We start from the raw sequence: 69,896 nt of genomic DNA on the forward strand, positions 1-69,896 counted from the left end.
TGAAATTGGGCAGCCTAAAGTGAAGGGGCCGCCTGTATAATAGCCGCAGTTGTGGAAATTCGGAACGTACATAAAACAGTAAAAAGTATACGTGTACGACTAGCTGACACGTTATCTACAGTAGAGATAAAACACAATACGACGGCATCCCTTTTACATGAAGTAGCAAATTAACTTTGCAATTTCAGAATTACCATCTGATATGTGGCTTGCAAATGGATTGAAACTCCCACGAGGCAGCTTACAAAGCTCAACTTTGCTACACTATCACGGAAACTTGCAAAACTAAGGACTTGTTTGGCACAGCTCAACTTCACTAGTAAAGCTGTTTTTTAGAAAATAGCTTCATGAGTGACTTTCTAGATGAAGCTGAGCTGTTTTAGAGAAAGTGTTTGGCAAAATAGCTTCACCAACTACTCCATGCATAGTTGAGAGAGAGAAATGAGGGAGAAGCTGCAATAAGCTACTTTTTTCTAGCTTCATCTAACTTATGTCTTTGTGAGAGGAGGGGAAAAACAGCTTCACTCATGAAGCTGTTTTGGAAATAAGTGTTTGGCAAAAAAAAAAACAGCTCACAACAGCTCATGAAGCTGTTGTGAGCTGTACCAAACAGGCCCTAATACTGTAGTACTTTCGTTTGTATTTAACAATAGACTAACTTGGTTTAAAAAATTTGTCTCACAGATTACAGATAAACTATGCAATTAATTATTTATTTTATCTATATTTACTGCTTCATGCAAGAACTGCAAGATTCAATGTGAAAGGACCTTGATGTCGCCAAGGAGGCCTAGAGGGAGGGTGAATAGGCCTGCAAAAATTTAGCTCAAACTGAAATTAAAACTCAGGGCGGCACTGCCTCCCTTTGAGGGCGGCACCGCCTTCCAGCAACCGTGTGTCCAAATGAGCTCAAACTTGGTGAAGAAGTACTAGAGGTATCCAATGACATGCAAAGTTTCAACTCAAAACTCTATCAGATTAGAGGACGGCACTGTCGGCCTGCGTAGGAGGAACTTAGTACAATTCAAAATCCAACCAAGGAAATTTAGATGAGGTAAATTTCCCAGCTTCCTGCAAGTATGTTAGTCACTGAATAGTAGTTATACGCAGCAGAACAAGTACCACCAAGTAGATTGGCCACAAACCTTACAAGCCCCTCAACAACAATATGAACTTGAAAGAATGTAAAACAAGCACAATATGACACGGTGTTTATCCCGTGGTTCAGCTCGCCACCAAGGCTTGCCTAAGTCCACGTTGTTGAGGTATCCACAAAAGGATTGGCTCGCCACCAAGGCTTGCCTTGCCCTCGTTCTCAAATCAAGAGAATGAACTCTTGAGGTGAGGGGTGATTTCACTAGCTGCAAGAGAGTCTTACAAACTGTCCTGCTGCTCACCACAAGCACGGGAGCTCGCCGGGCGACGCCTAGCCGTCTAGGAGGCTTCACCTCCAAGAGTAACAAATGCACAACGAAGATCGACGAAGCCCAGCAAGTGCTCAAGGTTAGGATTGCTCTAATCTGCTCTCAAGCTCTTAGTCACACAGCCCCAACACTAAATTATGCACTAAGCACAATACTCTCACAAAGAGGGAGTTGGGGAGAGGCTTTGCAAAGATTGGGAAGGTCTGGAGCATCAGCAGCACGACCAGAAGCAGTGGGATGGGTATATATACTCATCCCACTTAAACTAGCCGTTAGGATTCGAAAACTAGCCGTTGTGACTGTACAATCATGGGCGGCAGTGCCGCCCTTGTAAAAACAGCACAGGTCACCTTACAGAAAAAACCATAACTTTTTACTCCGAACTCCGTTTGCAGTGATCTTGGACTTTTCGAAAAGCTTGTTTCAAGGGCTATCCAACCCTGCAGAGAACAAGCTCCAAGATCAACTTGTGCAGGTGCAGTGCTAAGTGTTTTCTCTCATGTAAGCACTTGGGTTCGATTAGTTTGAGCACTTGAGACTTGTCTATCATTCGTATTGCATCCCCCTTTATAGTACGGCATACCTATACTTAAGAACAAAAGAATATAACTAATTTGATCACTTGAGTCTTCAATGTCTTCATATGCCATTTCTTCTCAATATTACTCTATAAAGGGTTGCAATTAACTTTGTCTCCTTTTCTTGAGCAAAGACACCTTGAGCACGTGACTTGACCCATTTCAACACATATGAGTTCACCTCCATGGCTTCAAGTCACTTCTACTAAAGATTTGATCCTCAACACAATATGACTCCTCATAGCTTGATTAGTTCCTCGACTCAATGCAAGTACTCTCTTCTTCACCTTAGCCATGGTACCTCGGTCCTTAAGCCGTCACTTATCCCTTCACCTCCGCTTAGTCCCTCGAAGCCCTTTCCTTGCTATCTTCACCTTATCAAGCCATACTCAAGTCATATCACATTAAGTATCCATTGAATAATCATTTCTTCAATATTGTGATCCTTGCTTGAATATCTTCTAGATATAAATATTGAGATCAATCAAGCTTCAGTTTGACTCACATAGAGACATATATGGATCAGCATCAATATGGTCAAGCCAATTCACAGTTCCTTATATCCTCTCTATTTTGGCTTGACACTCAATACTCACTTCAATCTTGATCTTCATACTTCTAGCTTGATCAAACCTAGTTCACTATCAAGCTCTTCTTGTTCATGAAAAGCAAGTCATTGTAGAGACCAATCCAAGAACATCAACTCATGTCTCTTTTGCCATTTGTCAAATATGCTTGCTTTCTCATGATGTTATGATATCCCACAGCATATAACCCATTCCATAGATCTTATTTGCATTGTTGTCTTTTGCTTGACCTAGATTGTTTCCATAATCCTTTAATACAACAGTATACAATTTGGCCTTCATTTCAACACTATGTGGCATATCATCAAGTTTGCCTGCTTGTTGAGCCTTGAACATACTTGTTAATACACAATCCACAAGTATGTGCAATAGACTCAATATCCTGTTCAACACTTAGCAAACTTATTAGACCTTTAATCATGTTGTCATTCAATTCACCAAAACCCACAAAGGGCTAGATGCACTTTCACAATGTGACGGAAAATCTGAAAAAATTTGCAAAATATTTTGGAACTAAACAAGACCTCTGTAAATCATCACAATCAACACTGTAAACCGTATGGCAATGCCAAGCAGACGAAACTAGTTCACCCCTTGATGCCGCTGTCCTGTAAAATGTGTTTAGAGGATATCATTTTTTTTACATCCGTAGGCAACTTCTATAGTACAAATAGGACCCTGACAACACTTTCTATTTGCTTTGAAACATCTAAATAGTACTACGAAAAAAAGTTCTTTGGTACAAAGTGAACTTCTGGAACCGAAGTACTAAATGTATTAGCCTATTAGTGATTTTTTTGTGAAATAGTCACATGATTTAGCATTAAATAGATTATTTAGGGCATGAAAAGTCTAGAGAGAACAACTGTTATAAAGAACAGAACTACTCTCAAATTATAAGACGTTTGACTTTTTTGACTTCAAATTTGTCCACTTGTCTTATTCAAAAAAATTATGCAAACATAGTCAAATTTAAGTCATTCTCGAAGAACTTTTATTAATAAATCAAACCACGACAAAAGAAGTGATATTTTGCATAAATTTTTGAATAAAACGAGTGATCAAACTTAATGTCAAAAAGTCAAACGTCTAGTTTAGAATGTATTAAGTACATTGCACCATATATTATTGCCGATTTGTGAACTGTACAGTTGCGTGATTACCTTAAAAGGTAGAGTATGTTAACTTTACATATCTTAGGTAATAATAGCTTAACATTGACTACATTTCTATGGTCATCCGCAATGGTTATCAAATAGCTAGCTAGGAGGAATTTTATTGGCTCTCAATAGCACTTTACAAATAGCTAGCGAGATGATGTATAAAATTAATAAAAAAGTAGCACTCTCATTGGCTATCGATGAGAGAGATCAAATAGCTAGCGACTTCCTAATAGCTAGCGGCTCATAAATAGCTAATCTAGCACAATCTTCTAAAAATAACTCTCTCACAATACTCTCCACAATAGCTAGTGACTTTCTAATAGCTAGCGACTTCTTAAGCTAGCTATTTGCAAATTGCTATTGAGAGCCAATAACATTCTTCCTAGGATCAAATAGATAACGATTTAAACACCATTGCGGACGCCCTATATGAGGTCAGTCATGTATTCCCTTCATCCTAAAACAAAAGATATTTTTAGTTGATTAAACCCAGCGATTTTATAGAAAAGAACAATAATAATATTTATGTACACTATGAAATGAAGTTTATTAGATTCATTTTTTTAGATATATTACCAACTGTATTTTCATATAGTTTACGGGCCTTCAGCCTTTTCGACTGTTTGGGCTGCAGCTGTGCAGTCCAGCTGCTAAGGCTGCGGCCCAAGCATCCGAGCGCAGCCCATCGGCTGCAGCTCTTATCCGGTTGCATTGCAGAGCGCTCTGCATTGCATGCCGGCGATGCCGCGAGCGAGTCCAGTAGTCTAGGGTTTGGAGACGGCCGTCATCCCTCGCTTAGCGCCGCTATTCGTTCGACACGGAGGCGACTAGACGAGCACCGCCTGTAGCCGCAGCCGCAGGGCGGCGCTTCATATAGAATAGCTGGTCAGGCTGTATCTATCCCCACGGGAGCAATAGCAAGGTTGGCGAATCTGCGGGGCCCTCGCTTGCCGATTCGGCCGGGGACGCAAGAAACTCCGATGGTAACTGCCGTACTTGTATTCTAGGATTTTTTTCTCCCGATTTCCATGTGGTGGCACGCATTTTCTCGATGATTTTTAGGGCCTGGATATTGGATCTATGAGTTTTTAGTAGAAATGCGTAATCCCTTTAAATAGGTCGTGGTTTCTGTTTCATTCCGACTTGACGAGTTTATTGACTTATTTTTCATGGGGGCTATTGTAATCTGCCAGCCTGATGATTAGCATTGTTTGCACAAAGAACGGAGATCTTAATGCGTTTCCCGTCGAAGCCTGCTTGGCCGCCGTGGTGGATCATCGCCCTGTTCGCTTGAACTTATCTGCACTACTCCCTGTAGTTTTCTCTCTCAGAGGGAAACTACAACCACAGTATATATATATCCTCTGCTCTTCGTCCACCATTTAGCTGGCCGAGCAGGCTCCGGGAAATGCGTCTGTAGATGCAGAAGTTATGAAGGCTATCCCAGATTGGAAGAATGCCCCGCCTATATTCAATTTGACTTGTTTAATGAGTTCTTTGCTACTATCAGAAAAGCTGTTCCTGTTATAAAGTACTGCAATGCAGTTGGTCAGCATCATGTTAATTATTTCTCTTTAGCTTGTCTGATATTTGAGTTACAACCATGCAGATTTTTACCCTACAGGCAAAATTGGCAGATGATGAGAAGTAAAGACAATTGCATCTGATGTGCTCCTAGTTCATGGGGGCACAATGGCATGATGACTTTGTCTAGGGGAATCTCTGATGCTAATGTGAATTTTCTTATATACTCCGCCTGGTCCAAATTGTAAGATGTTTTGGCTTTTATAGATATATTTGAGAACATGCAGTGTTTTACCCTATGAGCAAAATTGGCAGATGATGAAAAGCAAAGACAATTGCATCTGCAGTGCTCCTGGTTCATGGAGGCACAATGGCATGATGACTATGTCTAGGGGAATCTCTGATGCTAACATGAATTTTCTTATATACTCCGTCCGCTCCAAACTGTAAGACACTTTGGATGTTTTAGATATATTACTTTTGCTATGTATCTAGACATTGTATATCTAAGTGCATAGCTAAAGCTATGTATCTAGAAAAGCCAAAACATCTTACAATTTGTAATGGAGGGAGTAACTTACAAGCTGGATAGGGTGATGTGTGTAGAACATGCTAGTGATAGGTATCTTTTGAATCAGAGTAATGCATTGCAAATTTTTTGGTCATAAAAGTTTCCTGGCATCTCATCTGTGACTGTGAGAGAAGCCATTTTATTTAAGTTTGTGTATTGCGGGGTTATCATGATCTGGCTGAGTTTTCTGGCATCTCATCTGTGACTGAGAGAAGCCATTTTGTTTAAGATTGTGTAATACGGGGTTATCATGATCTGGCTGCCTGCACTACAAGCTTTATCTAAATGCCATACATTGGAGCTTTCTTGTCTGCTGTGTTGGATTATATTTTATCTCTCAGTTCTCAAATGCTCCTGATTAACAAAGATACCATCTTGGATACTTTTTATGTATATGACCCTCAGATTTCTCTTTGAGGTGGATCTTATGCAGATATGATTTAGGGAGAGATGGAGTCTGCCAATGGGATCATACATTAGCTTGTGTGTCATTAAAGAGGGGAGCCCGCCTAACTACATAGACAGAAGTAGTAAGAACCATAAAAAAAAAGGCAAGTCACCAAGCCATATTGTATCAGCGATAATTTGTAAGGATTAAGATCATATTCTCATTCTGGATGTTGCCAGACCACATTTTTATTTTTATCTCTTTGTTAAATTTGAGACCAAAAGATGGTGTATGCGTTTAAGTTTGACTGTAGCCTATTCAGAGTTCCCTTCTCTATTGAAGAAATATGTTCCTTTTGCATGCCCTATCTTATATTAGCATGAAATCATTGGCCTACAAGGGACGCATGAAAAAGAAACTATTAAAAACAAGCACCGGAAAGCATAGACTGAGATGATAAGGCAATGCAAAAGTACAATTGATAAAATAATTCACTATATGAGCAATCGCGCCCTATTGCATTCCAAATTGAATTTTTAGTTCTAATTAAGCACCAGTGGAATTTGTACTTTGTAAATTAACTATACATAATGGTTGAAATTGATATGAGCCGTGCATAATTTTAGCATTCAATTTGCGTATCATATTAGAATTTCAGTACTAAATAGAAAGTGAAATACTACCTGTCATATTTTATCTGGCATATTAAGACTCAAACTTTAAAAACTTTGACTAATATAATTAGGCTAATAATTCTTAACTACTATAATACAAACTTTATATGACTAGATTTGTAAGGAATAATACTATCCAATGATTATAAAAACATAAATAATATAATACAAAGCAAATGAATTGTCAAAGTGTAATATAGGTGACCATGTCATTCTAACCTACGCCAGATAAAATGGAATGGAGAGAGTAAGTTTTAAATCAAAATGTCTATTTTTTTGTTTTATTTTGTTACTAAATTATAGTATGATAATGTGGTAAGTGTGATTTGCTTGAAGATATGGAGCTTATAAGTTGCATCTTACCTCATATTGGAAGATAGGCACCCATTAATTTTCACCAAATAGTTGACGATGGGTCATATGGATGTACACATTGGTCAAATAGCCACATCATTTTTATTACTGTAGCCAAGGCAATGATGTAAACGTTTGCAACATTCTGAGTGTGTAAATTGGCCATGGCTACATTAATGAGTGTTAAAAATGATCCTAAATATTGATGCCCTAGCAATGGCAACAAATTTCCGTTGTATGATCCTTGAGTTGAGCACTAAGACAGTAACCAGTTCAAGTAGTAGACCATTTTGGGTTATCGAGTGGAGCGTATTGATCATAAACATGTCTCTTCTTTACGCATATACAGAATATTCTGAGATGCTAGGATTATTTTTTAAGAAAGTGAAAATTGAGTCATTGTGCTGAAATGCTGAAAGGATACCATACCAGATAAAAAAGTACAGGGTTTCTACGTATTTTGCCGCTTTGGTTGACCTGTAGCAATAATTTAAAGTTACTGTTTTCATGAGGTGTATTGTATGGTAGGCTGGATGCAATACCAAAAAAAAAAAGTAACTGGAAAATAACTTATCCCAAAAAGATATGACAGAAATTTTCACTGATCGCCATGAAGGTCTTTCTCTCTTCTGCAATCAACTCATGTGGTGGAGGCTGATGTTAACGTAATGCAATATTTGAAGCATTTTCTAAGAGGAATTTCAACAAACAGTAGGAGGGTGAGTGTACTATGTTTGTAAAGAAGGCCAATGTATTTAAGACACATGGTTGATGCCTCTTTCTATTGATGCATTAGAGATTTGCATCCATCAGACCTCTACTTGTCGATCTGATTATTGCTAAAATTTTAAAGAAACAAAGCTAAAATGCACTCGCATCTTACTTGCAGTGGCTTGTAGCTTGTACTTCTACTAGTTTTTTTTTTGAGGAACTTATACTTCTACTAGGTAGTTTGCATAATTGCATATGATATGACGTTTAGATCGACCTTCAATGGCCAGGCCCATCAAGTGCGAAGGCCCAGGACTTGGAGCCAGCCCAAGTAGACAGGTTTTCCTCGGCTTCTCGCTGCCACGTGCCATGGGCCCACCGGCAAGTCCACTCCGCCGTCAGCCACCGGAAGAAAGCGCCCAACCGAGAGCACCAGGGAAAGGAGAGTGCGGCGGCCTAGGCATCGGCATGGAGGACGACTACGTCACGATCCCCTACGGCCTGCTGCTCCTAGCCGGTGGCGTCGCCGGCTACGTCAAGCGCGGCAGCGCCGCTTCTCTGGCTGCTGGGGGCGGATTCGGCGCCGCGCTCCTCCTCGCCGGCGCGCTCAGCGCCTGGGCCTTCGCGCGTGGCGCTGGTGGTGCTGCCGCCATCTTCGCCACCGTCCTCCAGATCGGTCCGTTGCCTACCGCCGCTCTTTTTCCTCACCCTCTCTCTTAGCTTGCTTGCCTTCTCTCAGTACCGCTCGACCGCTCCTGAATCGTAATTGTTTGGGTTGACCGATGCAGTCACTGCAACTGCAGTTGCGGGGATCCCATTCCTCATACTAGTACTGATTATTAGACCAAAAACCCTATTATTGAATTGGTTGACTACTCCAGTAACTTGGTATGCAGTATGCTCAGTTCCCAACTGTTGCTTCACTAGTGTATGCCAGCATTTAGAGGGAAATATGATTATATGTATATTTGTATGGTAAGTTCGATCCATTTCCATGATTTGGTCACTAACATTGATTGGAAGAACTGCTCATTTGTGATTTACTATTTAGTTCTATGATGTGTCGAAGCTCTAGGGTCTTAGGCTTGGTATTCATCAGTTAGTATATCTTCTAACCTTGTTTTTTTAACAGTTTGTGCTGTGCTATTGACTGTTGTCATGGGAATAAGATACGTCAAAACACGAAAGATAATGCCTGCTGGAATTATTGCTGCTATCAGGTTTGCTCAAACCTCCCTTCTTCATAAGGGCATGAGTTTGTTGTCCAAGTTATTGTATATATGTATTCAATCTCCTTATGGTACACAATTTGGTCCTACACGTTATGCCAGTAAGTTAATTTGGTTTGATTATGTGGTGCATTTTTTTTTGTTCTGTTGAAGCTAAACTTATGTGCCTCACTGCATAACAAGGCTAACCCTCAGTAGAGAGGGAGTTTCAACCTGGTGTTTGATATAGATATATGAAGATGCTAACTTGTTCGACAAGTTTCATTTCCATATTGAATTTTCATTGCAAACAGTTTATATTGTTCATACTAGGGTCCGAGTAAGATTTTCAGAGATATATAGTATGGAAATGGATCGGCCTGAACCTGGCCTTGGACCAGGCCCCGTGACCTCAATTCCAATTTGAAAGGCCACGGAGCGGCCCAGTTCAGCTAAAGGCTTTGGTCTCACTGCCCCAATGGGTATTATGGGTCGACCCAAGGCTACTATGTTGTTGGTTTACAGTATCTTTTGCAATAATATTTCGGACTACAAAACTCAGTGATGATTAATTGTTTGCTTCAATTTTTACTCCATGTTAAAAATGGTTAACATTAAGCAAGGAGATTGAACTATATAAGTATTCAACAATCCAAAGAATAAGATGTGCATTTCACTCCGATTTGCTTAAGTAAACCTGTACAAACAGATAATGGAGCAAGTGTTAATCATGATTCAGCAATAATAAACTGGAAATAGTCTCCACTGGAATCTAGGGATCATAACAAGTCAATGAAAAGATGGAACACAGGCACCAAGCACCAAAGTAATCAGCATATATCATAATCTGAGCATAAACAAATTGTGTATTGCAGCAAGTTATACTAGTTAGTTTCAGTTTTTATCTTGCATATCTTTTGAGGTCAGGCTATATACTGATTGTCTGAACCTACTGAAAAGCACTGACCATTTCTCAGTCTGTAGAAAATTCCAACTATTACTGCTTTGACAGCTACACTACCAATGGCATGGAAATTGCTACATCTATATAGTTGTCACAGCATGGGGATGAATATTGGTGTGGGTGTAGATTGTACATGTGTGGTGAGTAGCTGAGCGCTTGAACTTGGCAACTGTGTTTTAACTTCTTGGTTGCCTAACTCACAGGTTATCAAGCTGCATATATAGTCTTCCTCTCCTCTGTGTCAACTAAGTTATTACTCTCATAAACTAAGTTACTATGACTCCAACAAAGCCTAAACAAACTCTATCTTTAGCCACTTGAACTGGATGTGTATGCTGGCCTCCGGTCCTGATACGTTCTATGTCGACGTCTCTTGTGTGTCTGGTCAAGCATGACCATAGCTTTGCATTGTTATATCTCTATCTATGATTTGTGAGCTCCTTATTATTGTCTTTTTCAAGTACAATAGCATAGCTACAATCATGCAAAATACCCAAATGATCTGAACAAAATGAGTTATTTTGTTCCTGAACTTCAATTCTTGTCCACTGTGCATGGAGCACCGAACATGGCTCCAAAGTTTGGCTAAACATTCTACTTGCATTATGCCTTCACTCTTTAGTTATTGCAAATTAGCAATCCGGTAACCTTCACTATGTCACTCTTTAATCATACGCTTGTGTCTTGACAGCAGACCTCATTATGACATCATTTCCTTCTGTCATTTATTTGCAGTGCACTCGTATTGATATTTTACGTGTACAAGATATCTACTGGTGGCAACAAGGTTTATATCCCGGTGGCTGCCGAGTGAGGCTGGGTCGTGTGGTGAAATATGCTGTTTCTATGGCTGCTCATGGTGTTTGGTTCACTTCTCTGGTAACGCAGATAGTTTGGGAAATGGATCACGGAGGGACTGGCATCAGTGATCACGGAGGGACTTTGGTTGGGGCACGGTAATGTTATTGAGAACAAGTTCCCGTAGATGTGCTGCACCAGCGGCGTCCTGTAATAACGCTTTAACGCTCGGGAAGGGGTGGAATCAAGCGTGAGTAGTCCTGTATCAATTTAAGCGCTACCTGATAATGGTCTGACGTTAACCAAACATTAGTATCTCGTTTTCTATTCCCCGTTGCAATCAGATGTTACATTTTTGGGCAACCAAACACCATGTGTGAAGAGAACAAAATCATCTGTGTTATCAATTGTAATTTAGGCCTTATTTAATTCCTCCCTCAAAAGTTTACACTTTAGGGGGTGTTTGGTTAGAGTTGTTAAAGTTTAACGAGTATTGTAGCATTTTCGTTTTATTTAACAATTAGTGCCCATTCATAAACTAATTAGGCTTAAAAGATTCGTCTTGTAAATTACTTTCTAGCTATGTTTTTAGTTTCGTAAATAGTCTACATTTAGTACTACTTGCATGTGTCCAAATATCGTAACCAAATAGATCCTTATGCTGAATATTTAGACATATGCATGTGCATGAATAAATCATCTCAGCTGCCATGATGTGCCCGTCAATTATTGCAACATGGACTCCTGTGCTTTTGAAGCAGCTGCAGTGGTTGCTGCTGCTTATTTTCAGTAGATGTAGGGAGGCGCTACTGTTATGCTGATCTAGTGCGACCCTGGTCCCTGGGCAAATGATTTGCATTATCATATAGATTGCCTTTCTAGTGTAACACTGTTATGCGGGTCTGCTGCCTAAGTTGTCTTGCGAGAGTTACGATCACGGCGATCCCTTCTGCTCGAGCTCTATGGGCAGGCCGTGCAGCGGCGACGGCATGGGGTCCCTGGCAAAGGTGTCGTTCTTGCTGCAGAGCTTCCACCTAAATCCCCTGACGAGGTAATGCATCGTCACCAGCGTCTCGATCCTGGCGAACTCCATGCCGACGCAGATCCTCGGACCCCCGCCGAACGCGACGAACGAGCACGGTGGCGCCGACTGGTTCTCGAACCGAGACGGGTCGAACTTGGCCGGCTCGTGGAAGATGCCCGTGTCCATGTGCGTCACGCTCGCCGCCCAGAACACCTGCCATCCTTTTGGGATGAGGTAGCCGTCGAACTCGACGTCCTGTGTCGCTCGCCGGAAGTTGCCGAAGATGGGGGGCACCAGGCGAAGGGTCTCCAGCGCGACGCGCCACGTGTACTTCATCTTCGCCAGGTCCTCCCAGTCCAGGGCCTCGCCGTCGCCCTTGCTCTTTGCGATCTCCTCGTGCTCTGCGTCGCGAGCCATGGCGGCGGTCAGCAAATAACGAAGACGACGTCGGAACACGGTGCGTTCAAGTTGGGTAAGGTAATAATTCTCACCTTGGACCATGGCGGCGAGGGTGTCCGGGTCGTTGGCGAGGTGGCGGACCATGAAGGTCATGAGGATGGACGACGTGTCGTGGCCGGCGATGAGGGCCACCATGGAGTTGTCCACGATCTCCTTGTCGCTCAGCAGCGGCGCGCCGGTGTGGTCGGTCAGACTGAGCAGGCACGCGATGAGGTCGCTGCTCCGGGAGGCCTCGCCGCTGTGCAGCTTGGCCCTGGTCTCCCGCGCGATCCCGGCGATGAGCCGGCGAGCTCTGGCGCTGGCCCTGAGGCTCCGGCTGAACGCCGTGAACGGCAGGTTCACCGGGACGGCCCACATGCCATCCATGACGCCCGCGAAGTCGGCGGCGAGCGCGTCCTGGAGCGGGCTCCGCTCCAGGCCGAAGAGCAGCAGGGAGATGATGTCGAACGTGAGCCTCTTCATGAGCGGCATCACCGTGACGGCGCGCTGGCCGGCCCAGCGCTCGTCGAGGTGGCGCCGCACCTCGCCGTCGATCTTGCCCACGTACAGCCTCAGCATGTCCGGCTTGAGGAACTCGGCCAGCGCGCCGCGGACCCGCTTGTGGTCGGCGCCCATCAGGTCCAGGATGCTCTCGTCCCCGAGGATCCTCTGCACTGACCGGGGCTGCTGCAGCGCCAGGGCGCTGCTGAAGAAGATGAACTTGTTGGCGGCGGGCCCCGTGAGGAGCACCGTCGGCGCGCCGAACAGCGACAGCTTGGACACCGGGCCGTACCGGTGGATCCGGTCCTGGATCCACCGCTCGGCGGTGTTGGCGCGCATGGCGCGGAGAAGGCTCAGGCTCTGGCCGATCACCGGCAGGCCCAGCGAGCCCGGGGGTAGTAGCTTGGCCGCGGCCGGCCGCCGTGGCTTGTTTGGCCTCGTTAGGAGATGGAGGAGGACGGGCAAGGCGACGGCGATGAGCGCTAGGACAAGAGAGGAGGAATCCATTGGATAAGAAAGAGTTGGGGAGGATGGACGGTGCTCGTCCCAGGAGGTGATGTGATATACATAGGCGTCGCGTCGCATCACTCGAGTATGCAGTGCAGGACGAGCAGGCTGTGTTCTGTTTGTTTATGTTGTTTTATACGTCTGTATGTACATGTATGGGGTTTCTCTTCGAATTTTTGTGAAATGTTGTTCCCGGAGAGGATCGCATGCGCAGATGCCGCGGGGGCATAAAGACAAAATTATAAGATAATGCTAGGGTCACGATCAACTCATCTGTCTACTGCACGTTGAGCAGAACATTTCCCTACTCGACATACATAGACGGAGCGAGCTAGATGGACAGTGGTTCATGGACCACCTAAAAATTTAGATCAATGTTAAACTATAGTATATAAACTCTTCAAAATCATAAAAATTATATATAAATCACTCTATAATTTGGTTTTACATCTAAAATAGATCACCCCTTGCTCTAGATCCTAACTACGCCACTGCCACTCAGCCGACCGTTACTGCTGCCTCTACCATGCCGCCCACCGTGGCTGCAATGGGCCGTCCGCCCGCCCCAGTCTGCCTCGTTGCCGCGGAAATCCCCTGTCGCGTCCCTCGTCGCACCACAGTTAGCCTCGCTTTTTCGACGGTGGCGATCTCCATGCCACAATCACTCGGCGTCATCAGGAGAAGGTCTTATGTTTGGAAGTGTCTCAGTTGCTTCGGACATATGTTGCAAGTGTTTTATCTGAATGTTTGAAAGTTATGCGTGCACGAAACAGCATGGGGTCCACGTGGTAGGGTGCAAAAACAGGCGGTGTAGGCTCTTTGGGTGTGCGGCGCGGCCTCTCTCCTATTATCACAAGTCAGGTCCGGACGTGGAAGTCCATCCAAATGACCCGACACTAGTCTCCCCGCAAAATATATACAGGGTTTTTGGTTCATGGAATGAGGTAGATCAAATATTTCATATATTTTGATAGGTTCTTGGGATGATTTAATATGTATTCGCCTTGTGCCACGACTCAGAAATTATGATTTACACCAAATTAGAGGACTTTATAAGACTCCAAATTACTTGAACATGGTTACTATTTCGAAGGGATGTTTGATTAGCAAGGGCAATTTATTAGTCAATGCTAAGATTTAGCTCCAATTAGCCTCGCTAGTTTGTTAACAAATAGTTTGAGGTTTGGCTAATAATTAATCTACCTATTAGTCTCCTATTTGGATGGGTTAAGGCTAATTTTTAGTTGGCTAACGATTTGCCTTTAGTATCTGATCGAGAGTTTTCTTCTCCATCCCTATCCCATGTCGTTATTACATTGTTGATTCGGTATCCATTGAGGTCAATCTCTTTCACATTTTCATTCCATTTCAGCATTTCGTCAGTGTCGTATCGGGTGGAGGTAGGACCACGGGGGGCAGTGTGCAAGCGCTGGTGCTGGACTGCTGGGAAGCGGAGCACACATCACGCGCGCAAACGTTTGTCCAATTCGGGAGAGAATGTTCTGACTCAATGGGGAGACGTTTCAGTCGCATCACCTCGTTTGTGGCTTATTTTGGAACCTAGTTGTTACTGGAGGTGATGAATGATTAGTTTGGGTCATTGTCTTGTCTGATGCTAGTCAGAATTAGTTTGGCTTCAATGTATATGCACTTTTTCTGAAACCAGTCTGAAACTTGTGCTTTTGAGCTAGTATGCTTTGTATTTTGAATAGGCTCTGTCAATGGGTATTTCTGAGTTTAAGTATATTTCACATTTTGAACAAAATCATTGTATTAGTATCTCGTCGAGGGTTTGTATTTCAAGCAAGGTCCACAAAATTTTAGTGTTTGCTATGTGGTGATATTGCAGGGTTAAAGCTTCATGTTCTGGATATTGCAGGTGTGTTATTGTCTGACGAGTGTGTTTTCAATGTTGTACTGGGAAGGCAAGCTCATCATGTCTGCAGCATCAGATCCAAAATGAATGGACATGAAGACAACAATGGTAAAACCATATGTTTAGTAAATGAGTAATCGTTTCATGTAGCTAAACACTGAACATATAGTTTTGGGATCAATGTTGACTTGGACAGTTACGCTCTTTGTCATCCGGTATGTTCACATTGGTTGCCATTTTTATCTCCTTTGCAATAGTCTTGATTTGATAACTTTTTGAACTAGAAAAGGATGATTCAGTCCTTATGAAGGGGTGTGCGTTTCCTTTCGAAGTAATTTTGCACATCAATCATTTGTTATGCTAGTTATAGTAATAACATGTTACTAAATGTGACGAATATTCTTCATAGTTACCTGTAGAACACTAGTGATGAATTGTTTGTTTCTGACTTTGGATCCCTCAGCTACAAAGAATGGCTTCTATTACATGTGGCAAGTTCTTACGAGGCATTGTTAGTTGTCAGGTTTATCCATGGTTTGTGGAGTCAATTAACCCCAATAGTGTTTCTTCTGTCCCAAAGACTAGAGTTGCATAAAGCACTGAAACTTTTGAATCCCAAATATTATGTAAGATACTATCAAATTTCTTAGAAGGACTATAGAAAAAAATTGTCAAAAGTCAACATATGGCATAGCTTGCAAATAGCTTATCACTTACACATTGTTGATTTTTTCTAAGTGGGTCGAATAGCAGATACCAGTGGATGTCAAGAAGTTTATTGCAATATCTTCAACCAATATTTGTGAGACTAATTTTTTTGTTGTGGATATACAATAATTTTAAATAAGGCATTACCATATTTGACATTTTTTTCCTGTTGGCGCGTTATGTGATGGTATTGTGTGTATTAATATACGCGGCACAAAAGATTGTTCTCAATTATTGACTAGTGCATTATAGTAATGCTAAACCCTATTTATATTTTCTTAAATGTGATTGAGAAACTAAATGCATAATCTTGTGTGATATGGCTAGATATCATTTCATGCAAGCCGCACATAGTTTTTCTATTAATCAGGTTGTCCTATATAATCCCTTTAAGGCTTAACTCTCTTTGACTTAAAAAACCCTGAAAGCTTCCTCTCATTTACCAAGAGTGGGAAGATTAGATCCTTGCTCACGAAAGACCACTAGATGGTTGTGTTGTTGTGATTGTGATCCCGAATTATCTTTGAGGTCAAGCGACCAGAATCACAGGTAAGGGAAGTGACAGTTTTTTTGGTTTGCATGGCTTATTTCTTTCCCATGTAGATCTCAACTTTCAACTTCAGTTGGATTGGATATGCACTTATGTTATTAACTTTACAGTAGGGGACACAAATTCCTAGGATTTATGGATCTAAAGGCTATCCAAGAATGGACATCATGCGAAGTAGCAGAATTCAAGGCACTTTTTGCCGAGTTAAGGAATGAAAAATCATGTGACAGGATGGAAGTGCTTGAAAAGAGGTTCCCTACAAAGACTATTCACCAGTTGAGAGATAAATATGTTGAAGTCTTTGCAGATATGCTCTATGGTGAGATAGATGATGAATCGATCATAGATGACACAACTAGTGATTTGTGTGATTGGTACAAACTTTTAGAAGGAGACACCCATGACTCAGTTCTTGGACCATCAGTGGAAACATCTTTGTTCCAACCTTCCAAACAACTAGTACTGAAAGTAGCTGGAGATCAAGAGAAAATTCAGAAGCCACACTACAAATCATCACGGAAGGAGAGACAAACTTGGACTGCTGAGGAACACAGGTCATTTTAACACCCCCTCCTCTTCAATTTAGTCTTATTAACTTGTTCCTTTATATTTTACTTCATAGCAATACAATTATATGTGCCTTTGTTCATTGCACATTAAATGGATAAAAAGATGCATAGGTAAACAATTATTTTTGGGCAATCTGTAGATTTCGACTACATGTGCCATTGTTGTTCCAATAAAATGCACCATAGCGGGTTGAGTTTTATGGCAAACTGTTCATTGTGAAATTATGATACATATATAAGGCCATAAGGGTAACCAAAACTCTAATGCTCTTATCTTTAGGCACGTCACTAATATTCAAAACACTACTTATAACATAGTATCTTGAAACTTTGATTTCTGTATTTTTATTGAGAAGATATATCATAACTATGCTTCAATTATAGATTGAGCAATATTTAATGGTTTGTTGTATATAGTTATAGAAGTGATGCCACTGCCCCACAAATTTTTTTAGCCAAAAATTGTCATGCCAAAGTAAGTACTTTTGCTTACATTTCATTGACAAGCACCTATAAATGACCTGCTCTTTACTTTGGAAACTCGAATTGTTTGTCGATTAGTTTTAGCTGTCCTTAGTCAAACTTCTCTAGATTTGACATAGTTTATAGAAAAATGCACAAACATCCCACATCAGATTAGATACACCAAGAAGTATATTTTGATAGTGCATTCATTTGATATTGTACATGTTAGTATATTTTTCTATAAATTTGGTCAAAGTTAGATAAATTTGACATACAACAAAGCTAAAATGACTTATAATTTGAAACTGAGGGAGTAGGATGTTTACAGCTATCAATTCTCATACAAGGATGTTATATTAGGTCATTAAGACCAGGGGTATTTTAGGAAAAGACTAAAAACATCATCTATGCTGACATAAAATGCCTTGTTAAAGGCATACTTGCAAAATGACATGACACTTTTTCTTTCCTATTTTACCAAGCCTATTTTCACTTTCTTTTGCTAGAAATTTTGTTGTTTCATATCACGGTAGTCCTTTGTAGTGAAAATGCCCCTCTTTTCCTTTTATATGTTCACATATTATCAAATGTCAACTGAGCATCCACACCAGCATTTTCAAATAGAAATATATATGTGTTGTGGATATTGTAAATCGAATTCCATATGAGTCTCATATGGAATCACTTGTATTTATAGTCTATTGAACTATAATTTGTAGTAGCCACTTCCTGTTGTATCACTAAAAAAATGAGTTATCACTTAGTAGAATGCAGCTTATTGATCTACCTGCAAATGCAGGCAGTTTCTATATGGTGTACAACATTTTGGGCGAGGTGAATGGCAATCCATTTCCAAGTATTTTGTCCCATCTAGGACCCCAACTCAGTTGGCAAGCCATGCTCAGAAGCATTTTGACAGAATAAGGAACAATGAACTGGATGATAGGAGGCAGAGGCATACCATCAATGATGTCAGGCTTGTCAATCATGATATGAATAATACTTCCCACTCTCATACTGAACCAGAGAGAGAAAAACCAAACGCATCAAGCATCTCATTGCCAATCCTAACAGAGGACATGGATATTCTGCATGATTTGACTCAAGGAATGCCTAATTTTGGGCAAGCGAGTAATAGTCCAAGTAACTTAGCAGGACAGACAACACATTGCAATCATACAATCGAGAGCTTCTTCCAGTGGCAAGGCCAAGGCACCTCTTCACCAAGAAAGCAGTGGAGTGTCCTGCTTGCTCAAAGCAGGACAGAACATTGGACCTGGCCTCGACGCAAGAGACATCTTGGTGGTGCAACCACCAAACGTAGACGCAAGAATAACAGAAGAACACTCCCTCATGTCCTCACTGCCCAAACCCCACAAGAAGTTCTGCAATTTGCACAAGAAAGTGACAGTGGAGCCAAGTTATCATTTGAGATGGTGCCCATCAAAGGGCGTGATTTACACACAGTCATACCGCCATTCTGAAGTTCGATGGAACCCTGTTGCCTGGTAGAGGATGCTTTGAATATGCTCTTCCATGTGGGTTGGCTTAGCAATGTCAGGCTGAACTTTGATTGCCTGGCTTCATTAATAAGGAAGTCATTTGTGGCTTCATCAGAACCTGTGGCCCATGGTGTAATATATGGGAAACCAGCTAATGTTTGCTTTTATATGGTACAATTATGCTATAAATATCTACCCTTGCTTTGTTTGAGATGTTGAAATCTTCTGTTAACCGTTGGGCTGTTGATCCCTTTTTTTTTTGTGTTCTCGGGTGGTTCCGAACTTACGAAACTTGAAGGTCGCGGCCAAATGCATGCCTTCTGGATTACCAGTTCAAATCAAAACTGGCGCCACTCCACCACAGCAATTCAAAGGTTGACGCCAACTAACAGGCCCATTCAAATACACACCCCACAACAATTATCCACATTAACACATACCAGTTCTCCAGTTACTAACTAGAAATTCTCCGGTTCTCCAGTTACTAATCTAGACTCTAGAGGTATCCCGAGATAATCAGAGCCGTTTTCCATTACCAGATCAGTCAACTGCAACACATTGAGATATCTTTTGGTGAGATGTCTAGCTGAGAGTTAAGCTTAGTCGCCTTTTAAGCACCGGACATTTGGGATCAAGCCTAGTAAAGGCTTGTCGGGCCCAAGCTTACAGTATTTGCCATACATGTAAAAAGCTTGTTCCACGTAGTGACAACTCTAGTCTCTGTATGATAGCTTAAGGAAAAAACAAACGACAACAAAAGGTGGCCAATGCTGACAACCACATAGCTTCATGACAAGAGTTATAATTTAACCTGCATAGTTTAACCTACATAGCTTCATGACCGTACTTTGCAGAGTCTGCTGCATATTCTGGTAACTGATTGCTCCCACCTGAAAGGTGAGATATGAACAGATACTCAAATTATGAAGCCCAATAACCATGGTGATAGTTCACATAATATCATTGTAGAATGGCATAACCGCATCATGAGCACAACGAAACAATACTAGCATTGATGGAAATATTGTCATGATAAAACTCCATAATGATCCTGAATCATGACAAAACTACCCAAAAATCCTGTAGGTTTAGCACTTAAATCTTATATGAATATAACCAACAAAACTCAAAGAGGTGAGCTGGAACCTTAACCTTACACATGATCCATGTTATCGTAAAACAGATGAATTATGTAAAAGTAATAATAAAACAGAAGCCACAAGCATGCTACTCCCTCCGTCCACGAAAAAATCAATTTTTAGAGTTGTCATAAGTCAAAATTTTTAAACTTTGACCAAATTTTTAGAAACAAATACTAAGATTAATGATATCAAATTAGTATCATTAAATTCATCATAGGATATATTTTTATTGGATGTATATTTTATGTTATAGATGTTATTACTCTTTTCTATAAAGTTAATCAAATTTAAAAAAGTTCGACTGACAAGGATTCTAGAAATTAATTCTTTCGTGGACGGAGGAAGTACATGCTAATTGTAAATCAAAGTCTAAAAAAATTAGAAAATATCTGAAACACTCAAACACGCTCCAATACTGTAAATCAAAAGACTAATGCACGACCATCATCCAACATGGCTCACACGGAACAAGTAATAGGACAAAATGACTGTCTTCTGCCGTCTCAGATAATACATGAAATAATAAATCAGGGAAAATAATTTTAATTGAACTCTACGTCATATCTCTACGTAAGTACGTATCATAATCCATGGTGAAACTACAAAGAGAGGGAGAGATGTCATTACAAGGTCAATTAAGCTCCTATTTATGGACCTCACAAAATCACAGCAATATGATATTTTCACATTGTCCATCAAGTCAAACAGAATAAAGTAAACCCTTTGTTCTCCAGGAAGATATCAAGCGTTGAACTTCCACATTCACTCTATCAGGAGTACATTGTGATCACAGTGCTTATGCTTTAAAATTATCTTTCCATTTGCTATTCTCAGTAATGATTCACCAGCAGTTTGGAAACTTACTAGTGCCAACCCTACACTTTTGTGAGATACAGAAGCCACAGTACCACAAAGCAGTAGTGAACCCGCTGCCCGCTGGAAGCCCTAACCTGAGTAGTGGATAACATTCATAGCCCCATACTGCAAGTAACCTACCAAATAGCAAATTCTTGACCTGCTCCCTGAAGACCAAAACCTTACCTGTATTTTCCTTTTCCATACCTAATACCAAATAAAGTTATCAGGATGTGCAAAGGGGCCACAACCAAAACAATATTATGATTCAAACTAAGAACATGAGACTTCAAAATAACTCATGCTCCTAGTCTAGGATAAAATTCCTTCCTAGAATATGACATGACCAATAATTAGCAAGGCCTTGTAATAACTGGTATTCCTTGAGTAAAATCATGGAACAGAAGGCACGCACAACAAAATTTTGAAAGGGAGCACCCACCTGTGCCAAACTTCCCATTACACCGAGCAATACCGCCTTGGCTTGCACGCCCTGTCCACCGAGCAACTTGTAAATCCTAGGACCGAGCTTCCCAAACATCCGGATGGCACCAGGCTCAGGACCATCCATCACGACGATGGAACGGCTTGATGTGCCACCGTCACCGTTTCAACAGGTCTCAGCAGCGCACCGGCATGTCAGCCAATCACTCCAACAAAGAATGACAAACACAAGCATCACAATTCACAAGGGAACTGGACGATTAACGATGGCCAGCAGGAAATACCAGACAAAAATCAATCCAATCTAGTGGTGTCCAGTTCATGGATGCAACTGTAAATGCAAGGGGAAAAGAATGATGCGATCTCTGCCTAATGCCCTATTCACATTTCAAGGGACAACCGATGCACAAAAGTCCTAAAGGGATTATTACAAAATTTACTGTATTTAGGGCCTATCTATTGCCTGGCTGCTGCTGGCGGATTCCCCTTGTTAGCAGCACCATTCACAGCTGTGCTAGCCTGGTTGCTGGGTGGTGGATTAGCCACTCTGTTGGCACCGTCAATAGTCGGACTAGCCTGGCTGCTGGACAGTGGTATCGCAGCCCTGTTAGTGTTGTTCACCGCAGCGCTAGCTTGGTTGATGGACGGTGGATTCACCACCTTGTTAGCACCGTTCACCGCCACACCATTCGGCTTAGCCTGGCTGCTGCTGGATGGTGGATTTGCTTTGCTAGCACCTTCTGCAACCTTGCTAGTCTGGCTGCTGGCTGGTACTCCACAACTGAAAACCGTGGCATTGCTGGTTGTCATTTGGTTACCTTTTGTGTTCATGGCATGCTTCAGGGGTGACGCTTGGCAACAAGCAGGTACAGGGGTGGCTGCCCTCCTTACTAGTGTTTTATTTGGGGCATTGGCATTGACTGTGTCAACAATGCCACGTGGGGTTCCTGCTGCTGAATGTGAGACAGGAATTTTAGTCTTCTTCCCAGTTGCTGCCACTCCAGCAGTTACAGGCTTAACTTTCCCAACCACAGTTACAGGGTTCCCTTTCCCATCCGCAGGAATCAGATTCTGTGGCTTCTTCTGGCTGCCAACAAGACCTTGGGCTTGGGAAGCACTGTCGGTACACTTGCTTTTATTCAGCTCATCCGTGTTTAAGTGTCCTCCTTGAGAAGCAACATATTGATCAAATTCTAGCATGTCTTTATCTTTGGGATCTACTATCTCAACCTCTAATGTATCTGGCTGCTTTGATTTGGGGTCCATGGTTTCTTGTTGCATTGCCTTGGGATCTGTGTTTTCTGGCAGCTTTGCCTTGAGACCTGTGGTTTCTGGTTGCTTTGCCTTGGTATCCACAGTTTCCGGCTGCATTACATCGACAACTTCTGGCTCCTTTGCATCTTCAGGAAACAAGTCATCTATCGTAATCACACAAAATTCAGAGTCATCCTCCTCACATGGGACAGGTGCTAGTGTGGTACTCAATGCCTTCTTTGTTTCCAACGAACGTGCCCCAGCAGGTGGCCCTGATTGATTAACTACAGTAACTCCTGAAACACCATGAACTGCTCTAGGATTTAGAGGTTCTAGGTGCTGGGAGCCCCCAGGTTGTGTTCCATGCTCAACCACAATCGATGCCTTAGAGCTTGCAGAAGATTTCAAAGATGTTGCTCCTAGAGATTTTATGTGCACAACATTCTTAGATTGTGCGGCTTTTAAAAAACTTGCGGCAGTTGAGGCTGTGGCAAGTCGCCCACCAGCAGCAATTGCTGCTGCTTGTATTGAAGAAGGACCAATGGTGGGACTTGGCTGGGCTGCTTGCTTCTTCCGTGTCTTATTTGAAGCATTTGACAATTTTGGTGGCGCAGCTTGGACAGAAGCTTGTTGCCCTTGATGAAGCGGAGTCTGCACTTGAGCTGCCACACGCAGTGGCATTGCAACTGGGACTGGGACTGGCAGCGCCAGTGCCGGTGAAGGGGTTGCTGCAGATCTTACTTCTGGCATCTTAGGAGCAAACGCTGTAGACTTATGCTGAATGCTTTGTTGATAAGCTCCTGCATGCACAATTTACGTAAGAACCACAAAGACAGGACAGGGTTACAACAGCTGTGATGTGTAAACAAGGCCACAGAACAATGCTTGAGTTGCTGACAGCTCATCATAGAAACATTATGCTAAAATATCAGCTTTCATGGCGAAGCATCAAAACTCTATAAATACCTGTTCTACGCATAGGACCGACAGCCAATGAAAGTGCCTTGAGAGCTGCTGATCTTTCCTCTGAGCCAACAGAAGCATGTTTAGTGCTAGCAGGCTTGGTTGATCCTCCTGGACGCTTTAGTGCCCATCTCTGAAAGGAATGGTACATATTAACCTTTTTATATTATAAAATACTCTAATTTACGATATCTACATTAGGATAAGAGGAATTCTCAAGGCAACACCAAAATAGTAAATACTACCTCCATCCCTAAATAAATCAATTCCTAGACTTGTCTTAAGTCAAACTTTCCTATGCTTCACCGAATTTATAGAAAGAAGCACAATTAATTATGAAACCAAATGAGCACATTATGAAAATATATTGTGGTGTATCTAATCTAATAATACTAATCTGGTGTCATAAATCTTGGCACTCTTTTCTATAAATTCAGTCAAACTTAAAAAAGGTTGACTTAAGACAACTGGGATGGAGGGAGTAGTATTAAAAGCAATAAAAGGCATAAAATAAGCCAACCAATTGTACCTAGTAATAAGAACAAATAAACATTGAACTCCAGGATATAAAGGGACAGGGAAAGGTTTGATGGCAGATCTGGGAACCCAGGCGTAAGACATAATTATTCAGTAAAGCAACAGATGCATGCACATGGACACTCTGCATTTCTGCCATTTAAGTATATTCGAGAAGTATGCAACAATAGGTTAAGATGGATTCAGGATAATTCCCGACACATGTAAATAAGGATGTAATATGGCAGAATAGTGCATGCTATTACACAATTGACAAGGTGAACACAATATTACCTGAGATAACTGATCAGGCGTTCTTGTACTATCAAAGTTACATCTATGCAAAATATCCTCCCAATTTCCTTCACCATACTTCTGCACACCAGCTGCTAGGTCTGCATCCTCCTCTTTAGACCATGCTTTTGGCTTCTTTCTCTTTTTAGAAGCTCCATTTGGATCCAAATGGCTAGGAGAGGGTCCTATATGAGATAACTGTTTTGAATTGGCAACAGGACCTGTAACATTTGTTATACAATGACTCTGAGCAAGCTGTTTCTCAGATGGAACCCGTACTATCTTTTCATTTTGGGTGTTCAGCACAGGAGGATCCAAGTTAATGCGATGACCAGAGGCTTGCTCACGTGAAGATCCGGATATTAGTGCCTGCAAAATGTATTATACGTTAAGAGTATCTAAGGTAACAATAAATTAGGAATGCATATAACATAACAGAACAAGACATGATAGCAATAGCATAATAACACATTACGAAACCACACAGGACTACTAACGAGTATCGAACTTACATGATTCTTTCCAGTAAGTTGCCATACAAGGATAACATTTTATTTTCAATAAGCCAAATACAATGGACAATTGGACATTTCATGTCATTCTGCGTAGACACTCCCAGTTACAGAGTTGACATAAGCAAGCACTATCAGTCCCACACTAAAACCTTTCATTTCATCTCCATTTTAGTAGCTAAGTTTCTGCCAAGCCTGACACAACCCTCCTCCTTTATCAGGGCTTGGGACTTGCAAGTTGCAATGCTGAAACACCATAGGCACCCCAACATAGGCAGAGTTCCCTCACTAAAGCCCTCTTTGGATACAAAGTATTTTTTATGGAATTCTAGGAAGATACTATGGTTTTGCAAAATACATTGGTTTTCGGTTTTCGATAGGTAAAGGTGTTTGGATGAAATAGTACTGTAGTTTTTAGAAACATGCTTATTGCTAAAACTATAGTGTTTTTAGAGTTCTAGAACCTCCAGTCAGAACCCCCTTTTTTCTAAACCATGATTTTGTGCTACCAAAGTTCTTCAAAACAACCAAGTAATGAACATTGAGCTTTACAGAAAAACTTGCAAGTTTTCTTCTTATTTATAGAAAAAAATCAACTATATTTCATTGCCAACTGATATGTAGTGGCAAAGTGAACCTTTATCCACCAGTTGCTAATAAGGCATCAATCAAACTTTTGAAGAGTCAACATTGTGTATCACCCATAGTTCCGCTAGGCGCTCGCCTAGGCGCGATTCAGCGCGACTAGGCGGTAGTCGGAGGGTGCTCGCCTCGCCTATGGGGGTAGGCGGACCCCAAGGCGGCGGCAGCTCCGTGGCGGCGCCAGTGGAGGTGGCGCAGCGTCTGGCGGAGCGTGAGCTGGCATGCTGGTGGCGGACGGCGGCGAGCGCGGCTGGCGGCGGGCGCACAGAGGAGGGGGAGATGCCGGAGATAGAGAGGAACCGGCGGCGGGCGGCGGCTGATGCAGGCGGAGGCGCAGGGGTCGGGTGCGGCGCGTGAGGGAGCGCCGTGAGGGAGCAGGTGCGGCGCGTGAGGGTGAGGGGAATGGTGTTTAGGATTTGTAGTCTGTGGAAGATGGGCTGGGCCCTTGCCTGTTGGGCCTTTTTACCTATTTAGGCTAGCCTTTCTATCTATTTGGACTCACTATTCAGCTGTATATATATATATATATATATATATATATATATATATATATATAACGCCTAGGAGCGCCTAGGCGCGATTAATCCCGCCTAGGCGCTAGGCTAGGGGTCAGCGCCTAGAATCCGCCTACCACCTAGCAGAACCTTGGTATCACCATAATCTAGAACAGTCTCAGACTGAGAGCTAAAATACTAAATGCATATATGTTTGTGTACTATCTAAAATACTAAATGCATACCAGAATAACTATTGGCTTATCCAAATCAGGGACCAGGTCAACTGCTATACAGGCTGAAATGTCAGGCCAGACCATCTGGCCTGTAATAGCTTAATAATAGGTATATCTAATAGCACTATCCTCGCTAGCCCAATCAGCATCCCACCTAAGGCCTGATCACAGTCCTTTTCAGCCCATGACCATTGACAAGCACACACCCACATGTGTAGCAAGAATCATCATTCACACCAGCAATTCCCTCTGGCATCCGGCCCTGTTCCTCACCCAAATCCCAACATGGCAAGCTACCAGCCACCTAAACCTCTTGCCACCACCAATGAGCAGCCCCTCCAACACTACTGATGCTCCCACCACAGGTTGTCTCTCCAGTAGTCCAGTGTATGCCTACCTGAGCCTGAGGTGTGCCTCCGCTTGTTATTGTCTTTCATGGGCTATAAAACTACCATGACTCTTGCAGCCAGGCATCACAGCCACCTACTGGGCATCAGTGACCAGTGTATTCCACCCTTGCTCAACAGACTCCAGTTCTCTCCAACTACCACAGCTGCCTCTAGACTTGGAGGCATCACAGCCACCTACTGGGCGTCAGTTATCGGTGTATACCACCCTTGCTCAACAGACTCAAGTTCTCCCCAACTACCACAGCTGGCTCTAGACTTGGATTTGTTCTTAGGCCAGTCTCAGCGGGAATTTTCGTCAGACTTTCATTTGCATTTAATAAGCTGCCACATAGGTGTTTTTGATGATGTGGCAACGTTTTTAAGAAGAGAAGAATTGAGTTTCATGGGGATGAAACTCTCTTAGCACGATTACCAACTATATATGAGTCATAAAATTAAATGTCTATGAAACCATAGAATGAAATTTTCCATTGAGAATGGGTGTTTCACAAAGTTCAAGAAGGCGTCGACCCATAGCCTAGAGCCTAGGCGAGCCTAGGCATTTCAAGGCGTTCTATATCCATTCATATTTTACCTGGAAAAGTCTATAAGGAAAGAAAAAACAGGACACCTGTGGGCCAAGGGTTGTATAGAAAGACCCATAAAGCAGCCCAAGCCCATATCTGAGCAGCATCCCTTATCTCTAACCTCATCCCCCACCCTATCCCTTCGTACCCGTCCGTATCGTCCACCCCATCAGACCACGGTGCCTGCCGCCAACATCCCTGCCTCTCCCGTCCTCTCCGCTGCTTGCTGCCCCCGTCCCTGCCTCCTCTGCGCTGGTCGCTGCCCCCATCCCCGCCTCCTCTGCACCGCTCGCACCTGTCGCCGCCCCCATCCCTGCTTCTCGGCCTCCTTTGCCATGGCCGCCGCTGCCGCCGTGCAATGTCCCCAACTCCTCTGCCACAGTGCCACGGAATAAAGGCCCTGCCTCCCGGCCATACCCGCCGCTAGCCTCCTCCAAGGCGCGCTCGCCACCTCTGCCGCTCTGGATCTGCGGTCAGGCCGCCTTTCTTCCACCTACCCCCTTAGGCGAGGCAGGAACTCCTCGACTAGCGATTAGTCGCGCCTAGGCGGGGATGAGGCGTCGCCTTTTTGAACTTTGGTGTTTCATCATGTTTCATTTCATTCTATATGACATGGTAATCTTGGAAACAACACTGTGAAACTCTCCACTGAGACTGGCCTTATTAGTATTTGAATTTTAAAATATTGCATCAGTTTGATGGAATCAACTCAATTAAGTGGCGCTTCTATAATCATTCTGGATAAGATTGCAGTAAAAGATTTGTTGGAGCAAGCCAATGACAACAACGCAACACTTCTGAATACTTTACTTTTTTTGGATAAAGGAACAACGTTCCGACCTCTACACTTACGAATAAGTGTATGCAGCCAAAACACTTCTGGATACTTTGGTCATGGTAAAATAAGGTATTGAAACATGGCAGAGAAAATGCTACACAAACAGGTGCCTCTCACTCGCTCATCCTGGATATTTTAGAGCATCAAAATCAATTGAGAGAGAGAGAGAGAGAGAACTAAACAGGATTTGGCATCATGCATTCAAAAATCAAAATGACCATCCTACTGTATGCTTTCCAAACAAGAAGTGATACCTTAGCTAATGCAGAGGCCTCAGATAAAGCTTCCTTGGTCGGGATGGGATTGGGTTCAAGCTCCAATTCCAGGTCACTGTCATCGCCCTACCGTTGTCAAGAAGATTGAACATAAAAAATAGGTATAGCACCAATTACGGAAGGAGCAGCCAACACAAGAACAAACTGAATTCCTGTGCGTGCTACCTTAAGATCTAAACAACAACCACTACAGGAATCCCAGCTACTTGACGCCTTCCAAGCCAATCCAAAAGGGGGCAGAAAAATCTAGGCTTTGAGAAGTGGGTAGGATTACAAACCAGAGGCTGGTCGCCGGCGTCGACGCTATCCTCTAGGTCGTGGTGATAGGCGAAGTGGCGCCAGAGCATCTGGTACTCGCGGGCGGAGGTGATCCCCGTGGCCGACTTCCCAACCACCGCCTTCCAGTCGATGCGCCGGCCCTCCGCGTGCTGCGCCACCTCCTGCAGCGCCGTCAGGATCGTCCCCGGAGCGTACCTGCACAAGCGGCGCTGTGAAGTAAAACCCTAGGCGAAAGCGAGCCGCCCGGAGAGGTGGGACGGGCCGAGGACGAAGAGGGCGGAGGAAGGATGGACGGACCTGTGGAGGAGGAGGTAGACGTCGTCCTCAGAGAGTTGGCGCTTTCGCTTCCCCTTCCCCGCCGCCGGCGCCACAGCTGCCATCTCAGAAGTATAATTAGAGGTCACAATCACAGCGCCTCCACCTCCCGTACGGCGTCGCGCCGCCGCCGCTGGCCTGCCAGGTGCGCCGCGTTGCCGCCGGCTCCGAAAGATAGGGCTAGGGTTATGCCGTGAGGGGGGCTGATGAGGGCTGGCAGAGAGAGAATAACTGGTAGATCGTGTGTGACAAATCGACAGTAGTGACTAGTGGAGCCAGAGAGGGAAGGAGTCGAAGGAACCCGGGGACCGGGGCAATGAGACCGGAGTCGATGGCGATGGCGCCCTGTTCGGAGGAACAGACAGCCCTGTTAAACGTATACATAGAACATTAGATACAAATTAAAAATAACTAATTGTATAATTTATATGCTTTTTTTAATAATTTTTTAAATCTAATTAACCTATAATTAAATATTAATTGATATAATTATAAATATGCTACAGCAAAAAAAATCTAATGGTTGCGGTCTTCACATAGGTGGTGATCCCTTGACGAGACCGCTGTCGTGGGAGAGACAGCTGGCGACGGCTAAAAATGACAAATTACACATGTGCCCGCGGATAAAAACTTGGCAAGGTGAGGATATGAGTGCAACTTTGTGCCCGCAGGTGTGGGTGTGGGTTTGTCATTGAATTCAATGTATAAAAATTTGTGGGCATTGAAAACTTGTACACGTGCCCGCTTCACCCGTAAACCCACTCCAACCTCAGAATATGTAGGTCCTTTCGAACGAAGCAACATAGTTTTATGATTTTCTCTCTTGTATCTATTTATATACAAGAGAATCAATTTTTATATTGGTATAATGCTAAGTAGTTTTAATTCTCATATTTAAACTTCTTTCTATAATCTATACATGTATTATTAATTTATTATTATGTGGGTTCACGGGTACACCCGTGGGTATTTTGTGCTCGAGGATACGGGAGTGGGCAGTGTTGGCCCCGAGGGGGGGCGAACGGGGCGGCCGTTCCCATATACGAGTATGCTGTATTAGTATTAGGAGTACTAGTTTATAGTTAGCCCAAAATCTAAAGATCAAGAAGACAACAACAACAACACGTAAGTTGAAAATAAGGCTACTAGGCTTGGAGCCCAACCCAAGAGGCCTCTTATGATGCGCAGCAACAGTACTTCATAAGTGAACGCTTCGGCTTCAACAATCAACAAGCGGCTATTACGTGTGCGTATAGATTCTTTCTAATTCTGAATTTCGATGAACAGTCGACTGCGGACCGCCGCCAATTCCCATCGCCGACCGCCCGCTCGGCTCGCCGCACCCGGTGCTTTTGCCGCCTGCTGAATTAGTAGGTTCTCTTCGCTTCTTTTTTAGTCTGTCAATTGATACTCAAATTCATCCATCAACATACACTAATCATACATGAATAATTTTGTTTTTAATAGATCATATTATTTTATATGTGCTACTTTTTCAGTTTTACTGACTAATTATTTTCTTTCTAGATTCAGCAGTATGAAAGTATGCTTCTAGAAGTGACTAAAGGAAAAAAAGAGAAAATGAGTAGATGAGTTGATAGAATCACAAAGAGGGAATATGGATAAATTTTTAAGGTAAATTTAATTTGTAAAATTATTTCGTATGAATTTTGCTTTGATACATGTTGAGTGTCAAAAAATATATATGTACATATTGATATTTTTTATAATGTTTCTAGAGGGCTCTAAGTTTTGGTTGGGCTCCAGGTTCAGAATTTCTCAGAATCAGCCTTGGGAGTGGGTTTCCCGTTGCCATCCATCTCCCACCCCACATGGCCACATGTCTTCCTGCCCTCGTCGTTGCCTTCGCCTCCGCCTTTGTCGAGGGCTACGTCCGTTGCTCGCCTCGTGTCCCATGGGTGGGCGCGGCCAGTGGATGGCCGTGCTTTGCACACCGCAGCGCAGCACCATTGAAGTGCTCGACGGCAGGCTACCCACCATGTTGACTGCATTGCCCTCGCCGATGAGGTTTTGGTTGCTGCACTTTCCGTCTCTTTCCTTCCCCCCTTTATACAGGACCGTGCTCCCAACGCTCTAGGCTCTAGCTAGCGCACAACCAGCAACGGCGTCCTCGGTGGGCGTTGCGCTCCTGGTTGCCTTCCTCACGCCGGTCGTCATTTACTTGCTCACAAGGCGGCCCAACAAGAAGCCGTTGCCGAGCACAACCTGTCCCCGGGCGCACTCGGCCTGCCATTGATCGGGCAGAGCCTGGGCCTGCTGCGCGCGCGCATTGCGGAGCAACTCCGGCGAGCGGTGGCTGCGGGACCGCGTCGACCGGTACGGCCCCGTGTTGAAGCTGTCGCTGTTCGGCGCCCCGACAGTGTTCGTGACGGGCCCCGCCGCGAACAAGCTGGCCTGGTGTTCGCGAGCGACGCGCTGGCGCCGAAGCAGCCCCCGGCGGTGCCTGCCGCTCATCCTGGGCCGCCGCAACACCCTCGAGTTCGATGGCTACTGCTGCAGGTGTTTTGGGCGTCCAGCGTGACCCCAGCATCTTCCCGGACCCGGACTAGTTCCAGCCGTCGCGATTCGAGAGCCAGGCACCGCCCTACACGTTCGTGGCGTTCGGCGGCGGCCAGAGGCTGTGCGCCGGGATCGAGTTCGCCAGAGTGGAGACGCTGGTGACCATGCACCACCTGGCACCTGCTGAGGCGCTTCAGGTGGAGGCTCTGCTGTGAGGACAAGGACAACACGTTCGTCAGGGACCCCATGCCGTTGCCGCTGAACGGGCTGGCCCATCGAGCTCGATAGCAGAGACAGTCCCCAAGTATCTTAGAATGTCGGGACGGTTTTTGCAAAAATATTTTTTTTTAAAAAAAAACTATTTAATTTTTCTTTCTGGGAGCAAGCTTTTCTTTAGTTTTGCATCCAAAAAAAGGTTTTGATGAAACATCAAACATGTATCGGTGGATCTGGTTTTGACAGAAAACTGCTGACGCTTCTCGATCTCTTGTTCAGAATCAAATTCACCTGCCTCAAACTTCACAACTGGCTGCATGCATACTTCTGCAGAAAGAGTTGATGCTCTACTGATCTCAAAATCAGTTCAGTGTTAAGGCCTTCATCATATGGGCAATACATCCAAATGCGTAGCATCTGCCTTCTGCATACAAGTGTTGCTGGAGACAATTATATTTTAGCCAATATAAACGATATATTGCTACTCCTTTTAAATTCTATGTAATATAACTTATGCACCATAATCAAACCACAGAACACCATGAGGTGGGTGGTGGAAAGGTTTTACAATATAACTGGAGATTCAAACTATGAATTATGAAAGACTTTCAATGAAGGTGAGACAATATCAACATCATATTTCCAATACAACCAATCCATTTCAACACAGTGCCACTTCCACTCCACCCAATATAATATTCCTAACACTAATAGAAACAGGCCAGACAAGAACAAGAGGTAATGAACAAATGAAATTAACCCATATGTCGACAATCAATGTAACCCTAATTGATAAGTTGCTGCAGGTCGATGCGCCAGGACGAAGCTAGCTGCTTCATTATCTGCATGGGTGTCGCTCCCTCCCAGTCATCAGGCAGCTCAATCGCTGTAGCCTCATGAAGTCCAAGTAAGAGGTCCTGCTTTGCATCTAGAGGTATTCCGAGATAATCAGAGCCGTTTTCCATTACCAGATCAGTCAACTGCAACAAATTGAGATATCTTTTGGTGAGATTTCTAGCTCAGAAATGAAAACCAGACAATGCCAGATATTTGAGTACAAAAAGGGAAAATAGTATGTGCCAAGGCTTATCTTTGCAAACTGTTATTTGTCTAACATACTCTAATGTTTCATGTTTATAGATTAGATACAACCATCTATGCAGCATAATCAACCAATGTCAGGGCATACTTTAGATTATAGTAAATATTAATGCATTGGTTTCACCTGTCAATTGAAACAGCTGAATTAGTTCAACCTATACAAGCATGCAAGCGCATACCTGTTGTCCAGGTGGAAACATTAATTATCATTGGGCAAACAAAGGAGAACATAAAAACAAGTTTCACCAAATAAGAACCCATCTGTTCAGTAAAGAAAGCATGAAAATATCCATCACATACTTCACTACAGTTTCCCCTTCAACCTTGAGCAATCCAATAAAACTGATGGGCCTTCATTCTAGACCAAATGAAAAACCAGGATTCTGTTTGAGGGCAGAAGGACCAAAAGTCAATCAATAACAGTTCAATGCTCTATCCAAATGAATTTTTACCAAGATATGCTTCGAATGCTTCAGTACTTCAATTCGCTAGCTAACATCGACAAATTAATTCAATCTATCTGGCATTGCTTGGCTCTCTCATTCTCTTGAAAAAGGAGCCATTATTTCAAAACATAACTGTTCAAAGTGATTTATCGTCATAGCTTGTTTAGTCAGCCATGTCGTTCAACTTCTACTACTTGGGGTGTTTCTGCATTTACCGCAACAATAATGTTGTGCAGCTGTTTCTGCTTTCTCATGTGTGAACTAATGTAATGTGCACAGCCAGGTTTGGCTGAAGGATGCTGAACATTTTATCCTAACAGCAATGAATGGACTGGGATTAGTCACTGGAGTTCTAAAAATTATTTTGTTAGACATGCCACTATCCTATTACCAAATGGAATTGACTATCGAAGTGTCAGTGATAAAAGGTATTTAAGTAAATGCACACTAAAATGCATCTTAGAATGCTGCATAGTCTTACGATGAAAGTGAATCATTTATTAATTCAGCCCAGTTCTGAGGAAAAATCTCATCAATGACAACATCAATATATTCCTGCAAAGGGATATAGTAGATTACCTGCTGAAGCCAGTTCAAAGCTACGTCATAGAAGCTTTCTTCCACGAGAAACTGTCCCACGGCATGTAGGACTTCATTTGCAACCTCATTTGAAAGTTGATCAACAACTGGTCCAGTTTGCTCCATCAACTTTACAAGTAATTCAGCATCACCAGTTGAAAGAACCTCAGCATAAGCAGAGTCCATATCATCAACATGAACAGCATCCATTGCGCGAGTCCAGGCCTCCCAAAGTGGGCCTCTTTCATCCCCTTGGTTGTCATCATTCAAAGCTTCTCCGTCCAGTTCAGGAATAGCAACTCTTGCAGTAGCCCTTATATTTCCATTATCTTCACCAGCCACTCTAATAGCTTCCAGTGTTGCTTCATCTTTTGAGGCCCGCCATGCACTTCGGGCAGAAGGACCCTCACCAAACCTGAAGGGTCCCTGCCCTTTGTCCCAACCTCTACGGGGACCCGCTTGATCATTACTCCGTTCATTTCTTGGCATCCTATTGTCAGATGAAACAGGATCTAATCCTCTCCGTGCATTCATACCGCTTCTTGAACCAGAATAAGCATATGAGTCCCATGGTTCAGAATCTGGTCTCCAAGATGGGTTTTTCGTGCCAGAAGCCATACCATCTGCAGAGAAATACCTTTCTGCAAATCCCATCCGTCCATCACCACCCCTTCCAAATTTCGAATTAGAATATTCATGAAAGCCATTGTATTTAGATGATCTTCCAGGAGACGAATCAAAGCCCAGCGCTGGACCACCACCTCTCCTGCCTGACGAGAGTGATATTTCCCTAGCCATTTCCTCAACAACTCTCTCAAGACCGCGTACTCTGTTCTCTAAAGTAACCATACTGTCATGAGATCCTCCCATGAAATCCTGAAAGTTGAAAACAAGTGATGTTCTATAGTTAGCCCAAAAAATGTCTAGTAAGTTTAAATTACACCTATCAGCTCCTTTAGTCTCATTTGCAATCTAGATAAAAAAATTTGAGTATACCTAAAGGGAGCAGGAAGGTACAACACGTATCTGAATTATGCAACAAAGTAGTCAAGTGAAGTGTCATATCAGGTAGGCACAAAGCAGTTAATTTTCTTTCCAAAAATGTACTAGAAAGTTATTTTAAAATAACAAATAAACAGGTACCAGAGCTCAACGAGCTGAGCATGAGTAAGCTTAAGGCTTGGGCAACCTCAAGTTCAAGTTTGAACCTCAGTCTGAGCCTAGTTCAGCTAGGCGGCGAGTAGGCGGCGACTAGTCGCGACTAGGCGCTGGGCGAAGCCCGTCGCCTCGACTAGGTGGGTAGTCGCCCATCTCGGCGATAGGCGGAACTGAGGGGCGCGAAAGCGGCGCGAGGCGGGCACAGAAGCGGTACGGAGGCGCGCGAGATGGGCGTGGAAGCGGCGCGGAAGCGGATGCGGACGCGCGAGCCTGCGGAAATTTGCCGCAGCGGGCCAGGGCGCGAAGGTTTCCGCGCGGAGGCAGACGCCGCGGGCACGCGCGCGCAGATGGAATCAGGCGCAAGGTCTTCCCCGCTGGCGCACCCCTCCCCGTCCCATGGTCAATCCCCTTCCCCTCCTCCGCCGGCAGCTGCTCTCCCCTGCTCCTCTCCCCTCCCATGTTCTTCACCCCTCCCTCTCAGGCTGCTCCCCTGTCCCGTGTCCCCTCCCCTGCTCCCTGCCTCCTCTCTGATTGAGTGAAAGTATTCTGTGATTGCATGTCTAATTGATTGCCAAAACGCCTAGGAGAATGCCTAGGAGCGCCTAGGCGCGAGTACTCCCGACTAGGCGCTAGGCAATGGGTCAGCGCCTAGATTCCGCCTAGCGCCTAGCTAGTCAGCTCTATAGAAGCATGAATAAGCTCAAGCTCAGCTCAATAAGGACAAAAGCTTGCATTATTGCATGTTTTTTAGTTGACTATATGTTAGAGTACTCTTGAACTCAATAAGGCATTAAGGCTCCAAAACTCTGTAGACACATGTGAACAAATATATCTTATAAGCTCAAACAAGCTCAATGCTCACTAGGATATGCATGCATTAATGCCCAAGCTCAAGTATTTGATCCCAAGAAAGACTTAATTGGGCATTTGGGATCAAGCCTAGTAAAGACTTGTCGGGCCCAAGCTTTCAGTATTTGCCATACATGTAAAAAGCTTGGTCCACTTGCGATGTTGTGTAGTGACACAACTCTAGTCTCTGTATGATGGCTTAAGGAAAAAAAACAAACAACACCAAAAGGTGGCCAATGCTGACAACAACATAGCTTCATGACAAGAGTTATAATTTCACCTGCAGAGTTTACTGAGTTGAGAGAAGTCTTATTTGCAGAGACTTAATAGTTAACACTTCTGACGTTAGTTCTTTGTCACCAATCAGAAAGACTGAGATATCCATTTCTAAATTCTTCTTAGCAGCAAACAGGAAATGGAACTTCAAACATTCTAGAGAAATAACGATAAACTAACCTGCAACATGTTCATGAGACTAGTTTGCTGTCTCTCCAAGTGTGTCAATTGCCTCTGTATTGCTAACCAATTTGTTTTATTATTTATGAAAGGGCCTTCTCCAGGAATGTTCATGGTTGCAGCAGTGGAGTCTTTTGTACTGGGTTCACCCCTATCTTCAACATCAGCTGTCCTAGCTTTTGTGTCTTTGTTTCTATTTCCCCTTTGGCCAGCCCATTTATCTCGGATATTTTGAAAATTAGAGCTAGCACGCATTTGAGTTAGATTTGCTTCATCTTCAGCTGATCCATTGCTGTCAACTGGACCAACAGGATCATCATCTTCTTCTGTATCACCTTCACTTCGTAAGTGAGATTGTAGAGTCTTGCGGGGGACTACAACCTCAACTGCCAAGTCATCTGTTTTCCTTGTCTCAAGCTTTTGGAAAAACTCAGGGTTCAGTTCCCTGTCAGTTAATGTTGGTCTTTTCTTCAAAAGAACTGCTGCCTTTTCAGCTATGCTACTGCCCTTCACGTTGTTACTAGGTGAATCTGGAGAGGAATCATCGAAGGATTCTGATCTTCCACCTCTTTGCATTGACCTTCTTGAGTCCAGTTTCCCTTCACCATCAGCCAGATCCTTATTTCTACCGTCTGCTGCATGTAAATTGTTTTACATTAAGTATGTAATAGTAAAACCCTCAATGATATAGTACAATTGGTAATAAACAAACAAACAAACATTACCATTTCCATCTTCTCCAGACAACTTTTTCCACAACTGTACTGCATCAATCATGCTATCTCTGACAGGCCTTACCTGTGATAAGAATATGATGACTATGACGTATGAATACAGAAGTATATATATTGTGGTCATCTGAAAAGGTTTCATGAGCAGCAAGAGGGCCTCAAACGTAGATGGGGCGCAAAGAATTCTAGGTTACCTTATCAAAACGGCAAGCTTCTAGAGCAGCAATGGTTGGAGCTGTTCCATCACCTATCAAGTGACCGGAATGGGTAGCAAAGACACATAATGTATCAGCAGCTGCTTTTCTAGTAGCCCAATCGCTGTTCTCAAGGCAGTCGCGGATGCTTTGCAGAGTCTGCTGCATATTCTGCGAACTGATTGCTCCCACCTGAAAGGTGAGATATGAACAGATACTCAAATTATGAAGCCAAGTAACCAAGGTGATAGTTCACATAATATCATTGTAGAATGGCATAAACACATCATAAGCACAACGAAACAATACTAGCATTGATGGAAACATTGTCATGTTAAAACTACATAATGCTCCTGAATCATGACAAACTACCTAAAGTTCATGTAGGTTTAGCACTGAAATCTTATATGAATATAACCAACTAAACTCAAAGAAGTGAGCTGTAAGAACCTTAACCTTACACTCATGATCCATGTTATCATAATACAGATGAATCATGTATAAAAGTAATAATAAAACAAAAGCCAAGTACAGTCCAACCTAGCAAGCTACATGCTATAAATCAAAGTCTAAAAAGTTTAGAAAATATCTGAAACACTCTAAATCAAAAGACTAATGCACAACCACCATCCAACATGGCTCACACAGCAAACAAGTAATATGATAGACAAAATGACGGTCTTCTACTGACTCAGATAACACATGAAATAAATCAGGGAAAAAACATTTTAATTGAACTCTACATCATATCTCTGCGTCTCATAATCCATGGTGAAACTATAAAGAGAGGGAGAGATGTCATTACAAGGTCAATTAAGCTCCTATTTATGGACCTCACAAAATCACAACAATATGATATTTTCCATTGTCCATCAAGTCAATCAGAAACATGTAAACCCGGACTCTTTGTTCTCCGGGAAGACATCAAGCGTTGAACTTCCACATTCACTCTATCAGGAGTCACATTGTGATCAGACTGCTTATGCTTTAAAATCCTATCTCCATTTGCCATTCTCAGTAATGATTTACCAGCAGTTTGAAAACTTATAGGTGTCAACCCTACACTTTTCTGTGAGATACAGAAGCCACAGTACCACAAAGCAGGAGTGAGCCCGCTGGAAGCCCTAGCCTGAGTAGAGGATAACATTCATAGCCCCACACTGCAAGTAATCTAGAAGTACCAAATAGCAAAATCTTGACCTGCTCCCTGCAGACCAAAACCTTACATGTATTTTCCATACCTAAATACCTAATAAAGATACCCGGAAATGCTCAGGCCACAACCAAGATAATATTATGATTCAAACTAAGAACATGAGACTTCAAAATAACCCCTGCCCCCAGTCTAGGATAAAATTCGTGCCTAAAATACGACATGCCCCTTACATGACAAGTAATTAGCAAGGCCTTCTAATATCTGGTACTCCTTGAGTAAAATCATACAACACAAGGCACGCACAACAAAACTTAGAAAGGGAGCACCCACCTGTGCCAAACTTCCCATGACGCCGAGCAATGCTGCCTTGGCTTGCACGCCCTGCCCACTGAGTAACTTGCAAATCCTAGGGCCGAGCTTTCCAAACATCCCGATGGCACCCGGCCCAGGCCCCGCCCCTTCCACCGCCTTGGCCAAGCATGCGGCCGCCCCACCCTGCACCGCTTTGCTCTGCTCCCCCATCACCTCGAACAGCGGCTTCACGAACAGCGTCACGGTCGCATTGCCCGCCTCGGCAACGCCGGAAGCGGACAGAGGGCGGAGGTACACTGCCGCAAGCTGGCCCGCGACGTCTCGGCACGCGTCGCGCACGGAGGTGTCGGACGCCGGGTCCTTGAGCCGCCGCGCGAGGTGGGCGAGCACCTTGTGGAGGTGCGGCGCGGCGGCGTCCGGGTGCGACGCGCAGAGCGTGGCGAGGAGGCGCAGCGACTCGCGCCTGGCCGGGGAGGCGAGCCCCTGGGAGTCGGATGCCAGCGCGTTGAGCAGCATGGGCACGGCGTCGGTCGACGGCGGCGCGCGGATGATGCGGTCCAGCTCCTCGACGGCGATGTGGTGCGTGTCGCGGTCCGAGAGCTTGGCGAGCGCGGCGAGCACGCGCGACTTGAGCTCCGCCATCGCCGCGTTCTTCGACGGCGCCGCGCCGGCGGCGGCCGACGACGGCGGCGGAGGCGCCGCCCCACCGCCAGCCGACGCGGCGCTGGAGCCGGGGTTCGGCGTCGTCGGCGGCTGCGCTGTGGTGGGCGACCTAGGGTGGGATTTGACGGCGGATTTGGAGAGCGCGGTCGCCATTGCGGTGGGAATCTGAGTGTGCGAGTGGGCCGAGGGGGAGGAGTGGGAATGGCGAGGTCAGATTTGAATTGGTGGGTGCGGGGTTTGGGTGCCAATCTGGGGCATTTGGTGGCGAATTTGAGGTGGATTTGGTGGGATTTGTGGCACTTTTGGATCGATCGTCAGGTTTGGAATGTGGTGTTTGGGTTGATTTGGGAATGGGGTGGTGAGAGATCTCGCCTTGGGAGCGGAGATGAGATGAGATGGGTTGGGGGAGAGGAGTCGGCGAACAAGGGGTTCAAGATTCTGTGTTGGCTGATGAGAAGAGGGGGGAGGGCAGATGGAGAGAACTAGGAGGGAGTGTGATGGTCCACTAAAGTAGAACCAGAACTACAGTAACAGCTGGGCATCTTGGACCCACTTGGCAGGGGCTCTGTCAAGCTATTTTCTCAATTTCTCACTCACCAATCGCCAATGCAGTAATACTTAATTCTGATTTAAATAGCGAGCTAAGCTATTTAGCTTCCTGTGTCTCCAAACAGGCAATATGCGGCTATAGCCGACTATAGCCATAGTTAAAGGATAACTTGTACATAAACAAATTTAGCTAAATTCTTGTCAAATAGCTATAGCCGGAGATAGCGAAGATTATAGTACTCAAATCGTATCTACTCCTTTGTTCCCAAAATAAGTGTACATCATGCTTACCGAGGAGTCAACTTTTCAAAATTAAACCAAATATATATATAAATATATTAATATCTATGATATGTAATTAGGAATGGTTATAGAATATACTTTTATAACAAACTCATTTGAAAATACAAATATCGATATTATTTTATCTTATACTTAGTCAAATCATATACTCTTATAATGTTAAACTTCTCTCTTCATACAAGTGTTCCACATCATTCTCCACTAAGTCATCCACTAAATGTTCTATTTCTTCATGCAAGGTGTCCACATCATTCCCCACTAAGTCCATGTCATCCCATATTAGGACTGTCTTCCCTCACGCCTCAGCCTGAGGATTCAGTTTGGGATGACTGGTGGGAAAAGGTGGAGGCAGCTACCTTCGGGGATGTGAGAAAGGGCTTAAATTCCATTGTCATCCTTGGCGCCTGGAACATCTGGAAACACCGGAATGACTGCATTTTCAATGGGGTTGTTCCAAACGTCAACACTGCCCTTAGTTTAGCTAGGGATGACGTCCACTGGTGGTGTTTGGCAGGAGCTAAGGGTTTGTCCTTGCTCACTGCTAGGGGCCTTTAGTCTCTTAGCCCACTCGGTCGTTCTTCTCTCAGTTTCTGTGAGGTAGCCTTAGATATCAGGGAAGTTTTGGTGGTGTGTGTGAGTGTGTTTGGGTCTACGTAGGACTCCTCTTTCTTCTACTAATACAATGATATACAGCTCTCCTGTGTATTCGAGAAAAAAAAAACTACAAAAAATGACCATATCATCTATATCATATGAAATACTTTAAAGGTTTAATCTATTAGTAACATACAAGTCATGTGCATAAACTATTTGTTTCATCACCAGTTCCTCTATAATGTAACCAAATATTAGTTTTTCTTTTATTAACTTAGCAAACTAGATCTAATACAGCAAAACACATGCAAGTCAAATTTATATACACATATACATACATAATATACGTAATGCTATATATATAATGATTTATTTTAAGAAAATTCCGCAGCAACGCGTGGAAAATTTACCTAGTTTTAAAATAACTTGACTCCTCGGTAAGTAAAATGTGTATTTATTTTAAGACGGAGGAAATATATAGTTTTATTATATTTAAGATGTTCCATATATGTTTTACTTATATATCCCATGTGCATGGTCAATTATTATACACCAAAGTCTAACATGACTCTTATTCCTTGCGTTTTTGTAACAATTTCTTAATCCCTTATCCTTCATCAATGACAACAAATTGATGGGGATTCAACAGAGTAGTGTGTTCAAACACGATACACAGTTTATTCAAAACAAATTAGGATATGAAACGATTTCATGGTTCGTCACTCTTTCATGCATCCGCAAAAGAGTTAGAGCTGATTGTTTGAGGCACAATGTAAAAATTGATCCTGAAAGGAGTTGGAAAGCATGACATGGTCATTGCTAAAACTCCATACCTCCTGAGCTCATACGAGTTAGAGTATCATGCGTCTAGATGCGATACATAGTTCAATTTTTAGACAAATTACATCATGCATTTCAATTTGTCGAAAAATTAGAGCAACATGTCGTAATTTGCTTAGCATTTCAACAAGTATGTTGGCTAGTAATAGGTAGTTGTGCATCTTTGTTTTAAAACAATTAGGCCATGTTTAGGGCCTGTTTAGATTAGGGATAAAAAATTTTTGGGTGTCACATCGGATATGTCGGAAGGATGTCGGGAGGGGTTTTTAGAAACTAATAAAAAAACAAATTACATAGCTCGTCAGAAAACTTCAAGACAAATTTATTAAGCATAATTAATCTGTCATTAGCATATGTGGGTTACTGTAGCACTTAAGGCTAATCATGGAGTAACTAGGCTTAAAAGATTCGTCTCGTGATTCTCAACTAAACTGTGTAATTAGTTTATTTTTTTATCTACATTTAATATTCCATGCATGTGTCCAAAGATTCGATGGGATGGATGAAAAATTTTTGGGTGGGTAACTAAACAGGGCCTTAGTTTCCCATAAAAAAATTTCATTCATCCCATCGAATCTGTGGACACATGTATGGAACATTAAATATAGATAAAAAATAAACTAATTACACAGTTTTGTTGAAAATCGCGAGACGAATCTTTTAAGCCTAGTCAGTCCATGATTAGCCTTAAGTGCTACAGTAACCCACATGTGCTAATGACGGATTAATTATACTTAATAGATTTGTTTTGTAGTTTACAGACGAGTTATGTAATTTGTTTTTTTATTAGTTTTTAAAAACCCCTCCCGACATACTTCCGACACATTCGATGTGACACTCAAAAAAATTTCATCTCCAATTTAAACAGGGCCTTAATAACTTTGAATTTACTGTTCATGTTTGACTAACAATGTTTCTTTAAGTACTTAGTTAAGCCAAGTGAGAAACATATCATTGTTTTGTTTTCATATAAACAGGTCATATATGATATATTTTTGCCTACTCCTATAAATATTCACATAAAAATAGACCAAACGTTCAATAGTAGAGTAGATGCTAAATATTGTGAAAACAAAGGTTGGCAAAAAAAATAGTATTGTATCGTGCAACTACTATGTGTGCATTTTAGGAAATGAGAGGGTATCAAGGGCGTGCTGCATGCAACAAACGGTCTGCCCAAGAACAAGAACATGCCAAAATCACCGCATACAGCAGCACGAGGGGCAAGTGCAGGTGCATACACCCACGAGGTAAACGAGCTCTGCCGTCGCCGCCATTGCTTGGCCAACAGATGGACGGCCATGTGCCGGCGACAGCCTGCTGTGGACGGCTCAGACCATACTCCTACCGTCCTACGAGGCTACCACAGCCACATAATACATGTGTGCCATGTGTACACCTGTTACAAAATTGAGCAGTATACTACTCCAATAGCCGAGACTAGCCGGAAGTACTGACCCTTCGTATATACGTATAAACTCGCTTCCCATTCATGACCAGGGGTAAATTCCATTCTGATTGTTTTTATTTCATGGTGCATGATCGGGCATTAGCATCGGTCGGGAAGGGCGTGTTGCCCCTGTTTCCGAGCCGGTGCTGCCCTTCCGGACTAAAGGCCCACCCTTTAGTCCCGGTTCTGGCAACCGGGGCTAAAGCCCCCCCTTTAAAAGGGTCCTGCCAGGGCTGCCACGTTGCAGACCGGTGTTAAAGGGTTTCTTTTTCTTTTTTTTTTGGTTTACTTCTTCGGTTCTGTTTATTGTTTATATATAATATATAATAATAGGTTTTTCAATACATGTTTTGCTGATACAATAATATATTTATATTACACGCATATTAAGCATATATAAATGAAAATTATAGGCTTAGCGGAATAATTAAGCTTTGCCTATAATAAAATAAATAGATCACATCAAAAATTAAATAGATATGTAAAAAGCTTTATATATATATATATAGTTTTATATGTACAAAATTCGTAACATATATATACATAGAGTTTTTTCTTCCAATGTCTACAAACGATACAAATGATCATCGTTGTTTGGAATAAGAGTTTCGTTGTCGTTGAAGTGAAACTCGCCGTTTGGATTGATCACTTGGTCGCGGAGAAATCCTGCTATCGTCTCTTGGATAGCTTTGATTCGGTCTTGTTGTAGGACCTTTTCCCTCAGCCATTCCGTCTTTAATTTGAAATAAATAAAAAAGGTATTAGTTATCTAAGTTATTCAATATAATTCAGGAGATAATAAAAAGAGACATGTAACGTACTCTGAGCGTCTCTGTGGGTGTTTGATTGACTTGTGCCATCATGAATTTGCACACGTAATATGCACATAGATTGTTCCTCCTTCTTGTCTTAAACACCACTGTACGATATATATAAAAAAATATTCACGACCACGACAATAAGAAGGCTAAAAGTTAGCGAAAGTTTGTTAGCTAGTAGAACTTACTTGTGGATGTATTATGTTAAGCGGCGCTTTACATCCACTGAGATGTTCACGGTCAATGAATCTTTCCCAAACCCTATACACAGCCATTGTGGATCGTGAACTAATAATTACAGAGTCATATTATGATATTTTTGTAGCTGAGATCGACATTACGTACCTTTGAATAATGTTTACCATTTGTTGATAATTTTCTTGTGGTTTTCTCATTGAGTCAAAGATTATCAACCGGTTCTTGGGAATTTCAATGACCATGAGTATCCAGTGAAAGCTGTTTACACACATATATATAGTCAGTCCTATAATGTAAAATAAAATATACATGCACTTAATAACTATATAACTCACTCGAAGTTAAAGGGGAAGAGTATTTTTTGTTTTTCTTTTTGGTTCACAAAGAACCTCATAAGATTGGTGCAGACTTCTATCTCATGATCTGCTGTCCATACTGCCTGCGGAGCCTTGAAAATAATATAAGGGTCAACGAACCCAATACTATTGTCATTTCTCATTCTGAGCTCTCTCATTTGGTGCCTGCATATATACATACAAATCCTAAGTGTGTAAGGATTATATACATGTAATTAAAGAAGTTAGAAGTATAATAAAAAGAAAAAAAATACTTACAGACAAAAGCAGCTGACAAGAGATTTGTCAAGAGCGTCGAGGTGGCATAATTGGTGCATTTCTTCGAACTGCACGTATATGAGGTCATCTCCACGGAAGTAGTGATGTTGTCTAATACGAACAGAAATCCAATTCTCTCCTCTTTTAGACGCCTCAATGCACCATTTGTTTATTGCAAACATTTGTGTGCCGAGCTCGTGTAAACGCTTAGGGTCGAATAGACTCCTGCCCGGTTCATATCTTGCCCTCCATTGATCAACTATCTCGGCTTTTTCAAATGTTTGGCATCCAAGAATGGCGGCAATTTCTTCCATATTTAAACTGCTCTGTCCAAAGTAACGCTCAAGCGAGTCTAGCTCAGACAACGCTAAGGATTTCTTTGCCATCAAGTCTTCATTTGAGCCGTATTGATTTGGCACAATCAAAGGGGGCACCGGTTTTGATACTTCTCCTAGCTGTGGGACCCCCTTTCCTACTCTCTTCTTAGTAGGCTGTGAAGACTTGACCAGAGACCGCTCATAGTCCGAAAGTGCTGGCTTTTTCTGAGCTTCGCGTTGCTTCTTTTGATGGTCCGCCACCTTCTGCCTCAGTTCCGATGGTTTCACATAAAAATACGGCTTTTCTGGGTTAAGCCGTTTTTTCCTATCCTCCTTTATTTTATCAAAAAATTGTTGGACCTCAGCTTTGGATGTAGCAATTACCTCCTCTTCACTCTTTTCGTACGGTAATTTTTCTGGCGTCTTAGCTCTCTTTGCTGAGGCAGCCTTCTTTGGAGGTGGGACCAATGACTTCGGTCCTTCTTGGGCGGACCGCTTCTTACTACCTCGCTTTGGAGGCGAGGGGACCGACCGTGCACTCTTTGGAGAGGGCGGTGCAGGCGGTGGAGGTGGTGGGGCCGATCTTTTTGGCGTTGGAGAACGCGGTGGAGGAGTTAGAGACCTCGATGGAGGAGTTGGAGACCTCGGTGGAGGAGGTGGAGACCGTGGTGGAGGCGGTGGGGGGGGGGTCGGTGTGGCCACCGCAGGTGTTGGAGGAGATCCAGCATTGTCACCGCCCGCAGCACTATGATGCGCTGGGGAGAGAACTGGACTTAGGTTCGAGGAGTCCCTGCAAAGAAAACAATTACAAGTTTTGTGAGCAAACTTTTTTTTAATTTCAATACATAATAAATAATATAAGAAGTAAAATCACACACAAACCTATGCTGAGGAATAATTATGAAGCGCTTGCGCCAACAAACAAATGCCTTCTCAGCTTCACCTAAGGTCTTCTTTCCGTCTCCCCCTTCTATGTCTAGTGGCACATTGCCACAACCTTTCTCAACCCTATCAACCGAGACGCTAGCATATCCACCAGGTACTGGTCGATTATGGATTCTTGGAGTTCTCGTTCGGTCGATAGGGTTGACAATAGCGATAGCCACCTTTTTGGTGGCATTCCCATCTGGTACATGCAGCTCACAGGTAGTAAAAGCCTCTGTGACATCATCCACGGGGAAGTGTAGCTTCGTGTCATCCTGAATGGTTGGTACTTCTGTGGATGCGCAGCTGCTTTTCAACTGGCCTGGGGGGCTAACATTGACCTCAGGCTGTGATGTACCTTGCCCTTTCGTCATTTGACTAAGTGCTGCTTGCACTTGCCTTTGAATCTCTGTCTGCATCCATTCTTCACGAGCTTTCTCGCGCTCTTGTGACTGCAGAACAAAAGCTTCCAGGCGGCGGATCCGCTCTGCCTCCTCATCCTTCTTTCTCTGGCGGCTTTTGTAGGTATCTTGATTGGCTTGGAATGATTGCAGCCACGGAACTGCCCCATAGCCTCTCGTACGCCCACCGTGCTCAGGATTTTCAAGCGCATAGGTGAGTTCATCCTTCTCCCTGTTAGGCCTGAACTCACCAGACTGAACCGCCTCTCGTGCACGGACTAGTCTCTCTGCTGCTCCAGAGATTTCTTGGCCCCAAACTAGCGCTCCGGTGTCTGGGTTTAGGGTTTAGGAGCATACCACATAACCTTGGCTGGAATTTTCTTCCTATGACGTTCTTCACCCCCAACATCACCAGGATCATCTCGTCTAATCTTATACCGTGATGCCTTACATACTGGACATGCATCCAAATTCTCGTATTCCTCCCCACGGTAGAGGATGCAGTCATTAGGACATGCGTGTATCTTCTGGATTTCTAATCCCAAAGGACAGACAACCTGTTTTGCTTCATACGTAGTGGTGGGCAATTCGTTGTCTTTCGTAAGCATCTTTTTTATGATCTTCAATAACTGCCCAAATGCCTTGTCAGATGTACCGTTCTTTGCCTTCCATTGCAGCAATTCTAGTGTGGTACCCAGCTTTTTTTGCCCCTCTTCAGCGGTGGGATATAGCGATTTCTTGTGGTCCTCTAGCATGCGCTCGAACTTGGCTTTCTCTTTATCACTTTCACATTCTATTTGTGCATCACGGATGGCATCACGAAAAGCATCATCGCCCCGATCATCTTCTGCCGCCACCTCTTCTTCATTGTCTCCCCCCATTGCAACATCATTGAAGCCACCGTACTGAGCAATAATATTGGCATGGTCCAATTCTTCTTCTTCTTCTTCTTCTTCTTCTTCACCTTCATCCATTATAATTCCGCTTTCTCCATGTTTGGTCTAACAAATGTAGTTTGGTACGAAACCTGACTTTAATAAGTGTGAATGAAGAGTTCTTGAGTTAGAATATTCCGTCAAATTCTTGCACACGGCACATGGACAGCACATGAAACCGTCTCTCTTATTTGACTCGGCCACACTTAAGAAATAGTGCACGCCATTAATGAACTCTTCGGAGCGCCGATCGGCATTATACATCCAATTACGTGTTACCATCTGCATTAAATATAACATATATATTATGAAAAAAATGCTCATCTTATTGCACAACATGTCTAAGATACATAGTTGATTAATTTAGGAAAGCTTGGCTACAACAAATACAATCGCAACTAGCACTAAAAAAACCAAAACTAAAATGCACTTAAGCAACATAATTAGTTCGCGTCCAATCCCAACTATAATAGATAGATCATTCGCTTGATTAACATCATTAAACTCCTTTCGTCGGCTCACTGCCTCACCACCTTCAGCCTCAACCACCTGTGCAAAAGATTTCTTAATGTGTTCAATGTATTCTTCCTCCCAGTACCAACCTGTACATCCGCCGGTACCGTCCCACTGAAATTAAAAGAGAGAATCAAAAGTTTAATTAATAACATTTAAAAAAATATGCACATATATAAGAAAATGTTTGGAAATAACTCACATTACGATCTGGACACTTGTAGAATATACGACCCTTGTTTACTTCCTCTTTCGACACTTTGTACTCCATCAAAATCTTCTGCCCACACTTGCCACAAGTAATGAGAGGGAGTTCCGGACGGTATCGCTTTTGAACCCGTTGAGAGACCGAAGACCCGGTCACGGTTGCCATCTACTATCCATACTCAATTTTTAAACAATTATAAATTCCACAATTACTAGTAAACATGTATGATACAATGGACATTTTATATAGTAATAAAAATAAATCAAGTGATATTAACAAACCAATTAATTTGAACTATCCTACTTTCTAAGATCATAAAAATATACTATAATTCATTCTTGCAAACTACATTAATACTAGGTCAACCATGAAATATGATATATATATATATATATATGGATACTAATTCATGTGAATGATTCAAAATAACAACGTGGATTTGAGCTAAAAATAATGCGAACATCACAAGCCAAAAACAACATGAAAAGACAAGAAAGACAAAAGTTAGTCACCTCCAAGCACGAAGAGACGATGACAGAGTCGAAGAAGATCAACGATGAGCGTTGGAGATGAAGAACAAATGAAGAACAAGCAAGAAGAAGCTCCAAGAACAACAATGGTGCTCTCGGTTTCAAATGGACAGAGGGGAGGAGGGACCGGCCTATAAACCGGAACTTTAGCACCGGTTCAGGGAAAAAACCGGTTCGAAAGGGTTACCCTTTAGAACCGGTTTGTGTTACGAACCGGTGCTAAAGGGTTTGCCTCGGCCCGTGGCTCTGGCCGGTGCTAAAGGGTCCCTGCCCCGACAACACCTGTCAGTGGCCGTTGGGCAGGACCCTTTAGCACCGGTTCGTGTTACGAACCGGTGTTAAAGGGGTCTTTAACCCCGGGCCGCAAAAATACCGAGGTTTTTGGCCATTTTGGGCATCGACCAATGCCTCATTCTGTAGTAGTGTTTGCGTTCTAATATTTTTTTTTGCAAAGTCTTAAACACTAGAGCATCTCCAAAAGTATCATATTTACCTTCTCAATCTTTGGTTTTTGACAATATGAAAAAAATCCTTTTCCAACAACTCTCAACCCATCCTCTTAAAATTTATGCACTTGTGAAATCAAAGGCAAAACGACATCAATAAACCCGTTGGACAAGAAAAATGACATTAATTCTTTCAAAGGCAAAACGTACTCTCATCACCTAACGAAATGTGACCTGTAATTTGAGGCTCATCACGCGGCAATGCTAAATGTGACGACAAGTGTGCTCCATGGAGGCGGAACAGGATCGATCGATGTAGCATCACGGCATCATGCAAGGATCACGTTAAGTGTCCAACAAATGCCAACTCCGGCAGGAGATGCATAGCAATAGCATAGACCGACAGACGTGCTCTTATGTTTGCCCGGAACGACGCGTGCTTTTGGTTGACGGTTGGTGAGGTAGGTGCCGGAGTCGCATTGGTGGGAGAGGCCGTCACATCGTCGACAGCAACAGCTTTGCCAGTTGCGATGACGCCCTTGTTGCAACCGAAGCAAATGGCACGAGTGGTTGGCACGTCCGTTTTGTTCCTTGCCATGGCAAAACTGTACAGGTACAAAGGCACAAACAGACCATGTCTTCTTCATGCGAACATCAAGATGAGTCCAGCCATATCTGAGAACCAGGCTCGTGGTGAACAGGTTAAGCGCATGTAACGTTGACATGTTTGGTTGCTTACACCCAATTAGCATGTCTAGAGTTGAGATGGTGTTTGGTTGCTCGCACTACAACATTTTGCATGAGATAGAACAAGGTAAATGACCATCGTCATGGATATTTATTGTACGGATCTCATTTCCTTAAAATATTGTTTGAAACAAAATAATATCGATTAATATATGCTAATTACTATACATTAACAACATCATTATTATCTTAGTAATAATTGCTCGTATTTGGCAAAGCCTCGTTCTACAGAAACTCCCCAAATTTGTCGTTAAAACGACTGGGCCGAAATATATGGATCAAGCTTCCCGGTAGAAGCCCATTAGGCAAACAAGTCCCGCGACTCTGCGGGGAATCTCAGCCCACGCACTTCACTTGAGAGGTCAAAAAAGGCCCACGAAGCGAGGAGAACTGGACTGGTCCACACGAATCCGCGGCAACCATATCAGAGGACACCAGCTCTCAAGTCTCAACCGGCACGGCATGATTGATGCATTTTGACGAGCGAAATGGAAAAAAAATGGACGATGGATCTGTTCGTCCGTCGTTGGCGCTTGGCAGGACCAGGACATTGCCAAGAGGACCTGCAACTCAACCGCTGCCCACGGACTAAACATTTCTCAGTCTCAGGAGTGCCCATTGGATATCGTCGTTAGCTCCAAACGAGCCTATTTTTTTCCACCTTAATTCTTTGCTGGAGAGTCCTGGTGACCAACCAACAACCCAAAATCCTGGTGCTATAGCATTTTAGTTTAGAAGTTTACGTATATATACTCAAGTTAACAAGTACGTTACTCTGTGGATAGCATTAGCGCAATTTTAATGGTCAGCTCTAAATCAACATACACATGGCATGCCATACACATAGGCCTTGTTTAGTTTGGGAAAAATTTTGGATTTCGCTACTGTAGCACTTTCGTTTGTTTGTGGCAAATATTATCCAATCATAGACTAACTAGGATCAAAAGATTCGTCTCGCGATTTACAGGTAAACTGCGTAATTAGTTTTTGTTTTCGTCTATATTTAATGCTTTATGTATGTGCCGCAAGATTCGATGTGACGGAGAATCTTGAAAAATTTTGAGGCCATACTCGTCGACGAAGAAGAGAGAGACGGGAAAACATTTCGAACGAGGAGAAGAACTAGATTTGACGGGGCGGAGGAGGAAAAAAAAAAGAAAAGAAAACGGAATCTAGCATGGCCATGGCCATGCGATGCGATTGCCATTACTCCTCGCTACGCCGCGCCGCGGCAGGCGCGGGCGCGCGTCTGGATCCGCCGGACCGCCACCGATGCCGCGACGCCGACGTGCCATCGGTCGGCAATCGGCAATCGGCATGGCATGTAGTAACGTCGCTGTCAGGTGTTCCTTTTTGGACGTTTGGCCCGTGTCCGGCTCTGTAAAAGTGTTTTGTCTCCACTCTGCACCGGGAGGCTCAACTCGTCGGATTCGGGATTCCGCTGCCACTGCTGCACAGCACGGGCACAGTACGCGGTGGCACATGAAATTCGAAATCGGGACCAAACATCGTCTACTACAGTCGCAATGGACACAAATAGTGAGGCCTTGTTTAGTTTACCTGAAAAAAAAAGCCTTGTTTAGTTCACCCCAAAAAGCAAAAAGTTTTCAAGATTCCCCGTCACATCGAATCTTGTGGCACATGCATGAAGTATTAAATATAGACGAAAGCAAAAACTAATTACACAGTTTAGCTGGAAATCGCGAGACGAATCTTTTGATCCTAGTTAGTCCATAATTGGATAATATTTGTCACAAACAAACGAAAATGCTACAGTACCGAAATCCAAAATCTTTTCGGAACTAAACAAGGCCAAAGTTTTTAAGATTCATTGTCACATCGAATCTTAAGCATTAAGGCCCCGTTTGGCACGGCTTCTCCAGCGGCTTCAGGAGCCGTTTGGAGTTGTTTTGTGCCAAACGGGGTAAAATAGAATGGCTCCACCAATAAAGCTCCTAAAAATATGCTCTCACAGAGCTTTGGGGTATGAAGGAACAAAAAATAGTGGCTTCTTCCGGCTTCACCTCATCTTACGTGGCGTTCTATGAGAGCACATTTTAAGGAAAGAGCTGTTTTGCCAAACGGTTTATCAAAATGGCTCTAGCTCTATCAGTAGAGCTGTTTACGGAGCTGAAGCTCCAAAAAACAGCTTTACTCGTGAAGTGGAGCCGTGCCAAACAGGACCTAAATATAGACAAAAATAAAAACTAATCACACAGTTTACCTGTAAATCGCGAGATGAATCTTTTGATCCTAGTTAGTCTATAATTAAATAATATTTACCACAAACAAATAAAAGTACTACAGTAGCGAAATTAAAAATTTTTTTACATCTAAACAAAGCCTGATTGCTGGTTGCTCGTCCGATCATTTGCTGCGTACTCCTACACAAATTTTGCTGCTACAGTCTCTAAAACAACTGATCGCTCGCGCGCATGTCCTAAGCTGCTCCGCTCATGCAGCACTCAGGCTTCGGCGACCTCCTGTCTCAATAATAATGCCACTACGCTCCAACGAGCTGGTTTATTTATTTATTTCATCTCAATCCACGACTGTTTTCTAGCGGTAGAATATACGTATAAATTATTCAGTGTTCGTCAAACCTGACAGGTCCTTCGACGTTAGATAGGAGTACAGATTTGGGCCTTGTTCAGCTTCAATTTTTTTTTTTACAAAATAGACATCATAGCACTTCCAATCATGGACTATATAGACTCAAAAGATTAATCTTACAAATTACAGATAAACTATATGATTAATTATTTTTTTATCTATATTTAATACGTTAGCAAGATTTGATATGACAGAGAATCTAAAAAAAATAATATTCTTTTTAAGAATTAAACAATGCCTTGGCTTGAAAAAAAGTTTGGCACAAATCCTCCGGGTAACAGGAATCATGCCGCGGGCGTGTTCTGTGTCGACTGTCGAGAGTCGACGTACGAAAGGCACAACGACGCACGCTCTGCTGCGGCGCACCACTCGACGCCAACTATTTTAACCACCGTACCCTCCTTTTTAATTAATTTATTTTTTTCCCATTTACATACAAATAGTATAAAGCCTTGTTTAGATGCGAAAAGATTTTGGATTTCGCTACTGTAGCACTTTCGTTTGTTTGTGTTAAATATTGTCCAATTATAGACTAACTAGGATCTAAAGATTCGTCTCGCGATTTACAGGTAAACTGTATAATTAGTTTTTATTTCCGTCTATATTTAATGCTTCATGCATATGTCGAAAGATTCGATGTGACGGAGAATCTTGAAAACTTTTTGCTTTTCGAGGTGAATTAAACAAGGCCTAATAGAATCTTTGAATCGGTCTCACATTGAAAGAGCATCTTTGCTTCATTACGTCGACTTGCGTACGTGCTCATCAAAACTCCAAAAGCATAGCCAAAGCCAACGTGTGATGAGTCTGCAGAGATCTCTTTTCTTCCAAACTAAATTACGCCTAATAAATATGGTATCATGAGATGAGAATGAGAGACACGCAGCTGTAACCGTGAGACTTCGCCGGTCAAGGCTCAAGAGCAAATTTTTTGGCCTTGGATACCATATTTGATTACTGGGGCCTTGTTTAGTTCACTCTGAAAACCAAAATTTTTTTAATATTCTCCATCACATCGAATCTTGTAGCACATGCATGAAACATTAAATATAGACGAAAATAAAAACTAATTACACAGTTTAGCTGTAAATCACGAGATGAATCTATTTATCCTAGTTAGTCCACAATTAGATAATATTTGTCACAAACAAACGAAAGTACTACAGTACCGAAAACTTTTCACTTTTCGGAACTAAACAAGGCCTGGGTACCGTGCATGTGCTATGTTTGGTTGGCGCTGTTAATGGCGGTCAATGGCTTAATGCACAAGTTTTAATTTTTATTATCTTCTCCAGCACACAACAGTACACTGCATAAAAATAACATAGACCCAGTTAAATACGGAATTTATCCAAATGGCTCACCAGAATTCCAAATTACGTATTAAAGTTACTTCCGTCACTTATCATCACGACATCATAACAATCTCCAATACAAATAGTACTTTGGCTAGCGACATCTTAAACATCAGTGGCGGATCTTGAAAAAATAAGTCACGAGGAGCTTATGTCATAATCTTTCATCCCTAACCTCTCTTTTTAAGCCTAAAGTAGGTGCAAATCTGTAGGAACCCGCCCCGTCTAGATCCGCGCAATTAAACATCTATTGCCTTTGGTATTACATTACATAAATATATCTTCACAACCAATATATTAGCACTAATAATGGATTGTCAATTTTGTATAATTTGGATACTGAATATAAAGTAAAAAAACAAAGTTTGCCTTATGACTAGGGCCTTGTTTAGTTTCAAATTTTTTTACAAAATAGGAATAGTAATACTTTCGTTTGTATTTGATAAATATTATCCAAACATGTACTAACTAGACTCAAAAGGTTCGTCTCGTCAATTCCGACCAAACGGTACAATTAGTTTTTATTTTTGTCTATATTTAATACTTCATGCATGCATCTAAAGATTTGATGTGACGGGAAATCTGAAAAAATTTACAAAATTTTCTAGGAAGTAAACAAGACCTAGTAATGGGACGAAGCAGAAAGATATCTTCACAATGAATATAGTAGCACTGCTGTTACATGTGTAGAATAAAAAAAATGATAAGCTGGCCTAATAAATAAATAAATAAAGGAAAAAATAAAACCGTTTACACACGACATGACATGACATTGAGTAAAGACAAATGTGGGCAGAGGAGGCTCCCCAACGCCAACCCCGAGGAAGAAGAAGGGCAGCTAGCGCAAGGACAAGGCAGGCGGCATAAAAATTGGGAGAGGAGTCAGCCCAAGGCAGTTGCGCTCCTCAAGGCACGCAGCAGGCCATTTGAATGTGACAGGGCTCCCCCTTCACTCTTCAATTCTGCTCGGAAGCTAGCTGCCCCTCACCTCCAGCTCCAGTCCCCGGCGTGCGGCCTTTGAAGAACCAGTGGGCAGGTATGGCTGGCTCTGGCTAATGCTCCTCGTGTGATCTGTCGGCAGTTTCTAGCTAGCGGCTGCCTTCCGCGATCTGTTCAAGTAGTAGCGAGTATTTGCTCTAGGTGTGTGAAGATTAGATTTCTGTGGGAATTACTAGTGGAAGCTCCTCCAGCGGGGAAATGCTTCCGATTTGCTGAGCGAATCTGGATTGTTCTTATGCCATTTCTCCCAAATCTTCGCTCTTTTTTTTTGAAAGGAAATCTTCGCTCTAATTGTTTCTCTTCCAATCGTTCCCTTCTCTCCCGCTGTTGCCGATTTCTGGTCTGAGGGGCTGAACTAATGAAGCAACTAAATGGTTCAAGTGAATTCTCTCAGCAAACGGGTTAAGTAGTTCTTTGCATCTTGCTGTGCCTGATAGAGGACCTCAACTAATCTGGTTCAGAGTCCTGGCCCTCGTATTCTCCTCCAATCTGCCTTCTGAGTTTTGGCTTGCAATCTTGTGGTACCAAGTACAACATCTGTCCTGCCCAAAAAGTCAAAATCTTGTCCTAATCCAGGAACGGAAGTACTGCAAGTCTGCAGCTCTTGTCGCCTGCAGGCTGCAGCCCTGCACTCGTTTATTTCTACTTGTTCTTCTCAAGGAAGCCTCTTCCAAATTCGTGTTCCAGTTCTTGTTTGCTTCATCCTAGTTTACATATTTATAGGATGAGTTTGGTGAACAACCCCACATGATTTGGTGCCGCATTTTGATTTGTTCATTAAAGAGGAAAGTCCACTACCGGTCCCTAAACTTGTGCTGTCGTGTCATCCCGGTCCCTAAACTCACAAATCGATTATTTAGGTCCTCAAACTTGTTCATCTGTGTCATCTCGGTCCCTAAACTTGTTCAATTGTGTCATCCCGGTCCCTAAACTTAGAAATCATCCGTTTAGATCCTCAAAGTTGTTCAGTTGTGTCATCTCGGTCCCTAAACTTGGTTTTGAATCTCATCTGGGTCAAAACAAAGCGATCTAACAACTCTATATCAAAAAATAATTCATAACTTTTTCATATGAACTCAAATGAAGACAAATTTTATACCAAAGTTATAGTCCTCAGCACAATCTACAACTTTGTAGTTGAAAAGTTTTTTATTTGAAGTCGTTTAGTGTTATAAAATTTAATTTTAAATTTTAAATTTTAAAATCTATAAACTTATAAAAAATATTTTGGGAACCTAAACGATTTTAATTTAAAAACTTTTCAACTGCAAAGTTGTAGATCATGTTGCTGCCTACAATTTTGATATAAAGTTTATTTTCATTTGAGTTCATATGAAAAAGTTATGAATTATTTTTCAATATAGAGTTTTTAGATTCGTCCTGTTTTGATCCAGATAAGACTTAAAAACAAGTTTAGGGACCGGGATGACACAACTAAACAAGTTTAAGGACCTATATGGGAGATTTTTAAGTTTAGGGACTAGGATGACACAACCGAACAAGTTTAGGTACCTAAACGGTCATTTTACGAGTTTAAGGACCGGGATGACACATCTGAACAAGTTTAGGGACCGCTGATGGACTTTACTCTTCATTAAACTAGCCCCCTAAGGAATCCAGTGACTGAATAAAAAGTAAGCAAGAATCCAAAGGCAGAAAGGGGTCAGTCAGGGGAGGTAGGTTCTTTACTTTGCCGTCTTGGCATCCCATGAGCAAGAGAAGTGATTCTGGATGCTTGCCACCAGCTGCTTCTTTCCCTTGCTGCTCTTGGTGGTGAATCGTTTTGATCAGCACAAACCTTTCTTTCCTAGGATATGAAAAGAAAGGGGCAGGCCATCCAGAGTGGCCTACACAATACATGCATGTCCTCAAAAGCTGGCAGCACTATCAGTGAGCAAATTGGGGCAGAAAGGAGGGGTGGAAAAGAGGGGGTGGGGGTGGAGCAACCGAGCAACGTTTGGGCGTAGTGGATCTTTACACATCAGTTTGTTGGTGGGATCCTCCACTGAAATTTCCTTTAGAAACCACGCAGACGGCACATCGTTTTCCATGGTCGTCTTCCATTAACTCCTGTTATTTCAGGGTCACCACAACTTCAGATATTGTTGAGATCTCCCAATCTATGTGAAATACTCGTCAGTGCTATATTAATTATAGTGTTAACTTGACTGATCAATGATGCATTTCCAGCAATGTAGTGTGTTTTTCACTGAGTAAATACTGAACAGTGTCATGTAATTTCAACCTAATGTTCTATTCTGCAGAAAGGAGTATATATAAGAAAGTGTGGCACATTGACGACACTTATATTTACGGATAAATGTTGTGTGGGTATCATATTTCTTCAAGTATGACCAAAATATCTGCTAGATTTGCTTGTGTGAATTTATCATAACACTTGAATGAACTAGGAATACAAGTGGGTTGACACTGTGCTATCATGGCGGTTGAATCATCGCAAGCTTGTCACTCTCTTTGTTTTTATCAAACAGCAATCATGGCAGACAATTGCCTGCAATTTCACCCTTCTCTTCCTGCAACTGCATACTACTAAAAATGCCATGATTTTATTCCTCTTGTTACGCAACCTTTTCCCTTACTTTTAACCACTGCAGTACACGTCCAGCCTTTCACCACTCAACAGCTTTTTGCCTGCTTGATCCAATTGTTGCTTCAAGCTTTGCTCAACTGCCTACATGTATGAAAACTAATCGGTCGTTGTTCTTCCATCTGACGAAACAGATCATGCCTTGCGCCACCGAGGTCGTCCATGGCGAGGGAGGCACGATCAAAGTTGGTACAACGGGTACCATCGGCTCACTCATGACGAGAGAACTGGACACCATCAAGGTGGCGCCGCAGGCGGCCGCGGGCACCCCTCGCCTGAGGCACCAAGGCCGTCCGGTCTCAGTGCTATGTGGAGCCACTACTCCTCGGAAGCTCATGTTGAGGAAAAGCTCATCGGACATCTCCAGCAGCAGCAGCAGCAACAACAGAACCGACCGCGTGAGCGCTGAAGAGGCCTGCAAGCCAAGGAGGGTCTCCCGGAGAAACACCTTCGACTCGCCGATGCTGCGGTCCGACAGCGCCCTCATGGACAGGACCCCGAATGCCGGCAAGGCGAAGAAGAAGGGGAGTGTGTACGGTGTCGAGGTGGTGGACATCAAGTGCGGGAACCCGATGAGCAGCCGGCTCAGGAAGCTTGGCTTCTCCAAGCTGTCGGAGACGTTTGCCTAGCTTAACTCGGTGGTGTGTTGGCAAGAACAAGGACCATCACCAGCATCTGATTGAAGGATCTGCATTCTGCTTGCTGCTGCCCTCTCCCTGAGGCGTCTTTGGCTTTGGAGGACAGACAACATGTGCCGGATTTAGTGCAGCAATCATCCACCTGACATTGTCCATTCGTTCGCCCTTGTAGGCTGCAATCCAGTTTGCATTAGTAGTTGTCACTTTTTATAGCTGCTTTTTTCCTCTGTGGAAACTGCTGTTGCGCTCTATATATGACAAGTTAATCTATGAGCCATCAGGCATAAGGTCCGTGATGGATGATGTGTTGATGTAAGGATGAACATTGACCTTGGCCTGTTTAAAATGCCACTGGATTTACCCAAGTGCTCCATGTCACGAATGGGTTAACAAAGTACTGAAGGCTATTATCTTAGGTTTTGGATGCAGATTTGCCAGGAAAACATTGTAGAAAGAGTTTTTATTATAAAGTAGGCTGAAATATTGAATTGATGCAATGATGTTCTAAATCAGGCTAACATTTAAGTTGTTTGTTCATGGTTGAACCCAATGCCCAGGAAAATATTAGCAGCAGACATGCATGGATCGAGGCGTGCTTCCCGGTTGGTGGTAAGAACACTCCAAGGGCATCGGCAGGCAAATACTCGGCTAGGTCTCATTGCTATTCAGACGTCATCCATTACTGTCCCCAATGCACGTTTTGTGTTTTGACATGCCGACCAACAGTCAGCAGGAGATACGTAAAACACAGAGAACATGCCAAAGCCATGGGCCATGGCACAGTTATCCTTTTCCGAACGGAGGCATAAGATGAATCTGCCAGTCATTTAACAGTGTTTTTCTCTCACAATAATTAGGCTTTCAGCCATGGCTTTTCTAAAGCAAAGAGCCCCGAATGTGGCCTTCAGCCGATCAGCCTTTCGCACACACCCTTTACAGTTTGTAAGTGTCCATTATATCCACATATCCCCTCTTTTCCATTGAGAAAACCCATTCCTTGTTTCGTGTATGCACCTCTTTCCCACGGGCTAAACTTGCTGGTGAATTGCTGAATCACAAATTGCTACGGTAAGAAACAGTTCAGCACCTCTTCCTTGGCTGCACTTTTGCAAAAGAATGTTGGAATCAGTTAAACTTGCATATTCAATCAGTTACAGCCACCCCAAATCCTAGATTCTTTGAAGCAACAACTCACAGTCCCTCCATGGAGACAATTATCTTGATGAGTTGAGTCTTTGGTGGATGAGAAATGGAGTTATCTCCCCCCTCATAGATGAATGGCTGACACTTTGGTTGTAATTCTTTTTTCCTTGTACTCTCTTAAGTTTTTGATAAAATTTCAGAGCAATCCTCTCCCATCATTGTTATATCTCACACCAACCCCAACGGCCCGACCCAACTCGATCTCGAAAAGTTTTGTCCATCCTCTCAACCTTTCCTACGGAACATAAAAGACACTTTGAGCTTGGTTTCTCTTATTAAATTTTAGCTAGCTAAAACTATTTTATGTGATTAAGACAAAACCATTTTAGCTCCTTTTTAGTTATTGCATTTGGAAGTTTAGTTACTAAAATGATTAAAGTTTAACTGGCTAAAATTTAATGAGGAGAACCAAACAGACCCTTTTATCGCTCCTGCACTCTCTGAATATCTGCCGTGCTGTGCTGTCTTGCATCATCAGATTAAAAAGCAGCTGAGAGATTCCCAATTCAGGCAGTGATCGTCACCTGGTTTTGCCGAACACTGAAGGCTAAGCATGCATATATAAAACAAGTTGTGCAGGGCCAAACACTTGAGTTCAGCAATCAGCACTCAGCAGTGGCGTGTTAACTTATCCACTTCCTCAGTACTGCAGCTCAGTGCCCTTCCCAGCCTCTCGCTCTCCCGACGCGCACGTCCCTCCGCGCTCCGAACAAGAAGCCGAGCCCAGACGCAGAGGAGGAGGAGGAGGAGGCCATGGCGTCCATCCCGTGCACCTTCCAGCTCAGCACGGCGGTTTCGAGGAGGGTGTCGCCGCGGGCGGCGGCGCAGGGGAAAGGCCAAGGAGTCGCGGGGCTGAGGACGCCGCTGGTGGGCGCGGGGCGGCGGGGCCTGGGGTGGCTCCGGCCGTCGCGGCTGAGCCGCGTGGTGCCGGCGAGCGAGAGCGGGCGGGTGGGTCCCACGTGCTGGTTCAAGTTCGGGAACAAGGACGCCGAGGGCGCCGGCATCTACGGCAGCCAGGCCAGGGACGACTTCGACCGCGACGACGTCGAGCAGGTCTGCCCGCAGCAAATCTCTTGAGCTCCTACATTCTCATCTGCAGGGACGCATTCGCATTCTCTGTGGATTGTAGCGCAGAGCAAAATCTAAACCGCACCGGCGGGCGATTAATTGACAACCGCAGTACTTCAACTACATGGGGATGCTGGCGGTGGAGGGCACCTACGACAAGATGGAGGCGCTGCTGAACCAGAAAATCCACCCCGTGGACATCCTCCTCATGCTGGCGGCCTCCGAGGGCGACCGCCCCAAGATCGAGGAGCTGCTCCGCGCCGGCGCCAAGTTCGACGTCAAGGACGTCGACGGCCGGACGGCGCTCGACCGGGCCACCGACGAGATCAGAGAGTTCATCCTCGGCTTCGCCGCCAAGAAGGTCTGAATGATCACGTGCAGGTCGTCGATCGTGCCCAATTCTTCTGGACATTTGGCTGGATGTAAATGTTTCGTTTCTGATGAAATTGGTGGAGAGTGTTCGACCGGGAGGTTCACAAGCTGTTTGTTTGCAGAGGTAGTAGCTTTCCGTAGTAAGCTGCATTCTTAGTTCTTAGTTCTTACTGAACTCTGAGGGTGTACTGCGACCGGCCAAATCGCTCAATAAGGTCATGCTTCGTTAAGAGCTGGTCAAATGAAATCATGGGGGCGGGCTTGAAGAAAATCAGAGTACGGAACTGGATCTCTGAAGATAGTTAACTACAAACTGTAGACACCAAAACATTGCGAATACCCATTCTCACAGCTGAAGCAAAAATGCGGATCCAGATTGCAATGCCTTCATCATACTTTTATTCGTCAGCTTAACTACACTGATCATGAGTACGCATAGTTTTACATAGGCTTTCTTGCCCAAAGATTCAGTAAGGGGAACACTCTGTCACTACGCCTGCACAACGAACACGATATAGACCTCTATAACCCCACTACGAATCCACCGAATCCTTATTCATTTCCTGTTATCCATGTCCATTTTGCTATACTTTTGTATGGCTTGTCAATGTCCCTAACTACAAAACGTTGGGTAAGTGGCAGCTGTACTTCAACTTGGGATGTGAGCGGAGTGCTTGCTGCAGAGCCGTATCCACAGTCACACCCTCACGGAACAATTTGTCATACATCAGGCACATGAACTGAGCCAGGTACTCCTCATCATCCACGTCATGGTTGCCGCCTTTTTCCACATCACTGTCCTCCCAGTCACTTATAGGGCTAACAGGTTCAGGCTCCGATTCGTCGGCTTCTTCATCCCCGATGACAAACTTACCATTCTCTAGGCTTCCATTGACATCCATCCCATGGTAGACTATTGTCTGCGAATCCGGAGGCTCGATGGACGATGAGATGACTGCTTTGGCACCACAATCCATGAATGCCTTGACCAGGCCATGAGCAAGGCCATACTTACCACTGCATACAATAATCCTCTCCCTCCATGCTCCAACCTGGGATATCACATATGTAAGGAATCATAATGCCCTAAGCTTATTGATGTGCGAAGAAGTGCAATAGAAAAGAAAGATAGTGCAGTGTAAAAGTTAAAAAAAACATATTCAGCCCTACTTTTAGCTGCCTTGGTCCAGGAAACAGGTTTCTATTTGCAGGGCTTAAAAATCATTGAGCTCAATCACAGGTATTTGGATACAAGGTAGTAGCAGGGTCTAATCAAAGAGGTGCACAAAGAATAGTTTCATGGCAGCAACTTCATTTTAGACACAGTTTGGGTCTTTGGGAGTTGGAAGAGTGACCGCACTCTGCAGAAAAAATTCAATTTGGCTAGTGTTTCCTCCATAGCTAACCAAAAACCAATAAGGTGCCACTGGCATGATTTATACTTGAATCCCTTTCACAATTTTCCTAAGACACAGATTTGATTGCCATACTTGGCAACTTTCACAGCTGGCATGCGATCTGAGGAATCAGTGCATGCATGCTACACAAATTGACTTACCATCCATCGAACATCTTCAGGTGCCATGTGAACAGCAGGCACTGTCCTCCTAAACATATATGCGCCAATTTCTTGGTTATCTTCCATTACCTACGGCAAAGGATAACTAAGTGTGCATAATAATTACTTAGTTGGAAACAAGGAGACAGCAAAAGCAATTCCTACTTGTGTTTGTCGACCTATATAGCGGTGGTGTATCCCACCGATTTCAAAAGATGGCCATTCGGCAACCAACTCAGATAAACATGAAATCTTGGACAGGGAATATGCACCCTTTCTATTACGCCCACGCAACAAGGTTGACAAGCTAGTTTTGACAGATTGCAGAAACCTGTCTGCAAGTTCCCCGGGTTCAGCGACCACGAATACATCATTCTGCCAACTGCAACAGTAGTTTTGTGTCATACTCATAAGTCATAACTATAAACCAGCAACAAACTAAAAATTGCTGAAGCATGTGAAACATACCTCAATACTGAACCAGTTGAATCATTTTGAAGAGCCAAGTGTATCACACCAACTTGAGGCATATTCTGCAGTTTATCATACAACGACCGAACATGTGCAGATGGCTGTCTTGACTTCAATGGTGATGTTGGTGGTGAGGACTTTGTAGTTGGGTGGCCATCCAAACTAAGTGGAGGAACTAGGTCAATTCGACCGATCCGTTGAGTGCCCTCTGGACTATATAGAAGTGGACTAGATGGGAAACTTCCAGTAAACAAGGGAGAAGATATTGGGGTAGGAAGTGCAGTGGCTGGCTTCCCAAACCCAGAAGCGCTATTCATTAGAGCTAACCTAATACCATTCTGGGAGCAGAAAGATTCAAGGGAACGTGCATGATTTATTTTCTTCCCAAAATCAGGACTAAATGAAGCCTCTACAAGTAAAACCACACGCCTCCATCCTAAGGTAGGATTACTTTCGCTGAAACCTGTTAAGGGAGGATAAGAAACATATCAACTAGATTCGAAAACATTTTTTTATTTTGTTTTAAATGCTGATTTTCGGGAAAGACAAACCTTGATTTAACGATGTCAGTCTTGAAAATGAAAGGGATTTGTAAATATCTGATGACTTTTCTTCCTCTTGGTACCTTGGGACCAGAAGCTCACAAAGATCCTTGAAAGCCATAAAGTTCTTCTGAATGTACTCATCAGTTGCAGCTTCCAACTTAAGCCAGATAGCAGGATCAGTTTCATCTAACTCCATACCGCACCGTTCATCCACTGCCAAAATAGGAAGAAGCTCACTCATTTGAATATGCAGGCTAATTAGATTGAAACATATCAAAAGTAGTACACAACAAATTATGGCTATGTTGCTACAGATCCCAACATAATAGTTTCTCTTCTAGCAAATGCTAAGAGTTCCTTTGAAGTTGAATTACCTGGATTAAAGCGGAAATATTGCATTTCAGGAAGCATCGGTATCAGTGTATCCAAAGTTTCTTCAACTCTCTCCACTGAGCATGCACTTTCTATTAACACTTGCCCTGTGTCCAAGTAGCGCCATCCACCTCGTCGACTCTAGATACAGACATGGAATAAACCTATATATAAGTTGGACCAAAGATGTATATTTCATATCAAAGTTCACTGGGAGTCTAAATGTATTGTAGTGTACAAGTTAAATTTCAAATTACAAGAAACCAGTACTCATCTTTGATCATTTCAGTATCTCATAGTAATAGATGTATGCCTGTTCTCTACAAGATGTAGACGAGTATGTGCTGCTAAAATCCTCCCTCAAACTGTCATTTTAGGATTTTTGTCGTTTAATCTTGCTTAACGTTGACCAGTCATATTCATATAAAGAACTACGTAACTGACTACGTAAGATGTTGCTACATTCAACAAGCAAAGTACTTCCACAATATTTAGTTTTATTTATTTGAAAGCATATTTTCATAAAAACTGCTAGTCAAAGTGTCACCTTGTAAGCCATATCAATATTCCTAAGTGCCATATATTTTAGATCAGAGTATAGAATAGATGTGTAGTTTTCTTATGAGGTACTTAAAGATCACAAATCCAAAAGGCAGGGTCATAATTGGAAATGAACCAAGTCTAGCCTACAAATTTAAAAGTCTGGTCCTCTGTTGCTCGATATTGAACCAATGAAACTCCTCAATGACAATATACCATTCTGTATATGCGTTTGACATCTTCCAACAGCAGGGAGAATAAAACTTATTTTCATAAGTAAATTTCTGAAGTATTCAGAATTGCACCAGTTGCTGAGTATTAGATAATTTCAACGACAAAGCGAGAAGCATTGAATTACCTTAGTTGGAACTGAGCCACATCCTATCGAGACTAGACAATCTATTCGTGTATCTGGCCACAGAAGTTGTGCTTCTCTAATGGCAAAGATTGTAGGATTGTTGGCAACAATAGCTCCATCTTGCCAACGATTTGCATCTGGAAAAATGATAAGAAAAAATAACAACCGAGGAACATTCAATATCAAAAGGCCTTCAAGAAAATAAGGCATAGTCTATATTACACAAAATAGATGCCATAGTTGAGTCTACAAATATTACCTACAGAGAAATCATCCAGATAATATGGTGCTGCAGACGATGCTCTTATCGCTTCCCACACGCGATGCTTGCAGCTCCCCATGAAGGCACCACGTTTAATACCCACTGGCGCACCAGAAACAGCCGTACCGATTGCACCAATTGATGGACTTTCTGCCATTCCTGGTGATACCTCCAGAGTGCCAGGAGGATACTGGACCATGCTATCAAGTTACCATACAAATATATATTCCAAATCTCAACAGCAAAGGGAAAAGGAATGCCACAACTTTGAAGCTATGTCCATCTGGACAGTATACATTGTTATGAACAACGAAATATAGAAGGTACAATTTGACAATATATTCCTATTTAATTATGAGGATTAATTTGGTTCCATCATACAACTTTACAAACTATTCCGGAACTGAAAAGAGAAAAAGCAATTAGGAAGGATAAAGGACAAACCTGATAGTTCCGGAATATATACGGTTGAGCAGGCATGACACTGACTAAAGTGGATACAGCAAAAACCTTCGGAATGCCTTTTACAGCAGATTCAATTAGAAGGTCACCATCTTCATCGGCACACATTTCCTTCAGTAACCTCTCAAATTGATCTGCACTGTGCTGTAATTAAGTCCTTAGTCAGTAGTCCATTGTGCACAACATGAAACATGATACCAAATTTATCACTTCATTAATACCTTGGACCCATGTACAACCACTCTGAAACTTTGTGATGAACTTTTGAAAAGTTGATCAATCTTCTCCTTCCACGTAGCAGCTTCATCCTTTGGGATAGGTTCAGCAAATACAAGTTTTCCTAGGAAAATCAACAGTTCAGTTGGCAACACATTGGCATTGGCAAGGAAACTTCAAGAGGCAAAAGAGAAGCACCAAGTTTTGTGTATATTTCTTCACACTGATCCAAAGTCATCTGCTTGATCCCAAGAGCCATTGCAAGCATGCCACCAGTGGATGTACCACATATGAGGTCAAACATTTCATGTATGCGTTTCCCAGTTCCTTGCTCTATCTGTTTAAGCATTTGAACAGTTGCAAGGCCTTTCATGCCACCACCATCCATTGATAGAATGCGTAGACCCTTCTTTGCAACTGGCCTTCCTCTTATTGCTCGACGCAAGTTCTCATTCTCCCCTAAATGGTTTGAAAAGATTCATAAACACATCAAGACATGTTATGGCTACTGATTGTTCGCAAGGAATGATAGTAAGGACCAAAAACTAGTATACCTAAGATTGCCAAAGCACGTGCAGCTGCCTTGCTGACACGACGCTCTTGTGAAATAGTTAAGCGGATTAAAAGGTCACGCAAGCTTTCAGAATGCATGAGGGTGCGACGAGTCTCCAAGCAGAAAGCCAAATTGCCAACTGCAAACAGAGATAGACGTTGCACCTAGCAAAAAGAAGCAAATAATGATGAGCTCTCTGGTGGTTATCCAAATAACACATCAACCAGAGTCTAAATTCAGCTCATCTTGCCTCAGAGTTCTTGTGTGCGCAAAGTGCTTTCAATGACTTCAACACATCTTTTGTCAACATCTTTTGAGCAACATGATCAGAAACGAAAGTTAAGGTGACTACCACTTGCAATACTGATACTAGTTCTTCTTCATCAGATGATTTTAGTACAGCTTCAATAGGCTTCATAATGTCACACTTAATCAGCTGCATTGCTGAAGAAATATCAGATGCCAGTGATGAAATAGCAAGACATGCTTGCTCAACCTGCAAATGCAATTTAAAAATAAAAAAGAATAAGGAAATGTTAAATGCTTGAACATGACTCACTACAGAAAGATAGTTGGGGTGTGTAGTGTGTACCACATGACGATTATCACTGCTTATCATGCTTATAAGCTGCCTGACAGCATTCTCTTCTTTGCTAATTGCAATATGGTTGCTACGATCTTCCATTATTTTGGCCAAAGCAGAAGCTAGCAAAGGATGGTGACAGGAAGAGAAACGGAAAACAAGAGAGAAAAAGGCACTAAGTTTGTGCCTGGCCGCAATGAAGTAGGAACTATTCTCAGTCTGAAATAAAATCCAAACGTCCTTGTTAGAAAAGTTGAAAGTTGTGGGATGACCTAACTAATAGAACAACAGAAGGCCATACCTCTATTTGTACAGTGACAGATTTAAGACTTTCCACTGCTTCAATTCTAATATTTGCAAGTGTGAGATGCCTGAGGTTATGCAGTGGCAAAATTTCTGGAAGAAACTCTAGAGGATTTCCAAACAAGCGCAAAATTCGGAGCTTGGGCATTGACCTGTGGGAAACAGATAATGAATCATGAGGAAATAGCACCAATTAGAAGCCATCACTGTAACAAAGAACTCCACAGTTAAACATTAAATAACCTGAAATCCAATAGTGGCCGGACAAGCTTGTTATGTTCTAATGATAATTCCTCCAGCATAACACATTGCCGCAGTTCTACTGCTTGTGTGAGAAACAAAAAGAAGAAAAAAAATTATATTGTTGCAAGGGCCAAGGGCAATTGATTAGGCATGATCCTGAGCAAATGGAAGTCTGCACAAGCTTGAAGAAGATATAAAGCACCAGCTTTAGAGCAATATAAATTTAACTGCATGTGCACACTAACCAGGGACAGAAACTAGCATGTTGTTGTTAACTGACAGCACTATCATATTCTTCAAAGCACCAACTTCAGGGGGCAAAACTGACAATTTATTGTTGTCAAGATATAGCTTCTCGAGAAGTGGAAGGCGAGTTAACTCAACTGGAAGCACCTGCCAAAATTTTTGTAGCAATTCATGGTTAGACTGATTAATATCCTCCACCCATCACTCGAATTTCATAGCCAAATAGACAGCTGACACGGCAACATGAAACTTGGGGATTTACACAATACATACAATGTATGTTTGCAAAGCAGAAACAGCAATAGTAATTAGAAATGCAGCATTCCTACATCCTCTTCTGTTTTACCTCTCATTTACCTGAAAACATGTTTTCAGCCTCTTGAAACAAATGACATCCAGTTTACGGTTCAATTTGGCTGTTTCTTTGTTTTTCCGTGGTGCGCATGTTCTTAGGTTTGAGTCAGGGATGCTTCTTTGTTTTTTCTCTTTTTGGTTTTGTAACTTGTTACTCTTCTTTAGTGAAATGGCATGCAGCTTTTCTGCTTCCTACCAAGGCAAGGTACTAAAATAGAAAGGCAGGATCCGCCGAAGCTAGGATCATCATACGCCGCTTGGCAGGCTGCCCTCCATCAATCCCCGTAACTAGTCAAGATAGGCTTTTCCATTGCCGGGAAGGAGGTAAAGGGCAACCCCTTGAGTGACTGAAGGCAAGCCCGGATCCATAGATAGATGGTTTGGTTCATATTGGTTAGGGAGCAAGACTAGGTGTTGATTTCAGCCCTATGCAGCAGTACTATTAAGACAGTGAGAACATGGTGATTTGTGCTCTTGGACCCAAAAGAAAAGGCTGCCATCAAACTCTCATCGGGCATAGACACTTGTAGTCATTCGAGAGGTCTGACTGACTACCCAAACCCTAGTTTAGCATTTTTTCTGTATCAATAAACTGAAATCCACTATCTGTTTCCTTCCATTTATGGGAGACCTTGAATGCACCTTTTTCCCACCCAACAAAAAATTCATCAAATAGTAAGCTTATGTCAGATAATAGTGTGCCATACAAGAAGATGATTTAGCAAAGTAACAATTATTTCTTCCTCCGTTTTAATGCTGACTTAGCAGCTCATTACAAAAATGATTTCACTTTACCCTTTATAATCATATTTTAGCATTCAATATATTTTGCATGAGTAAACATACAGGTCTGTGCAATTTAAGTAATGGGCTCACAGCAAGATTCATTTGTCCACCATAGAATGACCCTTTTGTAGCATGGTCCATTTCTTTAATGTCTTGGCACTGCCATGAATGAATTAAAAAAAATGGTATAACGATGGACTAAATCATCTCATTCAAATTGAGAATGCTCACTTTTTTTTGGGGTGGGGTGGGGTGGGGGGTGGGGTAGTCCATTTCGACCAAGTTCAATTCAGTTGACTGCTGATCTTTTTAAAAAGAATAAAGAATACAATCAGAAACTGGTGTCCCAACTCCCATATGATTCACTTCTTACAGATCAGATATATATTTTATTAAAAGTGAAAAGGTGATCAGCTTGTTAACATACTTTATACTTAGTAGGTAGTTCAAAATTTTCCGTAGCCAATCAGGTATAAGCATACTCAGCATGATATAGATCACCCAAAAAGATCCTAATGCCATTTCACCATCCTAGGTACAACGTTAAGGCTAATTCGCAAAAAAGATACAGGTCCTAACTGCAAAGAATGTCACATTGCCATTAAATTTTTGTTTGGTGAATACATAGATAATACACATTTCTGTAAATTAATCAGGGAATGTTTATCAAACAGATACAGGAAGCAATCGTTCCCATTTCTCATACAACCAGGTGACTATACATCACCCTGGGGCAACCATAGCAATCATAATTCACATGAGCAACATCAGAACAATCAAATAGTTGGATTTGGTTGCTGAAATTTACTGCATCCAAGGTCTTTTCAAACAAGTAACATTAACCAAGTAACAAACTAACACAACCCACTGTTAAAACTGATCAGGATCTCTAAAACTAGCACAGAAACACCTAAGGTAGCACAACGCAACATCTGAGATAGCCTAGCAGCTACAGCATTACTTCAATTCTGAGCCAATCTAGCGCGCATGGAAATGATGACTGATGGGGATCAGAGGCAAGGTAGTGAAGGACGAACTCACCGACATTCCGCAGTTGCAGAGGCTGAGCATGGCGACTGGGCGCCAGTGATCCGCCAGCACGGGCACGCCCGCGGCGGCTGTGGGGCCATCCACAGCAGGCGCAGGAGCGAGGTTGGATCTGATGAGGCGCGCGAGCACCCCCGCGCCATCGCCGCTGCCCAGCGCAGACCCGGGGGCCCGCGACACACGCACGGATCGCAGCGCCTCCCGCCTCCTGACCACGCGCATCTCGATCCGCACCCCTTCCTCCTCCCCGTCGT

At 43.0% G+C, this 69,896-nt stretch overlaps 7 protein-coding genes and 1 long non-coding RNA gene across 12 annotated transcripts in view; 4 read left to right on the forward strand and 4 right to left on the reverse strand.

Moving 5' to 3' along the window:
* LOC110432270 lies at nt 4,454-6,536 on the forward strand. The gene is made up of 2 exons (XR_002449687.1): nt 4,454-4,735; nt 5,362-6,536. It is a non-coding gene; the product is annotated as an uncharacterized LOC110432270 (long non-coding RNA).
* On the forward strand, nt 8,343-11,351 carry LOC8084048 (protein FATTY ACID EXPORT 5). The gene is made up of 3 exons (XM_002460741.2): nt 8,343-8,650; nt 9,107-9,194; nt 10,882-11,351. The coding sequence occupies exons 1-3, from the start codon at nt 8,344-8,346 to the stop codon at nt 10,958-10,960; spliced, it is 474 nt and encodes a 157-aa protein (XP_002460786.2). The 5' UTR covers nt 8,343; the 3' UTR covers nt 10,961-11,351.
* On the reverse strand, nt 11,573-13,577 carry LOC8080133 (taxadiene 5-alpha hydroxylase). Its single transcript, XM_021454623.1, has 2 exons — nt 12,460-13,577; nt 11,573-12,369 (listed from the first exon to the last, which is right to left on the reverse strand). Exons 1-2 carry the CDS (start codon nt 13,490-13,492, stop codon nt 11,879-11,881), a joined length of 1,524 nt encoding a protein of 507 aa, XP_021310298.1. The 5' UTR covers nt 13,493-13,577; the 3' UTR covers nt 11,573-11,878.
* LOC8084050 lies at nt 21,745-29,441 on the reverse strand. The gene is made up of 6 exons (XM_002462891.2): nt 29,102-29,441; nt 28,804-28,999; nt 28,505-28,591; nt 24,553-24,921; nt 23,746-23,875; nt 21,745-23,579 (listed from the first exon to the last, which is right to left on the reverse strand). The coding sequence occupies exons 1-6, from the start codon at nt 29,182-29,184 to the stop codon at nt 21,982-21,984; spliced, it is 2,463 nt and encodes an 820-aa protein (XP_002462936.1). The 5' UTR covers nt 29,185-29,441; the 3' UTR covers nt 21,745-21,981.
* LOC8084051 (microtubule-associated protein TORTIFOLIA1) lies at nt 32,432-39,984 on the reverse strand. 5 transcript variants are annotated; one of them, XR_002450224.1, is made up of 7 exons: nt 38,856-39,984; nt 37,370-37,561; nt 37,170-37,242; nt 36,445-37,076; nt 33,982-34,857; nt 33,257-33,339; nt 32,432-32,835 (listed from the first exon to the last, which is right to left on the reverse strand). XR_002450224.1 is itself a non-coding variant. In XM_021454142.1 (6 exons), exons 1-6 carry the CDS (start codon nt 39,651-39,653, stop codon nt 32,641-32,643), a joined length of 2,766 nt encoding a protein of 921 aa, XP_021309817.1. In that variant the 5' UTR covers nt 39,654-39,983; the 3' UTR covers nt 32,432-32,640. The 5 variants fall into 5 exon arrangements, 2 of the variants coding, with proteins under 2 accessions (XP_021309817.1, XP_002462937.1); XR_002450222.1 differs by having other exon boundaries at nt 36,445-37,079; XR_002450223.1 differs by having other exon boundaries at nt 32,698-32,835; nt 33,136-33,339; nt 36,445-37,079.
* On the forward strand, nt 54,613-58,515 carry LOC8084052. Its single transcript, XM_002460743.2, has 2 exons — nt 54,613-54,891; nt 57,597-58,515. Exon 2 carries the CDS (start codon nt 57,600-57,602, stop codon nt 58,089-58,091), a length of 492 nt encoding a protein of 163 aa, XP_002460788.1. The 5' UTR covers nt 54,613-54,891; nt 57,597-57,599; the 3' UTR covers nt 58,092-58,515.
* On the forward strand, nt 59,787-60,973 carry LOC8080135 (protein LHCP TRANSLOCATION DEFECT). The gene is made up of 2 exons (XM_002460744.2): nt 59,787-60,356; nt 60,484-60,973. Exons 1-2 carry the CDS (start codon nt 60,057-60,059, stop codon nt 60,736-60,738), a joined length of 555 nt encoding a protein of 184 aa, XP_002460789.1. The 5' UTR covers nt 59,787-60,056; the 3' UTR covers nt 60,739-60,973.
* The window catches only part of LOC8080136 (phospholipase A I), a 9,352-nt gene continuing 552 nt past the window's right edge, over nt 61,097-69,896 (reverse strand). The window contains exons 1-18 of the mRNA XM_021454457.1: nt 69,637-69,896; nt 67,455-67,602; nt 67,210-67,288; nt 66,965-67,118; nt 66,673-66,882; nt 66,331-66,576; nt 66,082-66,244; nt 65,726-65,986; nt 65,533-65,651; nt 65,294-65,455; nt 64,847-65,039; nt 64,588-64,724; nt 63,692-63,830; nt 63,324-63,530; nt 62,770-63,235; nt 62,467-62,683; nt 62,302-62,391; nt 61,097-61,795 (exon numbers count right to left, since the gene is read on the reverse strand). The exon at nt 69,637-69,896 is cut by the window's right edge and continues 552 nt beyond it. Coding sequence (XP_021310132.1) covers nt 61,361-61,795; nt 62,302-62,391; nt 62,467-62,683; nt 62,770-63,235; nt 63,324-63,530; nt 63,692-63,830; nt 64,588-64,724; nt 64,847-65,039; nt 65,294-65,455; nt 65,533-65,651; nt 65,726-65,986; nt 66,082-66,244; nt 66,331-66,576; nt 66,673-66,882; nt 66,965-67,118; nt 67,210-67,288; nt 67,455-67,602; nt 69,637-69,896 — 3,686 coding nt within the window. The 3' untranslated portion in view covers nt 61,097-61,360. The remainder of the gene's footprint in view (nt 61,796-62,301; nt 62,392-62,466; nt 62,684-62,769; nt 63,236-63,323; nt 63,531-63,691; nt 63,831-64,587; nt 64,725-64,846; nt 65,040-65,293; nt 65,456-65,532; nt 65,652-65,725; nt 65,987-66,081; nt 66,245-66,330; nt 66,577-66,672; nt 66,883-66,964; nt 67,119-67,209; nt 67,289-67,454; nt 67,603-69,636) is intronic.

This window comes from Sorghum bicolor, chromosome 2 (genome assembly GCF_000003195.3).
Source record: "Sorghum bicolor cultivar BTx623 chromosome 2, Sorghum_bicolor_NCBIv3, whole genome shotgun sequence".
Taxonomy (NCBI): Eukaryota; Viridiplantae; Streptophyta; class Magnoliopsida; order Poales; family Poaceae; genus Sorghum; species Sorghum bicolor.

What these genes read in the sequence shown, in the direction of transcription:
- LOC8084048 (XM_002460741.2), top strand. Translation starts at nt 8,344, where the DNA reads ATGGGCCCACCGGCAAGTCCACTCCGCCGTCAGCCACCGGAAGAAAGC. An exon ending in CGCCACCGTCCTCCAGATCG is followed by an intron (nt 8,651 to 9,106) that starts GTCCGTTGCCTA and finishes TTTTTTTAACAG; the next exon opens with TTTGTGCTGTGCTATTGACT. An exon ending in GGAATTATTGCTGCTATCAG is followed by an intron (nt 9,195 to 10,881) that starts GTTTGCTCAAAC and finishes ATTTATTTGCAG; the next exon opens with TGCACTCGTATTGATATTTT.
- LOC8080133 (XM_021454623.1), bottom strand. Translation starts at nt 13,492, where the DNA reads ATGCGACGCGACGCCTATGTATATCACATCACCTCCTGGGACGAGCAC. An exon ending in CCTCGCCGCCATGGTCCAAG is followed by an intron (nt 12,370 to 12,459) that starts GTGAGAATTATT and finishes CTCGCGACGCAG; the next exon opens with AGCACGAGGAGATCGCAAAG.
- LOC8084050 (XM_002462891.2), bottom strand. Translation starts at nt 29,184, where the DNA reads ATGGCAGCTGTGGCGCCGGCGGCGGGGAAGGGGAAGCGAAAGCGCCAA. An exon ending in CGCCTGATCAGTTATCTCAG is followed by an intron (nt 23,876 to 24,552) that starts GTAATATTGTGT and finishes CATTCCTTTCAG; the next exon opens with AGATGGGCACTAAAGCGTCC. An exon ending in CGGTCCTATGCGTAGAACAG is followed by an intron (nt 23,580 to 23,745) that starts GTATTTATAGAG and finishes TTGTGCATGCAG; the next exon opens with GAGCTTATCAACAAAGCATT.
- LOC8084051 (XM_002462892.2), bottom strand. Translation starts at nt 39,653, where the DNA reads ATGGCGACCGCGCTCTCCAAATCCGCCGTCAAATCCCACCCTAGGTCG. An exon ending in GTCTCATGAACATGTTGCAG is followed by an intron (nt 34,858 to 36,444) that starts GTTAGTTTATCG and finishes TTCAACTTTCAG; the next exon opens with GATTTCATGGGAGGATCTCA. An exon ending in CTTTGAACTGGCTTCAGCAG is followed by an intron (nt 32,836 to 33,981) that starts GTAATCTACTAT and finishes AATTTGTTGCAG; the next exon opens with TTGACTGATCTGGTAATGGA.
- LOC8084052 (XM_002460743.2), top strand. Translation starts at nt 57,600, where the DNA reads ATGCCTTGCGCCACCGAGGTCGTCCATGGCGAGGGAGGCACGATCAAA.
- LOC8080135 (XM_002460744.2), top strand. Translation starts at nt 60,057, where the DNA reads ATGGCGTCCATCCCGTGCACCTTCCAGCTCAGCACGGCGGTTTCGAGG. An exon ending in ACCGCGACGACGTCGAGCAG is followed by an intron (nt 60,357 to 60,483) that starts GTCTGCCCGCAG and finishes TGACAACCGCAG; the next exon opens with TACTTCAACTACATGGGGAT.